The sequence below is a fragment of the Capsicum annuum genome, chromosome 8 (assembly GCF_002878395.1).
Source record: "Capsicum annuum cultivar UCD-10X-F1 chromosome 8, UCD10Xv1.1, whole genome shotgun sequence".
Taxonomy (NCBI): Eukaryota; Viridiplantae; Streptophyta; class Magnoliopsida; order Solanales; family Solanaceae; genus Capsicum; species Capsicum annuum.
The window spans coordinates 111037943-111110031 of NC_061118.1; positions in this window are offsets into that span (position 1 = coordinate 111037943).

Consider the following 72089-nt stretch of genomic DNA (forward strand, 5'->3'; position numbering starts at 1 on the left):
CCAAAAATATCAACATAACACAATCAATGATCAATGGCGCCAACTAGTACTCGGATTTTCACCAAAAAAGGTACATAAGTATAGTATGAGTACAAAAACAACAGGTACTCAGTATGCATCATTGCGGACTGAGCTAAATCATGATATAAGTATGATAAGATGCAAGATAGCACAGCTAAGTTAAGGTACAAAAATGAACCTGAATTATCTGTAATACTACTGTACATAATTTGTAATTAATTTGAAATGACAAGATAACTTAAGGGATCAACACATACCAATATCTTCGTGCATAATAAGTAAACAATGTGGAATAACTCATCCCAAAGCATCAACACGAATAGACATAAGTACAAAATTTGCTCCTATATAGCTATTGGTGTAGAAAGTAAATAACTCATCACAAACTCCCATATGCCTAGAGATCATACTCAAAGATAGAATAAATCAATCATTCATCTATTATAAATGACCAAGTTGTTAAATAACCATCATTCCATAACTTTGTAACATTCGATAATGTCACCATCATTCAACAATGTACCTTTATTTTATAATAGTACCATTGTTTAACAACCACATCACCATTAATCACTAGTTACCACTTAATAGCTAGCCATCTCTCATTAACTAATCTATTTAATAACTACTCATCATATAACCTCTTGCCATCATTTAATAACTATTCACAATATATTGGCTAATCACTGTTTATTAGATAATCATAATTTATCAACTAACATCATCTACTAACTACTTATACTATACCAACTAATCCTTAATTTTCAACTAGTCATGATTAGTCACTTAAACAATATCCACCGCTAATCCACATTTAGCACAAACCATCAACGATACCTCCCTATAAATATTTATTATTTTCGGGCTATAATCGGTATCTCTAATATCAATATCATACCCAACTATATATAAGTACATATATAATAACCACACGTAGGGCATAGCCGGACTCAGATCGATAGATGTACATTTAGGCACATCAATATAATCATCCTCCAACCTTCATGGGTATTAATATATCATCATAATTATCCTTCGGCATTGATAAGTATCAATATATCATCATAACAATCCTCCGTCCTTGTCAGGTATCAATATATCATCATAATTATCCTCCAACCTTTTCGGTATCAATATATAATCATAATCATCCTTTATCCTTGTCGGGTGTTAATACCTAATCATAATCACCCTCCAACCTTGTTGGGTATTAATATATCATTATAATATCCCCTAGCCTTGTCGGATATCAATATATCATCATAATCATTCTTCGTCCTTTTTAAGTATTAATATATCATCATAATATTTGGACTCGTACCGATAACCACATCATCATAGTCGGTGGAAAAATTAATAGCATAAGTGATCATATAATGAAGCATCACAATTTCAAGCGTAATTAATAGCATAGCTTCCCATATAATTAATAAGTGTAACTTCTAACATAATTCATGGCACAATTTCTAAAATCATCAATAGGGAATTTTTTAGCATGATTACTAGCATAATTTCTTGGCATGATCATAATCATAAGCAGTATCATGAGCAGTGACTTATCAACATTATACTCAGTGGCTTATCATTAGCATAAAGGATATCTTATCAATAGCTTGAGCAATAGATAATTCATGGCACTGTCAATATAATAATTTATGGCTTAGAAAATATCATAGTAAAGGGCTCATTCAATGGTATATTCGGTAGTCCAATCAATAGCCAAAATAATAGCATAATCAATGTCTAGTCATAAGCTTAAACAATAAATCACACATATGGCATAATCGGTTAGGCATTACTCCCATTGTCATTCATCATAATCAACAAGTACCAAGGTTCCTCAATATTGCCTCAAAAAGGCATTCTCTAGGTATTCAACAAATGTGTAAGGGTTTCAAGAGAAATAATCGTAAATCTTAACTTACGGTGGGTCAAAGAGCCCACTTATAAATCCCCAAAACACATTCAAAATCAAATACTATCCCAAACTAGGATAAGGTATCTAAATCCTCTCTTAGATATATAGCAAGCCACAATTAGCTCTGAGGTAGAAGTTCTTCTCAAACACGATAACTAAGCCCAATAGCTACTGAGGCAACTTTCATTGGTGAAGGAACTAAGACCAACATTACCCTAAGCATAGATGTCTAAAGAATTTTACTTAATATTGAGCAATCTAAGGCATTCTCATGCTAAACATGAGTAATAAAGTCCAATTCTCCTAAGGGATATGGAAACAAGCTAAGTGTCCAATTCTCCTAAGGGATAAGGAAACAAGCTAAGTGTTCCAACTCTATGGTTTTAAAATAGCCAACTAACCCAAGTCTTGAATTTCATCAATCCAACACATAAAATCCATCACAAATTTAACACAATATCATAGGATTACTATGACATAGCTTAATCTAAAAAGGGATGAAGCTATGAACCATTAGCCATCATTTGTACCTTTCGAAAAGAATCGTAAAGATTCCAAGCTATCAAAAATACATTCTACTCATCAATACAAGTATAATGATACCTATATTGCACCATTATGCTTTGGGTCCAAAAATACACAAAACCACATGTGGGTCCTACTCACGAAAATCATATTTCTAAAACTAACCCAACATAATATAAAGATAGAGGAATCGTTACACTAAAAAATGGGTGAAAACAAGCTAAATTTTGGGTAAAATCAATCCCTAAAGATTTTGGGGTTTTGAGCATGAAATCATGAAATTTCAGCAAGAAAATGGTTAATTCTTACCTCAAAATGAAAGATAATCGTAAAAATAAATGTAATTCAAGCTCCAAGTCACCCAAAAGTCTTAATTTTTAGATATCTCAGTTTTAAGTCTTTTTGCTACAAGTAATTGATTAAAATGGTTGAATTTATGACTTTGGGCTCTATTTATACCCCAGCTCCTCGAGTCATGCTATTGCGGCCCGAACTTGTGATTGTAACTTATTACATTAGAAAAAGATGTTGTGATTGCAATACTCCTTTCCCACAATTGCAAAATTTTCTATGCCAAGGTTACCATAATCGTGGTGTTTGGCTTGCGGTTACAAATACACCAGATGATTGCAGAAACTTGGAATTCTTATAAGTTTCTGTCAAGCCCTTAGGATTCATCCAAAATCTCATATATTCAAACGAACTATGTAACTATACAAAATTCAGTATTCCATATGTGATAGCACACTCGAATTTTCCATTCGAGGTTGTTTTGACCAAATGTGGGTCCAATAACCATATTTCTAATTTCTCAACTTTTCGACCAATAGGACAAAATGAGCTCGGGTGTCTCAGGACCCAAACCAAAAGTCCATCTAGCCTAAAATCAATATTTCAAACCTCTATCATAGTTAAAATTTTCATACGAGATCGTTTAACTAAATTATTCACCCAATGGACATTTGAAAGCAACGAAGACTTCTAAATAAAGATATTCTTTAAAAACCAAATGAATTAGCCGATGACTGAATTACCTGTCTAAATAATTCATAAATGACTTGGGAAAGCTATAGAAAAGCTCTAATGGTGAAAATAAGTGGGAATATGAAAAATGACCTGAAGGGTCATTACAACCCTCTATAGTGGGATTGGGCTACTCTAACGAGATAAACATTGGTTGATGTGGAAAAAACCCCAAAATAGTTTATTATTTCAAAACATGTTTTGGGGAATGTTTAGGAAATTTGGGGTAATTTTTACTAAAAATCCATCAAATTTGTTCGGAAATGTAATTTAATTCATTTTGTTAGCTCGTAGTTCGATTATTAACTACTATAAATCACTAGTTCTTGGGTTTTGGAGAAGGATTTGACTTAACCTAGCTAATTTTATAGTGCAACTAGGTGAATTGGGTGGAAAACCATAGCATTTTTGTTAAAGGTTGCTAATTTATTCTTACATGATATTAATTCACTATTGTAACCATGAAATTAATAGTTTTAAGGTGGAATTAAGGTAGAAAAACCCTTAATAAGAGCTATTATCTTGAATATGACTTTGGTGTTATGGGAGTAAGTTTTAATCCTTGGAATATTTAGAAATTGAGTTAATTTTTTATTGTATTGATATTTTTAGAAACAATGAAGCCAGAGTTGATAGGAAAGGCAAGGCTTAAGTTTGTTTAAGCATTTGAGCCTAGATTGTGTTGGTGATGTTTTCAATTCAATGAAATCCAACTAAAGTTATAAGTGATTGATTGCTATCTCTTTTTATTACTTAATGTCATGCATGTTGTACAAGTGCAATTTTGAATACCCATTATTATTGTGATTATGATAATATCTGTGATTATTTATGGATGCATAGATATTTGTATATTTTCATAGGCTTATACATTTATATTATGAGATGTACTAATATTTAGATATCTTTGTGGGATTGGGTATATTAAGTTTGATAGACACTAAATGCCTAGGGTTTGGTACAAGGACAAAAGATCGTCCCCTACTTGTCCTTACTACTGGGCGACCATAAGACCCTTAATATGTATGTACAAGTATTGGTTAGTCTTAATGTAACACCCCAACTTTTGGGACTCTGTAAATTCATTAAATAGTTGATCACTGCTCAGGTAATGACTCAGGTGACAAGTAGTACCTACTCATAATGAGTCGTAGGGTTCCTTTCTTTGTCTGATTAGTGAGGTTTCCTTATGATTCTATCTTTATCACGACTTGGCCCTCATGATTCATAAGGTCTGGTCACAAGTCATAGGGTATAACTCGAGACCAATTTAGTGAAGTAGCCTTTATTTTTTACCGAAGCTACAAGTTTTGGTGATGACTTGTGACCAGTGACTAAGAGTGATTACTTGACCCATAGTAATTCATGACAGTTTTCTGCACGTTTTAAGTGGGGTTATTTTTATCTTTTACTTTCATCCCATTATTTCCCATGACTTAAAACACCCTAAAGGACCCCATAATTATTCATTAATCAATCATAAAATCATTCTCTTTTCTCAAACTTCTAAAGTATAGGAAAGGCTAGGGTTTCTAAGGATTAAGCACCTAGGGTTCAATTAGTGGGTTTCTCTCCAAATTTCTTAGTATCCAAGCATGTATATCTTTCCTAATATAATTTTCATACAAGCATGTGTTTAAGTATTCTCCATATTGATTTAATTATGGGTTATAAATGTGGGTTGAGGGATTTGGAATAGTAACAATGCAAATTAGTTTTTCACAGTTTTAAATTGGTCATGCATGATTATTCTCATGGTTTTGAACGTAATATATGGATGGGTGTGGGAATTGGTATAGGGAATATGGGTTCCCTAAATTTTATGGTTTAATGGTTTGGAATTGGTCTTATCCTCAACCCAACTTGTGAAATTGGTTTTGAATATGGAAATACAAATAGTTTAATTGACTTTTGGAACCTTGCATTGCATAAAAGGTTAATGACACTTAAAAGTGATTTTTGGAAGGGCTTGGTTTCCATGATTGGTTTTCAATTGGAAACTTTAAAGTTAAATTTGGATATTTGATTTTGGAATAGCATAATGGAACTGACTTTTAAGCTTAACTTTATTTGGTATGCTAATACCAACGGTAAATGCATAATTAAAAGACTCCTTAGTTAATGGATAAAAATATGTGAATGGTTTTAATTTGTGATTAAAGGGGATTATATATCTCACCATAGAAGGTGAAGGTCCCAGGGGGACCGATATTGGAAACCACGTTTGCCGACGTGGGGGTCTTGGTGACCATGTGCATACTTCACACTATATATTTATTTTGGAATTGCTGTGGTCGTGGATTCCCTGACCCTCTCTCAAATTTTCCATGTTCATACGGTTTGATGAGTGGTGATTTTACCACTCTTTTGAACTCAACATTCGTGCACAATACCATATTTTGAATGAATAAATGAGACATAATTATGATTGAATGTACTAGTATTCATATTTTAAATGCACATAGTTGATGAGATAGAGAGATATCGATTGGAGCTAAAAATGATCAAAATAAAGCAAGAAAGTATAGTTGAAGACCTACAACAGACATGGCCTCACTTATCGCTGTCGATGTATGAAGATTACGATCCTGATCAGTCATAAGGTCAACCTATCGAGGTGGAATGAGCTAATTCTGGTCGTGGTAGTTGTGTTCGCAATGAAACCTATATGATCCCAGCCTAGCAGAAAATTGCATCCCAAGAGCACCAATATAAATGCAAATGGCTGATCCCAAATTTGACAAAAAGAAGACTCAAAACCTATTATTGGATACATTCTATCTTTCCTAATTTTGAGACATTATTCTAGGGTTATAGCCTCCATTTTTAGAGAAGATAATACTGTATAAATTTTGGGTGAAGAATACTTTGGAGTCACTTCCAATTGAAGAATTAGTGAACTCCCATTAAAAATTTGTTGGATCTCATAGATTGAAGTAACATTCGCTTAAGATTTTATCAAATCAAATCAATGGAGATTTTAGGTAAAATCGTTACTTATTTACCTTATGAGTAGCTAGTTTTCCTCTTGGGATTATGATAGAATAGGGTGCAATTGCAAGTGGGTTGTGATTTATTTGTACATATATTAATGTGTTGATTGATAGGTTCTATTGTTTCTTGATTAAATTTATGGGTATTTTTTGGTGAAAATCCCAAATACTCAAATGGGTTGTGAGTGAAAATCCCAAGCTCTTGAAAGCTCAATCTATCTTCCAAAGAAGGGTTAGGGTGAATATTAGGAACCAACATCATCCTTGAAAGAGGGATGCAGGAACCAAAGCAATAGTTGTAATTGTTGGCATAGTTTCCTAAATATTTATTATCTTAGAAATAAGATTGATTGTAAAGTTGTCTATTCCTTAGGTATCATGCTGGAAATAGGGATGCCTGATTGAGTTATTGGGTGGCTTTATTTGACACACTCATTAGGTACTCGAAAGATTTAATGAGTGAAATCTTTGAGGCTATGTCTACAAACTAGCCCCAAGTACTTACAACCTAGCCTACCACATCATCATCAATTAGAACATGCACTGAATTATCATGTCTCCATGCATATCTTGCCCCTATGAAATCATAATCCCTAGATCCATGCCTAATTGTTTAGTCTCTAAGTATTCGTATCCTTGAGTTTGTACTCAAAAAACCCAAAAAGAAATATTTAGTGTGATACCTTTCAAATCTCGCATTTTTATATTTTTGTACTATTGGTTTGAATTTCGATAATATATATCGTTTCAAACTAATTTAGTCACCACTCATATTGTTCCTCGTGGATTTGACCCCGACTTAAAAGTTATATAAATATATTAACGATGATCGGCTTGAACTTAATTGACATGTAAGTTAATGTTATAAAACTAACAACATCGTCGGGGAATAATTTGACGTATTGAGTTAGTTTGGAATTCTAGCTTACTTGCTTGAATTCAAACTTGTAAATATTTATTTGTCATTTTGTTTTGTTTCTTGTGTTAAGTAGATTTTTGTTTTTGGTTTACTTTTCTCTATGGCACCTTCTGACAAATATGATTTTGGTAGTTGGAAGTCCTATCTTAATGGTCTATGTCCATATTGTCACATATTTGTGTGCACGGATGATGGCTTGCATCTTATCTGACATTGATTTGAATATGGGTGAGATTATGCTTTCAGAGTGGAGGCAATTCAAGAGACAAAGGGGTATATCTTTTTTCTTCCCTTCTCTTATTACTAAGTTAAGTAGGGGGGAATAAGTGGAGGAATATGCTGCAGATACTTGGGTACATGCAAGTCCTCGCATCTTTCCACTAAAGATCCAGGGTGAGGGTGCTCCAAGATAGTGTAAAAAGAGAAAAGGCTACTTAGGAAAGTCCATAGCTGAAGAGTTATAGTCATGCAGACCAACCACTATAAAGCCCTTAAAGGACATTGGTGTGGACATCAGGGCCATCCAAGAGCTTGTTTCAAGTTTGCCTCAGGGACTGGAAGAGCCATCCACTAGGCATCACTCGTATATGTCACTCACAGATTATGAGAAGTACAAGAAGGAGCAGAATACATAGGGATCCACTATGGTAAGTCTCGAGAGATTATACTCATCATTGGTAGAGTCTCATAAGGATCTTAAAGAGTTGCATGACAAGATAAAGAAGAGAAAGAAGAAAAGGGACAAGTTCTTCAGCAAAATGTGAAAGAGAGTTAAGAGTTTTTGGAAGGTCATGAAACCCCATGATAGATTTCCTTCTCCAAGGGTTGAGACATATGAAGAGACCCCTGTTGATTGGTCAGTTGTTGAGGATGGTGGAGATGATGTGTAGTCTATCAGAGAGAGCACTTCCTGAGGCTGATTTAGGGAGAACCCTTTTTTTTGCCTTATTATCTATATAGTGGGGACACTGCTTTCCTTTCAGTTGGGGTTGCCTCTATATTGTTCTAATATATTTCTTGTTATGTTTGGTATTATTTGATAACATTTTGTATAATGTTTTGTTTCTTTTAGGATGCTATATTTGGGCACTTTAATGGTGCTTACATTTTTCATGGATTATCATGTAGTTTTATTTTTAGTTTTCCTTTTTACTTTAGTTTTATTTTTTTTATAATGATGCATGACGAGCCTCGCCCTATGATATATTGAGTGACAACTTTCTTAAGGGTAAATCTTCATGTTTGGGTTTTGACCTATAGATACAGCGGAATTTTTAGTACCCATGGAAACTATGTCATTATTTCAAAGAAAGTCTAAGTACCTGTGTCCTTTTAAATTTGGGATCCCATTGTGCACCATTAGCAAAGTCTGAGTATCCATATGGTTAGTTTACCTATAATAAGCCTAAATATGAGGCTAAACCTTTGGTTGTAGCCGTAAGTTAGCAAATTGAGCGTAATACAAATTCCAAACAAACAACCCCCTCAGTCCAAAATTTGATTTTCAAAAATCAAGGGCATCGACATGAGCAACCTTGTAACAAATCTCTTTCTCTTTTTGTTTCTCCATAAATGTTTGACTTGTTAATAATGATAGATACTCCAATTTTATCTTTAACAGGAGGGGCAATTGAGCCTCCTTGGTGAATTTTGCATGCCATGTGTGGTGAGCTATTTTCATTTATCTATTGTATACTTGTGTAATCTAGAACTTTCCCTATTATTCTCTCAAGACTAATTTTGATTGTATTTGGTTGGACAAATGATCTTAGGCCATCTTTGTAACTTTGAATCCCACTCTAACCTAAAAATTCTACCTGTGCATAAACATATACCCTAGTTACCCACTTTGAGCCCTTGGACCTTTTTCTGGCAAACATATTACAAGCTGTGAACCATTCTTTTTATCTCTCTATTGAACCATACCCTCTTTGAGCTTAAAATTATAACTTGAGGTTAAAATCCTAGGTTAGGGGTGGTAATGATTGATGGAAGTAAGTTTGGGGCTACGAAGTTGGTAGTGAAATGGTTAAGTGCGTAAGTATTGTAAACAAATGAATAGAAAAAGAGAGGATCCAAAAAGGAAATATTTACATAAAAGTTGCAAGAAAAAAGAAATGAAAGAAAGTGGGTGAACAAAGGATGCAAACAGTAGGCATATGAAAAGAGAGAAAACAAATTGAAGTGGCTCAGAGTCAAAAGTGTATTAATAGTGAGATGTAGATGTTGAAGAAAGGGTTTAACCATGGCGTTTCTAAATTAATATCCTACCATAATCCGAACATACATTACAAGATCAAAAAACCCTTTGAGATCTCCAACCGTTTACTTTTTGTGTAGTGGCGATTGAAAATTGGGGCAATCCTATGGTATGACACCTATTAAGATAGAGAGTTTATTTATGAGGGAGATAGTTTTTTCACTTAAATTTCATTTTGCACGTTTAGTAGCTTGGTGTGTGAAATTTTATTTCTTAAAAGGAGACATGTGAATGAGTTTAGGTGGGTGATTTTGTCATCTTTTGAAGAATAACAAAAATGGAGTATAGCTTAGTTTTTGTCAAACCTGAGCCACTTCTATAGTATTGGTTGTTGTTGCTTGGTTTCTCTTTGAAGTCTTTTGTATCCTTAGATATTGCATTCTACGATGAGGGGTTTAGAGATAATAACTAAGCCCATATGCACTAAGCTACTTGTGGTAGTGAATAAGTCTGAAGTCGTCGTTATCTTTCAGGCATAAAAATTAGGCATAAAAGTGTAATGACTCCTGATGAGGGGTAGTCTTGGTTGAGGAAAATTAAAGCTTTAAGTTGGGGGTGTTTATGAGTGGTGATTTACCACTCATTTGCACTCAACCTTCGTACATATTACCATGTTAGAATGAATAAATGAGACATAATTGATATTGAATGCACTAATATCCATATTTTGCTGGCACATAATTGATGAGATAGAAAGATGTGGATTGGAGCTAAAATGATAAAAAAGAAGTAAAAAAGTGCACCTGAAGACCTAGAACAAACATGGCTCCAGTTACTGCAATCACGGTCTAAAGATCGCGATCACGATCGCGGTTAGTCAATAAGGTCAACCTACCACGGTCGCAACAAAACCTATGCAATTGTGGCCTAGCAGAAAAATACAACCCAAGGGAAGAAATATAAATGCATGTGGCTGATCCCAAATTTGACAAAAAGAAGACTTAAACCCTATAATTAGATATATTCCTCTTCCCCAATTTTGAGACATTGTTCTAGGGTTATAGCCTTGATTTTTAGAGAAGATAATATTGTACAAATTTGGGTGAAGAATACTTTGCAGTCATTTTCAAGTGAAGAATTAGTGAACTCCCATTGAAGATTTGTTGGATCTCATAGTTTGAAGTAACATTCAGTTAAGATTTTATCTAAACAAATCAATGGAGAATTTGGGAAAATTCTTTACTTATTTATCTTATGAATAGCTAGTTTTTCCTCTGGGGATTATGCTAGAAGAGGGTACAATTGCTAGTGGGTTGTGATTTATTTGTGCATATATTAATGTGTTGATTGATGGGTTCTATTATTGATTGGTTAAATTGGTTGGAATTTATTAGTGAAAACCCCAAATATTCAAATGGGTTTGTGGGTAAAAATCCCAGAATCTTGAAAGCTCAATCCATCTTTGAAAGAAGGGTTTGGGTGAATATTAGTAATCAACATCATCCTTTCAAGAGGGATGTGGGAACTAAAGCAATAGTAGATAATTGTTGGCATAGTTTGCTAAATATTTACTATGTTAGACGTAAGAGTGATTGTGACGTTATCTATTCCTTGAATATCATTCTAGAAATAGGGATGCCTAATTGAGGTATTGAGTGGATTTATTTGACACACTCGTTAGGTACTCGAAAGAGTCAATAAGTGAAAGATTTTAGGACATGTTTACAAACTAGCCCCAAGGACTTACAACCTAGCCGACCACATCATCATTAACTAGAACATACACAAAATTATTATGTCTCTATGCATATCTTGCCCCTAGGAAAGTATAATCCCAAGATTTATGCCTAATTATTTATATCCCTGAGTTTGTTCTTAAGAAACAAAAAAAAGAAATACTAAGTGTGATACTTTTCAAACCCACCATTTTTATATTTTTGTTCTATTGGTTTGATTTTTTCTAGTATCTATTATTTCAAATGAATTTAGTCGCCATTCATATTATTCCTCGTAGATTCGGCCCCAACTCCAAAGTTAGGTAAATGTATTGACAAAAACTACCTTGCACTTAAATTTATGTGTAAGTTGAGCATTATCATGGTTAACTCATGCTAGGACCCTTTTAGCAAGGGTACCAGAACCCATATAGCCTGTGGGTACTCTTAAGACGGTTAGAGCTACACAGTCTAGGATCATGGTTTTAAATGTCATGCTTACGCCTTGTTTTCTATCCCAACATATTATATATATGTATTTGCAATATGTATATTTAATTTTACTTTGGCTATGGACATGGCATTATTTTATCCCTCTACTAACTTACATGTTAGTTCTCATTCCACTAACCATCCCCGATCTCTGCATTGTTTTATGATATAGAGTCGTACAAGGTCTTTGGCAACTTTGTGTAGAGTTAGGTTATTTTTGTTCTTCTGTTGGTCCGCTTAAATTGGTGAACCTCCTACTTTTGGAAGTCATGTTACTTATTGATTTTATTATGTTTCCTTAGATTATCACTTTTGGAGTCCTTTTGGCTATAGTGGGGGTCTTGTACTAGCCTAGGTTGATGTTCAGTTTTGTTAGAGGCTTTTGTGGACAATGTGTGGGTGGTTACTATTTATTGTTGCTTAGTTCTTATAGACTTATCTATCTATATTTCACATTATATTTGGGTTTCTTTCACTTTTATATTTATATTGCTTTGGTGACTAGGTAAAGAAGGTGGTCTCTGGATCTCGGTAGACTTGAGATATCCATCATTACTAGGCCTAGGGTTGGGTCATGAAATGCTTCGTATTAGAGCATAGTTCAGTGTCGTTTGGTGTCTACAAAGCTATGTTGAGTAGAGTCTGTTTTATGGGTATGTATGACTCCATACTTATTAGGGGAAAGCTATAAGACATTTAGGAATATTTCTTTTTCTTGCGTTCTATTTCATGCTATAGAGTCTGGTGTCTTGAAATTCCTCTAACTCTTGCTTACTCGGATTTTAGATCATGAGTCCTTGAAGATCTGATGCCCGTAGATACTTCTTTGGAACATTTGTCCTGCCTAAGGACGATGTGAAAGGAACTCACTTTGTCTATGGACTATAGACCCTATTTAGGGTTCCTACTCCTAATTGTACTGCCCAACGTTGAGTTCCCCTGGTTCCTACTAGTCCTCTTAAGGGTTTGTTAATGAAAGAGAGAGGATACTTAGGGTGATATATGCTACTTATTCTGAGGGTGTAGAGTTTTTGCATACCAATTGAAGGATGTAGCTCATCAATTGTATAAGGAGTGGGAGAAGTTAAGAGGTGATGATGTAGAGCCATCTTTATAGGCTGAGTTTTTGGGTACCTTTCTTGATCATTTCTTTCCTAAGGAGTTAAAGAAAGCTAAGGCTGAGGAGTTTGTGATTCTGATGCAAGGAAATATGAGTGTGAAGGAGTAAGTTTTGAAATTTCAGTAGTTATCTCATTATGATCCAGAGTTAGAGTCTTCTATGAGGGTGAAGATGAGAAAATTTTCATTTGGATAGTCCTGTGACTTAATATTAGAGTGTAAGGCTACTTTGTTAAACAATGACATAGATATCTCTAGGCTTGTGGTTTATACGCATTAGGTAGAGAATAAAAAAAAGAGATATGCAGAGATGGGGGAAAGGCATAATAAAAAGTTTAGGTATTCAGAGCAGTGTGCGAATTAGCAGAATAGTGAGAGAGATAGCATACAATAGACCAGGAAGACGACTTAGGGAAACTATGGTTTATATTCTTCACCTAGGGCTTCCTATCATAAGATGTCTGGTGATCACCATTTTTAGACTAGTAGTGATCCTAAGGTGGAAGGAGCCCAGTCTCAGGCTAGTGAAGCTCAGTCAACCACACCATATCCTCCTTATAGATTTTGTGGACAACTTCATCATGGTTATTATGATGAGGAAAGGAACTTGTTCTTCAATTGTAGTTAACTTAGACATATACAAAGGAACTATCTCGCAACTAAGGTAGCTACTACGACTAATAAGGTTCCGATTACCACATCTTTATATCTAGTGTCAAAGACTGCTACTTCTGGTATCAATACTAGCCAGAATCATCCCTATACTCTTGCTACCCATCAAGATTCTAAGGCAGCTCCTGATGTTATTATCGGTAAGCTATAGCTTTTCTCTCGAGATGTGTATTATTTGGTTGATTTGTAGTTTACTTTTTCTTATATGACCCCTTATATGGCTATATATTTTAGTTTTTGTCTCAAAAATATTTTTGCCCCCTTTTTTGTTTCTATTTTGATGGGTGATTTTATAGTTTTTTAAAGGATTTATACGGGTTGTAAAGCGTCTATCTTTCATAGGGAGACATTAGCATTTGGTAGAGCTTGATATGGTAGATTTTTATGTATTCTAGGGGATGGATTAGCTTTATTCATGCTATTCTTCTTTGTATTGTAGGACCGAAAAGGTCAGTTTTAAATTTCCTAATTAACCAAAAATTGAATAGGATGGAAGTTCCTTAATGCCTAAAATAAGGTGTATCTCTTATTATAGAGCCAAAGGTGATCCCTAAGGGCTTTCTATATCACCTGGTTTTGGTTAAGGATTCTAGTTTTGATATCCCCTTTTGTACAATCTATCCTTATTTTAAATAAGTTCCCTAAAGTGTTTCCCGAGGATCTTCCTAGCATTTTTCCCGATAGGGAAATAGACTTTGGGATTGATCATTTGTTGAATACCCATCCTATATTTATTCCTCCTTATAGAATGGTTTTGACTGAATTAAAAAAGCCAAAGAAGCAGTTAAAGGATCTCCTTGATAAGGGCTTCATTCGTCCTAGTGTTTCTTCGTTTGGTGCTCCCGTACTTTTCGTGTATAAGAGAGATGGGTCTCTTAAGATAATTATAAATTAACGATAGTTAAATATGGTTATAGTTAAGAAGAAGTACCCTCTTACTAGGATTATTGATCTTTTTGAATAGCTTCAGGGTGCTAGATACTTTTCTAAGATTGACCTTCGTTCGGGTTATCATCAATTAAGGATTAGAGAAATTGATATTCGCAAAACTAGTTTTTGAACCCAATATGGTCATTATGAATTCCTAGTTATGTCATTTTTGTTGACTAATGCTGCAACTGCTTTTATGGATTTTATGAACCGGGTGCTTAGATATTAATTGGATCTATTTGTGATAGTGTTTATTGATAATATCTTGGTGTATTCTAAAAGTAAGGAGGATCATGTAAATCACCTCCAAATAGTGTTGCAGACTCTTAAGGATCAGGAGTTACACACAAAATTTTCTAAGTGTGAGTTTTGGTTGAATACAAAAATTTCTTATGCCTACAAAAATATGATATATGGATATGTGTTTTCTTGGGCATATTATTTCTTGTGAGGGGATCATGATGGATCCACAGAAGACTGAGGTAGTAATCTTGGGCGTATTTATATGTCCAAACACCGTTATTTACCCATATTTGGACTTGTTTTAAGAATAAAAATTGTGCTAATTATATCAAATTATGAGTTAAATTGTATTTCGTAGCTAACCGATGTGATTGGGGATACAGGAAAAATTTTCCATGGATTCGAAAGAAAATTGGATACACATCATGAAGATGTGAAACACCATGTGGATCAAATTGAAAGACATATGGAGATGCATGAGGGTAAGGAGAAAAGAAAAAAACTGAAGTTTGATAGAAAGAAAGAAAAGAACTGGAGGAAAATTCCAGTGACGTGATGATATCTCATTGTGTAGCGTCGACTGGCAATATCTGGGCCTTCACCAAAATTTGAAGAATAATTTCCAATGCATCGACCGATGTCAACGCATAGCGTTGATGTACAAGTTCTGTCCTTAGAAAATTCTTCTTCTACAACTTCCATGCATCGATGCGATGTCAATGCATCACGTCGATGCTTAAAGTTTTGACACATATAAATTTTGAGGAGCAAATTCCAGTTACACGATGAGATGTCAATGCGTTGCGTCGTGTGTTGAAGAACTTGACTTGGTATGATTTTTAAAGGTAAATTTCAGTGTATCAACGCGATGTTGATGCGATACGTTGGCTTTATTGACTCGATTATCGACGCATTGCGTCAAGGTTTCACATCTGGTAACATTTTCCTAAGTATAAAAGGAACATGTGAGCATAATTCCAAGTACTTTTTGGAAAGCATAACAACGGCAAAAAAACATAGAATTCTTCTTTTAGGGTTCTTAGTGTTTCTTTTTAACTTCTTCACTTCAAGACTAATTTTGGGTATGATTAATTACTTATTTTTTATGTGTAAGTATGATTAATTACTTTTTTCTAATGTGTAATTCAAACATGAGTGGCTAAATACCCTTGTTCTGGGGTTGAGGTCTAGAACATGATTACTCTTTGATATTCTTTATAGAAGTTTCTTTTTGGATTATCACCTGGGTTGTTCTTAATTTCTTGAGCTTACTATTTTAATGCTTGGCCTCCATTAGAATAAATTTATATTTTATATGAATTCAGGAGGAGAATCATAGATTAGAACGAGGAAATTAAGGATCATGGTTCTTATCCTTTTATAATATAAAGGGTTTGAATTGTCATCTGAATAGGGATATACCTAGAAGCCTTGCTTGGTTTGATTGCAAGAAGATTACTTGAGGAATCTAGAAGAATTATTGTATCTCTGTGGGAGTTATAGCTGCAATATTCAATAGATAAAATATTTTAGGTCGGGAGATCAAGATCGTTGCCTAAACCTTACAAACCAACAACTTGATAACCAATTAGGCTACTATAAGAATAGAGATTTGTATGATTGTTCAAGAAGCCTCAACCCTGGAATTCTTATCATAACTGTTTACAACCGTTTCTTGCTTTGCTCTAGTCATAAAATTTTATTTCTTATTTATTAATTTATATTTTTATTCTTAATTTCAAAATCGTCTTGATACTATACAACACCTAATACTCATTGTCTGAAACTAAAAGTTGGTTAAATTTCTAGTTGTTTAGTCCTCCTGGGAACAATATCTAATTTTCTAAATCACTATATTACTTGAATGATCACGTGCACTTAAATATGATAACATGTACCTCAAATAAGGCAAATAAACTCTTATGCCTACAGAAACATGATTTATGGATACATCGTGTTTTCTTGGGCATATTATTTTTAGTGAGGGGATCATGATGGATCCACAGAAAATTGAGGCAGTTAAGAGGTGGCCTCTACCTACGACTCCAACCGACATTAGAAGCTTCTTGGGCTTGGCTGGGTATTATAAGAAGTTTATGGAATCAACTAAGTTGACCTACAAAATGGTAAAGTTTTTATGCTTCGATGCTTATGAGGGTAGTTTGGAGAAGTTGAAGGATAAGTTCACTTCTATGCCAGTTTTGACTTTACCTAAAGGTAGAAATAGTTTTGTTGTTTATTTTGATGTTTCTTGTGTAGGACTGGGTTGTAGGGTTCTAGCCTATGCTTCTAGGAATCTTAAGGTTCTTGAAAGGAATTATCTGACTCATGACTTAGAGTTAGTGATAGTGGTTTTTACTTTTATGATCTGGCATCATTATCTGCATGGGGTGTACATAGACGTCTATTTAGACCATAAAAGTTTGCAGTACGTGTTTACTAAAAAAGAGTTGAATCTCAAGTAGAGATGGTGGTTTTAGTTGCTTAAAGATTATAACATAAGTCTTTACTACCATACAGGTAAATATAATATTATTGATGATTCTCTTAGAAGGTTGTCCATGGGAAGATTATCTCATGTTGATGAGGAGAAGTGAGGATTGGTGAAGGATATTCACTAGTTGGATAACTTGGGAGTTCATATTTTGGACTCTGAGGAGGGAGGAGTAATTTTTCAAGATCTAGTTAAGTCATCTCTTGGTGCTAAAGTAAAGGAGAACCAGGCTTTGGATTCCATTCTTATACTGATTGAGGATGTGTGGGTCAGTATAAGGTTATAACATCAAAAACTGGCGGAAATAGTATCATTAGGAATTAAGGTAGGTTGTGTGTTTTTGATGTTGATGGGCTGCAAAAGAGGATCTTGAATAAGGCTCATATGTTTAGGTATATAGTTAATATGGGTTCGACAAAGATGTACCATGACTTGAAGGAAATATATTGGTGGAGCAATATAAAGAAAGATGTAGAAAATTTTATGGCCAAGTGTTTGGTCTCTCAGCAGGTAAAGGTTTAACACTTGACGCCTCGTAGGATCTCTCAATAGATAGAGTTGCTGATGAGTGGTGAATTTACCACTCATTTGCACTCAACATTCATGCACATTACCATGACTTGAATGTATAAATGAGACCAAATTGTGATTAAAGGAACTAATTCCAATATTTTGCAGGCATACAGGTCACGAGACGAAAAGATGTTGATTTGAGATAAAAGGAATCAAAAGATGAAAAAAACTGTAACTAGAAGACCTAGATTAGAAACAAGCCTCAGTTACTGTGATCACGGTCTGCAGGCCGCAATTACAACCAGTTAAGATAGATCAATATACGGCGATCGTAAGTGCTTACCACAGTCGCGATAGCTGCGATCGCGGACAATTGTTAGTGATTGTGTCAAAGAGGGTTTAATGATCAAGGGCAATTTAGTCAAAAGATGTAGTTGATTCCAATTCTCATACAAGGCACAATTATTTTTCCCTTAGGACATTACGTAAGAGAGGAGGATTGAAAAAGTAGAAAATTGGTGAATCCTAGAATTTGGGAAACATTTGTGAAGTTAAAATTCAAGTTGAAATTGGTGAAATTGAAGTGTAATGTTAAGATTTTACTTATCCTTCATTGTTATGGATTCCATGAATGAATTTTTTGGTACATTTCTTCTCTTTCATTTCAAGAGTAGGTAAATTCTCTATTCTTGGGATTATGTTGAACTAAGGTGCAATTTTGTTTGGGTGATGATGTGTTTGTGTAATTCTTAGTTGTTGATTATGTATTACATTATTGCTTGATTTAAATTGGTTGGGATTTTTGGGTGAAAACCCCCAATACCCAAAAAGGGTTTGTCGGGTGAAAACCTCAAACTCTTGAAATCTCTCATCATCCTTGAAAGAGGGATGTGGATAAACTTTTGGGAACCCATAGCTTCCTTGAACGAGGGATATAGGGGGTAAAAGCAATAGTAGACAATCATAAATATAGCTTACTTTCTTTTGCCATCTTCGAATAAGGGTAGATAGAGAGTAAGTTGTGTCATGGGAATCTTCCTATAAATAGGGATTCCCAATTAAGGTTTTTGGTGGCCTTTATTGATACACTAGTTAGGTACTCGAAAGAGTTCAGGAGTGACATCTTTAAGGCCTTGTTGAAAAGGTAGCCTCAAGGACTCTTAACCTAGCTTACCATGCTATTAACAATTAGAATTTATACTGTGATCCCATGCACAACTTGCCCTTAGGTAGACATAATCCTAAGATCCCTCTGAAAATTGAATTCTAAACTAAAATTATAATTGCGGTGGTGTTGCATGACTTGATAATGATAACATCCTATTCAAAACCACCCCCACTCTACATTATGTGTTTTATGTTGGGTACACTTCGGGTATCATCTTAGTAATCTTTACACCCTTAGAACTTGAATTCTAAATCTCGCTCCTTGTGGATTCGACCTCAATGAAAGTTAAGCTATTGGCAATGACCGTCCTCTGCCGATTTAGATGGTGTAGGTGAGCGTTATCAAAATGGTTCCGCTGCCGTGCATGGAAATATAGATTTGATTTATGCGGTATGATTTTTACTTGGGTATACCTGTGGTGATTTTGATTTACTTTCCTTGTTGTTTTTTATTTTCAATTAGGTAATCACTATCCCTTCAGAATAATCCTGAGTTAGGATATCTTGGATTATCTTTGCACCAAAGAGCATGAGAATGATATCCGCATTCCCCCATTGAGGGAAATGGAGTATTTTATGTCACAAGCTTAACTTTAATGGAATTTTTGGGGGTCAAGCACATGAAGACCCGAATTTGCACTTGAAGAACTTTGTAGAATTTTGTTGCCCCTTTAATATTGCACAAATATTCCAAGAGTCCATCCGATTGCGCCTTTTCCCCTTTCTCTAATTGGAAAGGGGATGGTATGGGTAAGATCTTTGCTCACTAGTTCCATCACCTCCTTGATAAGTCTTACAAAGGCTTTCTTAATTCAATACTTCCCACCTTCAAAGACGCTACAATTGCAGGATGAAATCATTAATTTCCGCCAATTACATAAAGAACCGTGGTATGAAGCTTAGGGAAGATTCAAGGAAAATCTCTTAAAATGTCCTAACCATAAGATGTCAGAGAAGACTCTTATCCAAATATTCAATAAGGCATTGGACTAACTCAACAAAGATATAGTGGAAAATGTATTCAGTGGATTGGTCATTAAATCGCCATATAGGGTTGCACCAAAGGTGCTGGATTAAGTAGCAAGTTTGTTTAGGGGTTGAGATATGAAGGATGCCGAGGTGGCCGTGGGGGATCCTTCCTCATCATTTTTGTACAAAAATGGAAAAGGTCAAGAGGATGAGAAAGATTCAAACATGATCAAAGTTATGTCATAACTTGATCTCCTTATGAATCATATGTTGGGATCCCCAACTAGAAGAGTAAATATGATAAATGCAATAGAATCTAGTCCATGTAAAGGTGATAAGGAAGAGATAACTGATGAAAAATTAAGTGTTATTCCAAAGTATACGGACGGTTTCCACTTTTCCTCTCAAGGAAAAGGCAAAAATCAAGGTTGGAACCATAAAAGTCAAAGCATGACATAGTGGAAAAAGGAAAGGTGCGTCAATGAGGAAATTTTGGCTTGAATCTTGATTTGTGTTGAGGGGACCAAAAAAATAGTGCAATAAATGCGAAGTGATTTCTTCGAGCTACACCAAATAGTTGAGTCTCATTTAACAGCCATCCAACAACTTAAGGAAAGGTTGAATTAAATATCGATGTATCTCATGGAAAGGCAAAATAAAAAAGTGCTAAGTAGGAACGTAAGAAATGCTATGGGCATTCAAGATGAAAAAGGTTTCAAAAATAGTATAGAGCTTGAGAACTCTGATGGGGAAGAATAAGATGATAAAACAAAGGCAAAGCTAAAGAGGTCAAATAATGATGAGCCAAAACCAAGTAGGATTATGTTTGAAAAGTCAAAGGTAAATAAGTGCCAAATTGTGTCCATGCCATTAAGAAATATTCCTCCCCCATCGCTAAAGGGTTCGCACCGATAGGAGAAAATCCAAAGTTCAATGAGCTCTTATATAAATTTATTACCCTATCCATAAATATTCCTCTAGTTAAGGCTTAGTAAGATATGCTTGGGTATGCTAAATTTGTGAAGGATTTGATATATAAGGAGTAGACTATGGATGATGAAACAATATAAATAACACATCATTGTAGTGTTATTATGTCAAGAAGATTGGAAAAAAAAGAAGAACGACCCCGGTGATTTTACAATTCCATGCACCATTGAGTTTTTCAAGTATGTGAAAGCATTGTGTGACATTGGAGAAAGTGTAAATCTAAAGCCATATGTCATATTCTATAGGATCGGATTAGTGAAGCCACAACCTACAACAATGAAATTTCTCATGGACAACCGTTCCATTAAGAAGCCGATCCGAGCTCTTTATGATTTCTAGTAAAAGTTGACTGGTTCATCTTCCCAATCGATTTTTTGATATTGGATTGTGCAATGGATAATGAAGTTCCTATAATTCTTAGGATGCCATTCTTAGGCATTGGGAAGGCCTTGGTGGATGTAGAATCCATTGAGATAAAGTTTCAATTGAATAATGAGGAGGTTTCTTTCAACATATATAAATCAATGAAGCAACTGGTGAACGTACAAGTCATCTTCATAATGGATATCATCGATGGAGAGGTGATAAATCATGTTGATGTGAGATTGATGGATGATCCTTCGATAGGAGTGTTATGGAATTGCGAAAGGGAAGAAGCGGAAAAATTTAATAAGGTGGTTGCATCTTTAATGGGACTTGGATTCTATACCAAGAGCCCGATAAAGTTGGACCTTGATCTTAAAAACTGTGAGAGCCCACCCACAAAATCATCCACTCTGTAGCAACTACATATTGAACTAAAGACATTGTTACCTATCTTAAATATGTGTTCTTAAGGAACAGAGACATGTTATCCATCATCATTATAAGTGTCTTTGAGCCATATTAAGTGGAATCTTTGAAGTTAGTGGTGAAAAAGTTCATCCGAGCCATTGGATGAACAATTACAAATATGATAGGGATAGCCCCTGCCATTTGTTCCCACGAAATCAAGCTAAAGAAAGATCATGTACCAAGTGTGGAACATCAAAAGAGTCTAAATCAACCCATGCAAGAGGTGGTAAATAAAGAGATCATAAAATATCTTGACACGGGAATAATACATCCTATATTAAATAAAACTTTGGTGAGTCCAATTAAATATATCCCAAAGAAAGGTGTCATTATAGTGGTTGAGAATTAAAAGAATAATCTTATCCCTATCTAACCGGTCACTGGGTGGCGGGTATGCATGGATTACAGGAAGGTTAACTCGTGGACCAAAAATGACCATTTTTTGATGCCTTTTATGGACCAAATATTAGATAGGTTGGCTGGGCAAGTATGGTATTGCTTCTTATATGGTTATTCAGGGTACAATCAAATTTGAATCGCCCCGGAAGACCAAGTGAAGATGACTTTCACTTGCCCATATGGGACATTCACATTTAAGCAAGTGCTCTTTGGGTTATGCAATGCGCCATCAACCTTTCAATATTGTATGTTGTCAATCTTTGTGGATATGGTCAAAGACTCAATGGAGGTCTTTATTGATATTTCTTGATTGTGGGGAACTCTTTTGACTCATGTCTTGATTATCTAAGTAAGGTGCTTGAGAGATGCGTGAAAACCAACCTTGTCCTAAATTGGGGAAAATGCCATTTCTTAGTCAAGGAGGGTACTTTCGATCGGTGAAAGTACAAAATATTAGGGAAAGGCATACAAGTCAATCAAGCAAAGTTAAAGGTAATTTCCAAGTTACCACCTCATCTTTTTTGTGACGGGTGTTTGGAGTTTTCTTGGAAATGCTAGTTTTATCATTGTTTTATTGAGGATTTCTCCAAAATATGTCATCCAATATGAAAACTCCTTGAAAAGGAGACAAAATTCAACTTTGATAAGGCAAGCTTAAAATTCTTTGAGCATCTTAAGTCATTGCTTATTTTGGCCCCTATCATTATAGCCCCAAATTGGTTATCCCCTTTTGAAGTAAAGTGTGATTCAAGTAGGATTGCATTGGGTGAGGTGTTAGGTCAACGAAAGGAAAAATTCTTTCATCATATCTATTATTCAAGCAAGACCTTGAATGATGCTCAACGCAACTACATCGTTATTAAACAAGAGTTATTGGCGGTTATGTATGCTTTTGAAAAATTTTGTGCCTACTTCTTAGTCAAAAAAATAGTGGTGCACATGAATCAGGCTGCCCTTAAGTACCTCATTGAAAAGGAAGAAAAGTCGTGCCTAATTATATAGATTTTGCTCTTGCAAGAATTCAACTTTGAGGTAAAGGATTGAAAGGGGTTTGAAAACATAGTGTCCAACCATTTCTCTCATCTGGAAGCTAACTATGAAAGGCATGGGGACATTGAAATTGATGGTGATTTTCCTAATGTATTAGTCATGTCTATTGTGGGAAAAAGTTCACCTTGGTATGTTGACTATACTAACTATATAGCATATGGTGTACTTCCCGAGAGGATTAGCTACCATTAAAAGAAGCGGTTCTTGTTTGATGCAAAGTGATATTTTTGGGATGAACCATTCATATTTTGGGGGTGCACAGATGGTGTGATTTTTTTTAGTTAAATTTTTTATTTTATTAATAAATTACCTCAATCCACCAAGAATGGCCCAACCCATTCAAATAAATAAATATATCAGATGAACCAGCCCAAACAACTTGACCCAGTCCATGAAAGAAATAATAAAAGGGGATGTACGGTTTCTAATTTGAGCTAAGAAGAGCTCCATTATTAGCAAGTTTTCACTAACTCCATCATGTTCACTTTTGGTAATCTTTACCTCGAGATGTTTCTCCTATAGGTGATAAACACTATTCCATGGTTGGATAAGCTCAGATTCGTGTGCATCTTACAAGAGTAAGTGCAGTCCTACCTCCGTTGCTTGCATTTAAACTTTTGATTTATAAAATCTCACTCTTTTTCTTGCATTTGAGCTTTTGTGTTCCATTTCAGCTGAGTTCCTCGGAGTAAGGGAGTACACAATGAATTTTCATGGTAAACATATGGGTCTCGTCCACTGAGAATTGATTTTCCATCTAGTTACCTTACTTCTTCCCCTATATTCCACTTTTTGACCCGACTATACCCCTAACTGTGTTCTCATGTAGTTGTAGATATGGAAAGGATGAAGATTATGAGATGCTCGAACCCACGAATAATTGGGTGTAACCATTTTCTTTAGCTGCAAGCATTCAAGATCTGACCAAGTGACCTCAACTCTACTAAGAAAGCTTTTTTGTTAGCTGGTGTAGATAGGCTAAATATCTACTTCTTCTTTTTGTGTAAGTGTTCTACTTGTAAAATTTTATTATGTACACTCCTTTCCATTAGCCTTACCAGTCTATTTATCCACTAATATCCTTATATAAGGACACTTCTATTTATCACAGTTTAGAATCCTCCTACCTGTAGATGGTAGTTGATTGAAACTAGATTATGCAAAGTGCTGCTCCAGTGCTCAATTAGCTTGGAAATCTACTAATTGGTTGCCCTCTCTATAAATATGTTATATCTGCACTTGTTTTGTTACTAGAAGAAGCCATATGTGATTGATCTTATCTACTATTTTCCATAGAATTTCCTATTCCTTTATTGGTAGATTTTGCACGAGCAATGAATCTGTTGGAATGATTACCCTTTTCTGCTGTGTTATTGCAATGTATTGCTTCTTGTAGAATAACCATTGCCTTTACCTCCATAGAATTAGTGTCTTCTATAGCTGCCCCTGCTGCATGTAATAGATCTCCATTTCTATCCCTTAAACATAATGCCCATGAACTTCTTCCTGGGTTCCTTTTAGACACCCCATCAGTATTTTACTCGACCCAATCCTGTGACGGTGCCTCTTATAAAATAGGTATTGATATATTTTAGGCTTCAATTGACTGAATTGCTTTAAAAAGTTTGGTCATTCATATAGAAACTCCAAAGCTGGCTTTCTAACTTTAAACAACATTCTAAGATGCCTAGTAGCATAAAATATCAACCTTTGCAGTGCTATTCCTTTACCATCATGTTTCCTAGAATTTCTTGTCCTCCATAGCTCTCACATAATTAGTCCTGGCATTGTTCTATAGTACACTTTCTCCCTTGCTTTGACTGGTGCTTCCCACCAAGCACAAATGGTATTCCTTAGGCTCATTCCTTGAATATTTATACCTACAAAAGAAGAAAAGTATGACCAAGTCCTGTTGGCTATATGAGACTTCAACAGTACATGAGACATAGTCTCTTATGATGGGATTTGGCAACACCAATATATGGAAGGTCCCTCCACTCCCCATCTTCTGATAGTTGCATCTACTCTAATTTGACCTCTCAACATTCTCTATATGAAAAAACATATTTTGAATGGCAACCCTTTTATCCACAGCTGCTTATAGAATTAATTATTGTTTTCTCTGTGCCTCACAAACTGCCAAGTTGATTTCACACTAAATTCTCATTTGGTATCTATGCTCCATTATTATTTGTCACCTTTACTTGATTGATAAGGTTGTTTAACCTTCTGTATATGCTGCACAATATACTCAGTAAATAATTCTACTAGTACAACCTCATTCGATTGTCTATTCATCACTAAATCTTTGACTTGCTTATAGCTGTCATCCCATTCTCTTTTGTCTTGCATTACTTAGTATAAATCTACAATTCCACTCCAGTATCATACCTTATGTGAACCTTCTTTGAGTCTCCAAAAAATGAGATGATCTGTGAGGTCCCTTACTTGTAACATTTTCATCCAAACTTGGGAACCCTTTTTTTTCATTTTTTCATGGATGGTATGATTAGGTGGCGCGTTATGGAGGTTTAGATGAATGATATCCTTCAAGTTTTCCACTCCCCATCTTTCAGTGGTCACTATAGTGGAATATGAACTACCACCAAAATCCTTTATTATAGGTATTATTCACCCTCTATGCATCAGGATGCCATTGAGTAGGTAAGATCATATCGCCAATGTCAAATGCAAGATGGTAATTCAAGACGACATGAAATGACTCTCAAATAAAACCTCGAAGTTGAACTCTTTTATGTGGGGATTGATTATGTTTTTAAATAGGTGGAAGCCGTGGCACTTTCAAATAATGAGAGATAAACCATTACTTTTTTTTGAAGAAATGCATCTTTCCAAGGTTCAAAATGCCACGTTCAATCGTTAGTTATGGAGGCTTACATTTCTTATAATCGGGAATTCAGGGACCTTCTTGAAAAGTATGAGGTTAAACACAAAGTGGCTACCCAATATCACCCCGAAATGAGTGGCCAAGATAAAGTTTGAAATTGCAAAATCAAAGAAATACTTGAGAAGACGGTGAATATAGGCTGAACCAATTAGGCAAGGCAGCTCGATGAGGCAATTTAGGCTTATAGAACATCCTACAAGACCCCAATTAGCATGTCCCCCTACCAATTGGTGTTTTCAAAGGCATGCCATTTGACCATTTAGATTGAGCGTAAAGACTTGTGGGCTTTAAAGAGGTTGAACATGAATTGGGGAGAAGCCTCTAAGGTGAGGGTCACAAAACTCCACGATTTGGAACATTTCTAACTCAAGTCTAATTAGAGTTCCACATTGTATAAGGATAAAATAAAGAAATTGCATGATACTCGAATATCAAGATGGGAATTCTATGTCGGTGATAATGTATTCCTTTACAATTCTCGTTTGAAACTCTTTGCGGGAAAAATTTGTTCTAAATAGTTGGGGCCATTTGTGATTTCTAACGGTTACCCTAGTGGTGCCATTACATTAGAATATCATGAAAGAAAGAAGTTTGTAGTAAATAGCCAAAGAGTGAAGCACTATAATGTGAAAGGAGGTAGAGTTGGTTCGCTTCAAAGAAGCTACGTGGTGAAGAAGAAGAGTCGTGTTGCGACTTTAAATTAGGTGCTTAATGGGAGGCAACCCATCCTTGACTCATTTATTTTTTGTTTCGACGTTTGGTAGGTATTTTAACTCAAGTTTAATGTCCAAAAAGATAGGGGAAAAAGAGCTAGAAAATAGCAGTGATGCAAAAAATCAAAACAGAGTAAAAATAGGGGATTTCAGTCATAGTTACTGTGATCGCAGAGCTCTCTATTGCGATCGCGACATTTGAGAGGCATTCTACTTTATGCTTAAGGGAGTCCCTTATAACCTTGTACTTCTTAATTATGCTTTAGTGAGGGCAATTCAGATCCCTTAGTTGCGGTGTGTGAGACTACCTTTGCTTTCTTTGTGCGTAACTTTGGATGAACTTTTCCCTATAGTGGAATGAGTGAATACATTCTTAAGGGAAAAATACCATGATTGGGTTTTGAGCGATAAATGTAGGGAATTTCCGAGTAATCGTAGTATCGAGGTCACAAATACAAGGAAAATATAAGTACCTATGGCATTTCAAATTTGGGATACCTACAGCAAAGTCTGAGTAGCCATATGTTTTTCCCATATAAGATGAAGGATAGGGTTGATTCTATATTTAGTAAATTATGCATGGTGCAAATACAAAGCAAATACCCTCTTACATCCAATTTTTTCCTTTTCAAAAAATAAGGGCATGGCCATGAGTGACCTTGTAATAATTCATTTTCTCTTTTTGTGACTCCAAAATTTTAGCTTGGAAAAATTGGTAGATATTCCATCTATTATCTCTAGAGGAAGGGTAAATTGAGCCTCTTGGGTGAATTTACATGCCATGTGTGGTGAACTTATTGGTCCAAATATCATGTGTACTTGTACCCTCTAGAACTTGTACCATTAGACTCTCAAGGCTAATCTTGATTGTACTTGGTTGGGAGATGATCTTAAGCCATCTTTGTGACATTGAAAGTCCACTTTAGCTTAAAAAGCCTATCCTTGCATAGTTGCTATCCCTAGTCACCCACTTTGATCCTTTGGACTTTTCTTTGGCAAACACATTGCAAGTCGTGAGCCTTTTAATTTTTATCCCTCTTTTGAACCCTACCCTCCTTGAACTTAAAATTGCAACATGAGGCTAAAAGCCTAAGTTGGGTGTGGTGAAGATTAGAAGCGGTAACCTTGGGCCACAAAGTTGTAAGTGAGTATCTATAGGCTTAAGCATTGAGAACAAATAAATAAGAAAAAGAAAGGATACAACAAAAGAAAGAGTATCACAAAGGGTGCAAAGAAATAAAAATAGAAATGAAAAGAAAATGAGTGAACCAAGGAAATAAATGTAGGCACATGTGTAAAAAGTGAAAACAAAAAAAGTAACCATGATCAAAATTTGGATGGAATAGTCTGATGTACATGTTCAACGAGGGCATAGCCTTGTTGTTCCTAAATGATATATTACACAACCCCAAACCTACGTTAAAATCTAAAAAAGACCTTTGAGATTTCTAACCAAGTATTTTCATTATAGTGGTGATTGAAAATAGGGGCAAGCCTATGGTATGGTACTCGATAGCATCGAGAGTTCTTGAGAGAGAGAGTATTTCACACTTAAATTCCTTGTTGTATATTTGATAACTTGGTGTGTAGAATTTTCCTTTTGTGCAGAGGCATGTGATCAATTTGAGGTAGGTGACCTTTTCATCTCCCTAAAAATGAGGCAAAAAGATTATATTATAGTTCAGGTCAAAAGGTGAGTCACTTCTACAATATTAGTGATTGATGAATGGTTGCCCTATCAAGTTTTTTGCATCATTGAAAATTTCATTTTATGTTGAGGGGTGTCGTAAAAGTAGTTTTTCCCATGTTTGAAGAGCTATTTGTGGTATTACTCAAGTTGAAGTCATTGTGATTATTGGGTCATCTAGTTTGGGCATAAATGTGCATTGTATCATGGTAAGAGGTAGCGTTGCTTGAGGACAAGCAAGGCTTTAAGTTGGGGGTGTTGATTAGTAGTGAATTTACCACTCATTTGCACTCAACATTTGTGGAAATTACCATGACTTGAATATATAAAATAGACAAAATTGTGAATAAAGGCACAAATTTAAACATATTGCAGGCATACAGATCATGAGATAGTAAGATGTGGATATGAGCTAAAAAGAATCAAAAGGATGCAAGAAATGTACCTGAAAAACCTGGAGTAGAAACAAGCCTTAGTTTTTGTGGCCAGTCAAGATATCACAATCACGAGTGCTGATAGCGATCGAGGTGGCTGCGTGGATAAGTGTTAGTGATTAGATTTTACTTCAAAACAAGGCCCTACATTATGATTTAGGAAACTTCAAGGCTCATATATACAAGCATGATAGATTCTATACATTTTGCAAGGGAATACACATATCAAATTCTTTAAACAATAAATAGATCAATAAGTAACCATTTTGAGTCGAGAAAGTTATCTCTTTTGTGAAGGACTAGAAGTGAATAATGAAGAAGTCAACCAAAACAAAAGTTGGATCTTATTTTTTTCATGTTGGGACAAGTTGGTATCTCAAATAAGTGTCGATTTAGTATTTACTTAAGTGTGGGGTCAGTTTGTGTTTTAAGAGGGAACTTTGAATTTAAAGAGAAAAGTAGAGTTTTGACAATTGGAATAAGTAAGAATGAGGTTAATGTTGTTTAAATATAGGTGGGGGCTATTTTAGGTCATATATATGTGTTGGTGTTCCCAAAATTTTAATTAAAAAATATGCCCACATTTTGACCCAGTTGCGGCTTCAACCCACGACTGCCAACTGCGGCCAGGCATGGGGCGCAGGTACCACCTGCAGCCAGCAGGTACATGGCACAAGCACCAGGCCAAAATTTTGGCTCGCTTTCTTGTAATCCAGACTTGGAGTTTTGATATCTTTTGAGTGAATTATGTTCCCGCAACCTAAGTTTGACGTTCCAAAATTAAAATTAGATGCCTAAGCCTGTAACTTTCCAGTTTTCATCCTCAAAATTTCAAATTTTCAACTTATTACTCCACTTACTGTGTGGGACTTGTGACCATGATGGATTGATCACACAGTCCCCTTACTTGGAAATTGATGAATGTAGGAATATTTACCATATTTCAGGTAACTCCAAGAGCTAAAAACATACAAAAAGGAAAAATAACAAAAACATAAACACTAAAAATAGTGGGTTGTCTCCCACTCAATGCTTGATTTAACATCGCGGCATAACGCAACTCTGTTGGATACTTAGACTTCACCAACAAGACCATGGGTTGCCTCCCATGTAGTGCTTGATTTAATGTTATAGCACAATACAGGTATCTTGACTACTCAAAATTCATCAAAATACCCATAGGAGTATCCTACAGGGTCATCAATACAATTAATCACTGACATTACCCTTATGTTGGTTGGCTACTTCATTGACTTTTAGATATTGAATAGCTCTTCTCCATTTACTCTGAATTTCATCCCACCTTTCTCCATTTACCCTTATGTCAGTTGGGATGGAACATTGTGCTAAAGTTACTTTTGGTTCCCAACTCTTCATGCAAATTGTCCCAAAACTTAGAAGTACATATATTGCATACCTATTTCCAAAATGGTGAAAACTGGCCAACAATGCATCCTCACTACCTTTTTGATATAAATTTTAAATAACTACTTAGAGTTGTAATCCACTGTAATTATGGTGAAATAAGATGACTTGTCTAGTGTGTCCACTATTACCAAAAATAAGTCATACTTCCCCATAGTCATAAAAAGACCTACCACAAAGTCCATCGCTATTCTCTCCCACTTTTACTCGGGAATGAGCAACTTTTGAAGAAACCCCACTGGCCTTTGGTGTTCATACTTTACCTTCTGAAAGTTGTAGCATTTAGAAATATACTCCACTATATCTTGCTTTATTCTAGGCCACCAATAAAATCATCTCAAGTCATGGTACATCTTTATGACACTTGGATGAATTATCGATTACCATAAGCTTTAGCAAGGTACAGAGCCCAAGCACACACGCAAGTGTATATGGTCTACCAAGTAATATAGTGGCCTTCAAGAAAACCAAATATTGATCCTACAGGGACGTGTCAACAACTATCCAATTCTAGTTTAACAATTGAGATCAAGTAACCAAAAAGAGTGTTGAATAGTTGTCAACTAGAAATAAAATAAACAATGTGTAAAAATAAAAGTCTTGGGACAATTAATGGAGTAAAACACAGTTTTAAAGAGATTCGAACAATCAGTCTATGTTAATTTCATTCGTTAAATTGCTTATCTTGGTTGTTGATTTGTCGGGTTAATAGCATGATAATGGTCTCCCGACCTCTAAACATTTACCTAATTTGGACATTACAACTACATCTTTGAGTGGGGATGTCATAATCCAATTAAGTTATTAAATCTATCATCCTACTTTTGAATCAAGTAAGGTATCTAAGTACATCCCTATCCTAGACGTTAAGTTCAATTCTTTATTTTATAAAAGAATAAAAACTCAAAATTTGTTTATTCCCATGTTTTATCTCCCAATTCCCTCTCCCGAGATCAAAAGGTCAAAAATATATGTATTTTACGGGTGATCAATCATAAAATAATTAAAACAACAATAAACAAATAACCCATAATGATAAGCAAATTAAACTAATTTAATCCAAAACAATAGTACTAATGTTCTTATCTTTAACCCCGGAAAGAGGGTTTTTAGCCAATAATATTCATAATCACGATCCTAAAAATTGAATAAATGATATGATAATTAAAAGATAAATAAAATAATAATGGAATCGAAAGAAGAAGTAGCAGCCGCCTAAAAATTAATTCCAATTCATGTCCAATCGTGTCTAGGGGTCCTCTAACATGTCCACCTTATTGTGTATATATAATATGCAATTCCTAATCCATGTGGGATTGTACCACACTTTCCAATATTCCCAAAAGATTCCCTCCTCCTCAAAGTGAGTGCATCAATTTGAATTAAAATAGGACAAAGTCCAACTGTTTTTGCAAATTTTAAATTAGCTATGCATGAAATCAGTGAAGCGCTACGTCAAGGATCGAGTTGACATAAACGATATGATGGGTCAATTATTGCGTCATTAGAAGTGTCATATTTGATACAACGCATCAATATTGCATTGGTTCACTAAAATTTGCATCCAAATTTTATTCCAAGTGTTGAACGTCCTATTCTTTGCCCATGCCTTTTGTAGTTTATTTCCAATGAATTTCCAGCCTTTAAATCATCAATATATCACCATGTTCAGATCACAAATCCTCCTACAATATCACAAACCACATATTAGAGATCAAAACAACATAATATCCCCAATTATAAATCAAAACACAAGCTAAAATAAGGTTAATTGGCATGATCTTCAACTTTATGTTTCGTCTTTTGACTTAGTCAAATTGAACTTTTTCCATTACAAATAATTTATTCCACTCATAATCACACATTTAAAACATTTGGAACAAATTAATCACATTAGAATTCAATGAAACCAACTAGACACACACCTAGCTCTAGCTAGTAAAACGGGTTTTCTGGGTTGAACTCTAAATGACTCAATTAAGTACAAACTTGTTTGAAAAACACTTTGGACCATTGTATTCATGTACTTTGACACTTACATTCTTATTTATATCATATTAACACAGAAAGCACACGAATTATTCTCAAAACAAGGCTAAATAAGCAAGAATATTAACACCAAAATCCATAAATACACCCAACATCACCACCCCACACTTAAAGCCTTGTTCATTCTCAAACAACTCTTAACTCTTAGCATCATAAGTTGCAGAGACTCTACACTTATACAACATTCAAAACACTCAAGCTAGCACTACAATGACTACACGGAATGCAAGTTGCTACACAAAGCACAATATTTACACAATTGATAGATCATGAACACTACTCCAAAACATTCTAGCCTCAAGAATTGACTCACCTAAGTGGAAAATTCATGCTCATCATTCAATCAAGGATGTCATACAAATCATCGACATTTATCAATCATGTGCCCCCAAGAGAGTTACCTATAATCACTCATGTAAAAGAATTTTATAACATAATATATGTAAGAATCAAATTACGCTGACTCTCACAAAAAATTCACAAGATACAAAATCAAATTACACTGAATCTCACAAAAAATTCACAAGATACACGTAATGAGACATAAGGTTTCCCTTATTGTAGTGCTCCACTAATATCGGAATGAAGAACTTAGGATCAATTAGGTCTTTTCCAGGTTGTAATGTAGGCTAAGGGATGGGTAGGAACTATTTGGGAATAGTGACTAACCTCTCTAAGCATTTTAATACACACCATTATATATTTAGAACCAATCTTCAACAACCAATTTACACTATTTTTATCTACCCCATTCTTTTAGTTTGACCCATTTCTTTTAAGCATTTACACAAATACATGGTGGCTGTATTATTTATTCCTTTAAGATTCATTTTTCTCATTTTATACAATCATGGGAATATTTATAACACCATTTATATCACTCTTAACCACCAGACATCAAATATAAATACCAATAACTCTTACCTTGGGGAATCAATTACACCTTTTTCTTCTTCAATTTCAAAAGCTCCTTACTAAATTAATTTTTCATTAAAAAACCTACGAGAATTTTGGATTAAGTTAAGGTCCATAAAAAAAGGATTAGGCTACTTATGTTTCTACCAAAGAAAAGACTAAAGGCTCAATGGGGTTAACTAGGATAATGCACAAAGGGTAGGAAGGTATAAAACAAGGCTATCAAAGAAATGCCTATATCATCTCCTAAGCTCACACTCTTTATTTTGATTTGCACATACCGGGTAAGTTATATACATCATATACAATAAAGAATATACAAAAATCTCACACGCACTTGGCACATGCTCAACTCAATTAGATCATCATAGACTCCCAACCAAACAATAACATGAATTCAAATTTAATCCAAAAAGTACAAGAGTCAAAAACTTGAGCCTAGGAGTCTTAAAAATAGCAATTCACTGATTTAACATGGTTTTATCAAACAAAACACTTGCACCATGGAATCTAAAATAGAACCAACAAGAATATTTACTTATTCCTAACCTAAAATTTTTTAAATTGAGCCCAAAATTGGGAATTTCCCCACCCCACAGTTAAAATCTACTTTGTCCCCAAAGTGAACTTAAAAGTAAGAGATAGAAATTACTATAGTTACGGATGACATTTGAGATATATCTACTAGAGTGGATGACTATGCCACTTGGTTCTTATATCCTGTCTATGGTACGAGAAGTTTATGCATCATACCTAGTTACCGTATTCTTTCTTATGCTTAGACATCCAAGCTTGGAGAGATTTACAAGGCAGCCATAACTTTAGAATATACTTGATAGAGACGTCAGAGTTGATATTTCTATAGAGAATATCTGCAGAGTTATCTTCGACCCAAATTACATTACTCTTATATCTACATATGAGTATGTCCACAGATTAAAAGTCGCATATGATCAACATATCATACAGGAGGTTGAGCACCAACGAGAGAGGGTTGAGATGGCTAAGTGGATAACCATTATTTTTCATGTTTGGGTGATAGAACCCTATGGATTAAGGGTCATGGTGTAATCAATAAGGTCATATTATAGTTGAGCCCAAGTTTTGGTCATTGCTAATTATATATCTACTAATACCCAATGCTTCGAATAATACATTAACGTAAAAGGAGGCATCACTAGTTTCTTGTATGGTGGTTGGATATGCTATTGATTTTGTGGTTATTATTTGACATGAGTTACATGATACAGCATTTGGGGAGTTGACTAATCTTCTATGACCTTGCATGATTTAGAGGTTGTATGATGAGGTCAGTGTGCCTGAGATACAAGAGTAGATGAGAGGGTATACTCAATGGAGACTGTACAGATAAAGACTATGAAGGATCTAGCATGTCTAGGCCCTTCTATGAGATTTAGAGAGTAGAAGAAGTACCACGGTCCCAAATTGAGGTCCCAACAACTTCCATAGAGCCTAATGAGGCACATTAAGGTAATGTAGGTATTAGTATTTATATGGATATATGGTAGATGAGAGAGGCTCTATAATCTAGCATACAGGGTAAGGGGACACCAGCTACTTCTTCTTTAGCATCGACTTTGACCTTAGAGCTAGTGGGTATACCTTAAAAGCCTACTTTCCCATCCACTTCAGATTCTACTTTAGGTATGATTAGTATATAAAGTGAGTTTTTGTAGATCTTAGTGGAAAACTATAGTACCAACAATGATAGGGTGAGGATTGAAAACAAAAGTGTCATCTCTTGATCATTTGGTAAAGATTGTACAAGAAGTTTCCAAAAAAATCCCCCTAATTTTATTTTATATGTCGTTTTTGTTAGCATTTTGGGTAACCTCATAGTCATTTAAACAACCATATGGTTTGATGTCAATAATTCACTCCTTGAGATTCTATCCCAATTTAAATTAGGTTACTTGACAACGACCACCTCACCCCTCAATTATAGGAGTAAGTTAAGTATTATAATGGGTGCCTTGGGTAGGAAGGCATTTAGTATGGGTATCTTATCTTGAATTCCAATTTCTTCAAGGTTATTGGCACGTGACTTTCAGTCCTTAGCCAACTTGATGGTTTGATATTTTTGACCTCAGTAGGATTCTAGCTAGTTTTAAGGTGAGGTCTTTATTATTTGAGCAGATTTAGGTTAGTCAGTTTGAGGATAATAAGCTTAGCTATCTCTGTGATCACTTATTGAGTGGTGAGTTTAAGATGAACACCATAGATTCTGAGTATGTTTTGAGGTTTGATGGTTGCTATTGTGTTCCACAAATTGATGATTTGATTTAGTTGATTTGTCATAAGGCTCACAGTTTTAGATATGCCATTAATCCTCGTACAACCAAGATGTATTAAGATTTGAGATAAAATTATTGATGAAGTGGTATGATGAGGGATATAGAAGACTTTATAATTTATTACCTATGTTATTAGTAGGTAAAGGCCGATCATTAGTGACTTGGTAGATTAACTTAGAGATTGCCCATTCTCAAGAGGAAGTGGGAGAAGATTACCAAGGATTTAGTTAGTGGTTTGCCTCATACTTCTCGTGGTTCCGATGGTATTTTGGTCATTATAAACTGTTTGACCAAGTTAGCACATTTTATTCCTATTTAAATATCCTTCAGTTCTGAGAGATTGGCCCATATCTATGTTTGAGAGATAGTCCATTTTCATGATATGCCGATTTATATTATTTTATACCAATGTTCTGTGTTCACTTCAAGGTTTTGGAAAGCTTTTAGGATGAGTTGGGAACTCAAGTGGATCTTAGTACTAGTTTTCATACGCATATAGATGGTCCGTCGGAGTGGACTATTAATGTCCGTGAGAATATACTCCAAGCCTATGTTATATATATTGTGGGCCAGTAAGAGACGCTCTTAGGATTGGTAGAGTTTACATATAATAACAACTATCATTTGAGTATTGAGATCAAACCTTTTGAGGATTTGTATGGTAGGAGATTTCATTCTCCGATCAAATGGTTTGAGACTTTCAAGGTTAGGCCCGTGGTACTGACTTTATTCTAGAATCACTATATAGAGTTAGGGTGATTTAGTACAGGTTAAGAGTGTCTTAGAGTAGGAAGAAGGCCAATGTAGACTGTAGACTTTGTACCTTTGAGTTAGAGTTGTTGATTATGTATTCCTCTATATATTGCCCATGAAGTGTGTGATGAGGTTTGGGAGGAGGGCGAGCTTAGTTTTATATATATATGACTATTTGATATTCTTTGCAATGTTTGTGAGATGACTTATGAGTTATATTTACCTCCATATTTTTTTACTACTTATCATGTATTCAATGTCTCTATATCGCGATGATAGCTTCCTGATCTGTCACATATCCTTAGATGGGACTCAGCCCAGTTAGATAAGCATTTGACCATTATAGAGAAGCTGGTGCTCATTTTGGCAAGTTATGTCAGGTGGTTTCACACTAGGGAGATTCCTCTAGTTAGGGTCAATAGAGGCACTACTCAGTGGAGGAGTCCACTTTGGAGATCGAGAGCAAGATGCTGACCTAGTATTTTTATGATACACACTAGGTTCTTGGCCCTTAAATTTCCTAGCTTTTTTGTCTCTTAATAGGATACGACTATGAGAAATTACTCGTACACTGGGATACGAGTTATATAGGTTAGTCATATGTTGACTAGTATTAGTTGGTGGATTGGATTTATTTTATGGAATGGATAAGACTTTGGTGGTACAAGTCATATCGATAAATATGGATTGTTTATTTACTTGACTTAGTTTTAGAATTGGTAACTTATATTGGATCTAAGTATGAGTAGCTCATCAGGATTCATAAGACATGGTATGAGTTGTACCATGGACTCGTATGTTGGTCAGTGTTTAATCCTCTTGGAATTCTATTCTTCTAAGGGTGCAAATCATAAGAACTAGTGGTATGCTTGGATAAGACATGGTTTGGGATAAATTGTACCTTTGACAATATTAGGTCCAAGGGAGATAGCATTGGGTACGAATGGTTTGTACCACCCATATTAGAGGGTACGACTGGTATGGATAGTCGTACCCATTGATGGGATTTCTGGGAGTTAAAGTGAGGTCAATTTGGACATTTCCCCCTCTCAACCTTTTATGGCGCCACGACTTCTATTCCTATAGAGAGGTTATTCGCCCAATTATTCTACTCATTAACACTTAGAAACTTCTCTTAAACACTTTATAATTCTCTTTAAATCATTTGGGTAAAGGAAGGCTAGGGTTTCATCTTAAGGATTAATTTAGGGCTTTTATTGATAATTTTCCTCCATTATCTTCTTGGTTTAACGTATGTTCTCTTCCTTTATTTTTAGTCCAACTAAAGGCATAGTTTTATATAATGTTTTTGTAGTTTGATTATTGTAAGGTTTTTGATTTCAAAATATAATTTAGGGGTTTAGGTTATATTTTCCCATATTTTAATTATGCTTTAATGGTGGTTTTGGATAATTGGTTGCATGGGAATCATTATTTGGTAATTGGCTTTTGTTTTGGAAATACTGTGCCCCCAATATGTTTGGTAAAATTCCTTAGGAATGTTTTCACTACATTGTAGGTTTTTAATAGAACTAGTGCACCATTTAAACTTGGTACTTGAACCCTAAATGGTTTAAATAGAATGGTTTAGTGGTCATGGTCAATTGGACTCCTTGTGGGGTACAATGGAATCCCCCAAGTAAATATGTTAGTGAACACTTTTGGGGTAAATAGGACTCCCCAAAAGAAAAATTCTTAACGGAACTCTTGTAGGGTACATGGGACTCCCCCAAGTTAACTTGGTAAATGGGTACATGGGAATCCCTTTACCTTAAAAGGTTTGGCGAAGGACAATTCTTGTAAGTTTTAGTTGGTATAACGATACTACTATTAATAGCCCTAGTAAATGATAAATGGAATAATGTATTTCTTGGTTGGATATGGTTTTAATTGGGCAGTATTGGTGGGGTGTGATAGCTAACTGTGAAAGTGGGAGTTCAATAAACGAACACTGGAAACTCACATTTGTCGAAATGAGGGGTAGGCCATGAAGACCCTTTTATGATACTCTAAGGTACGTAGGAATCCTCTAAGTACATTGTACATATGTATGAGTGAGGGTCAGGGTACCTGGGAATCCCTTACTCTTATTGTATCTGCGGTTCGTGCAACTACACGTATCGAGGCTCGTTTAGGGGGTTACACTAGACCAATATAGACCGTGGGTGGTTAAGGACAGTTAAGCTTCATATACCCAAGTTAAAGGCTTTAAATGCATGCTAAACCCGGTTCTATTTCCCGGCATGGTTATATATATATATATTTATGTATTTCTTATATGTATATGTTTGGCATACTTGGCTTTACCAATTGGCATTATTTTATTCATATACTTAGATCATGCTAGTTTTCACCCATGCAATGTAGGAACTGACCATTTTTTCTCTTACTTAGCTATCAGACATTCGGTATTAGCTACCACATTGAAGAGGTAAGCTTCCATATTTTCGAGAGGGTCTATTTTATGGATGCTATTTTATACTTTGGTTACTTATGGATATTGATTTTGTCTATGGTTAAGGGTATTTCCCAATTGTATTTTTGTATTTTTTTGGTTAGAGGCTTTTGTGGAACTACTATAGGTTGGAATAGGCGGAATCGGTAGGGGTGTCAGCCTTAATATTGCCATTGGTATTGGGGTTGATACCGATTGAATGTATTTTTGGTTTTTCCACCCTCTTTCATTTTGTAATTATATATAATTTTTATGGAACTCATATGGTCATAGTTTGGTTAGTTTGGCTATTGGTTAGGTTCAGATGGTTGGATTCGGTTGGGTCGGTCTAGGTAATAAACCTATCCCATAGTTTATAAATTTATTTATTATGCTATCTTATTTTATGCACAAAATTCAGCAAACTCAAGGTAGGCAACTGGAGGTTGGGTTGGGTAATGAAAGAGGTCTCTGGTCCCGGGTGGACATGAGATGCCCATTATGACAATGCCCCAGTTCAGGTCGTGTCAAGTTGCTATGAAAGCATTAGGTTCATGGTGAATTGGGAGTCCATAAAGCCGTGTCTATTAGAGTCTCTTTTAGGGGTGTGTAGCGTGCCACACTCATAAGAGAAAGGCTACAGGACATTTAGGAATGTTTCACTTTCTTGGTATTCTATTTTCAAGCTTGGAATATAAGCCCTAGAATTTGCTCTAATCCTTGTTTGTTTTCTTTTTAGATCATGCCTTGTTTATCTGAAATGCAAGGAAATCTTTTTATCCCATTTGAGGATGATATTGATGAAGTATGCCCTACACCTGGAGTTCGCACTCAAACACAGGGTCCTATCTGTTATTGTTCTAGAGTTTTTCTGGTTACTACTAGTCTTTCTCAAGGTGAGGTGACTAATGTTGAATTTAATTAGTCGATTCATACTATTGCTCAGTTAGTTGTTTCTTAAGCAAAGTGGGATGTATATGGTGTTCTATCTATTGAGGCTACATGGGTTTGCTAGTTCATGAAAATAAATCCTTCTACTTTTACTAGTTTGAAGGTAGAGGAGGATCCTCAGGGTTTTTTGGATAAATAGATAAGATATTTAGAGTGATGCAGGCCACTATATGGAACGGGTAAATTTTATAGCTTATCAGCTCAAAGATGTTTCGTGCTAATAGTACGAGGAAAGAGACAGGAATAGAGGTGATCTAGAGGAGCTGCCTTTATGGGAGGTATTTTCTAATGCCTTCTTGGATTTCTTCTTTCCTCAAGAGCTGAGGGAAGCAAAGATGGAGGAGTTTATAAATATTAAGAAGGGAAAAATGTTTGTCAATGAATACATCTTGAAATTTCATCAGCTGTCAAGGTATGCTCTGGATTTGGTGGCTGATATGAAGGTGAGGATAAGAAAGTTCACTTTCAAGCTATCTCCAAATTTGATCCTTAAAAGCAAGACTACTTAGCTAATTAAGTATATGGATATTTTAAGGTTGGTTGTCGAGGATAAAAAAAGTAAACATGTAGAGTTTGGGGAAAGGCATGGTAAGAAGAGTAGATTCATTAAGCAGGGTGGTGCTCCATATCAGGGGTGATAGGATGGCAACAAATGGTCAAAGAAGATTTCGGGAGCGGGTTCTGGTATTTCTCTACTTCTAGTGCTCCTTACCTGAATTAGTCAAGCGATAGGCATCAGTAATGTGGTGATAATTTTTAGGCACAACATGCCTAATATCAGGAGAGTGAGGCACAGTTGGCTTCTTCATGTCCTTCTTGTTGGTTCTATGGTCGTCTTTATTGGGGGTTTTGTGATGAAGGGAAGGGCATTTTATTTACATATGTCCAGCCATGCTATATGTTCAAAACCAATTTGTAAGGGTGCTTTGGGAGTGGTCAAATCTTTGATTGCTTTATTTTTAGATTCTGTACCTAGTGGTGCTGCTTCTGCGTCTTCTTCTATTTTCGGTACGGGCACTAGCTGAAATAGATTGTATTCTCTTATATCTTGGTAGGAATTTGAGGCATCACCTGATGTTAGGACTGGTATGTTATAACTCTTTTCTTGTGATATGTCTTGTCTTCTTAATTCGGGCTCCACTCTTTCCTATGTGACCCCTTATGTGGTTGTGTGTTTTGATTTTGATCCTGAGGTTATTTCAGATTCTTTTGTAATTTCCACCTTTATAGGTGACTTGGTTATTGCTAAACGATTTTATATGGGGTGTGTGGTATCTATTGGTAGCAAGCAGACCTTGGTAGATTTGTTTGTGCTGGATATGGTGGATTTTGATGTTATTTGAGTGATGGATTGGTCACACTCTTGTTACACATCCTTACATTATCGAACCCGTAAGGTTATCTTTAGGTTCCCTGGAGAACCAACTATAGACTGGAAGGGTGGTTCCCTATCTCCTAGGTGGAGTTTTATTTCTTATCTTAGGGCTTAGAGATTAATCTCTAAAAGGTGTCTTTATCACTTCGTTCGGGTTAAAGATTCTAACTTAGAGGGTCCTTTTTTCACTCAATTTCGATAGTAAATGAGTTTCCTTAGGTTTTTTTGGATGATCATCCGGGTGTTCCTATGGATAAGGAAATCAAATTTGGAATTGATTTGGATCCAAACACTCGTCTAATATCTATTCCTCCTTATAGAATAGCTTTGGCTAAGTTGGGGGAACTCAAGAAGACACTTAAAGATCTTCTGGACAAGGGGTTTATTCATCCTAGTGTATCCCCATGGGGTGCACTAGTGTTGTTTGTACTAAAGAAGGATGGCTCCGTTCAGATGTGCATCGACTATCGGTAGTTGAATAAGGTAACAATCACGAACAAGTATTCTCTTTTAAGGATAGATGACTTATTTGATTAGTTGCAAGGTGCCACATCCTTTTCTAAGATAGAACTTCTGTCTGGTTATCATCAGCTCAAGATTAGGGAGAAGGATATCCCTAGAAAGGCTTTTCGTACCCGGTATAGGCACTTTAAATTTTTGGTTATGTCATTTAGATTAACTAATGCCTTAGTGACATTTTTGGATTTGATGAATAGAGTTTCCAGGAAGTTTTTAGATCTTTTTGTCATTGTTTTTATTGATGACATCTTGGCATATTCTAAAACTGAGGTGGATCATGCTAATCACCTATGTATGGTGTTGGATACTTTGAAGTAATAGCAATAGTATACCAAGTTCTCCGAGTATGAAATTTGAATGAACGTCGTAACTTTCTTGGGTCATATTATTTCTAGAGAGGGGATCATAGTGGATCCTCAAAAGGTTGTGGGGGTGAAAAATGGCCTAAACCTACGACTCCAATCAACATTCAGAGCTATTTATATTTTGCTGGGTATTATAGGCCATTTGTGGAAAGCTTTTCTTCGATAGCTACTACTTTACTAAGTTAACTTAGAAGAAGGTAACATTTTCTTGGTCAAAAGTGTGTGAAGGGAGTTTTGAGAATGTTAAGGAGAAGCTAACTTTATCTCCAATTTTGACATTGCCTGAAGGTAATGAGGGTTTTGTGGTTTATTGTAATGAAAACCGAGTGGGACTTTGGTGTGTTTTGATACAGCATGGGAAGGTGATTTCCTATATTTCCAGGAAATTAAAGGTGCATAGAGGAATTATCCTACATATGATTTAAAGCTGTTGGGGGTGGTCTTTACTTTGAAATTATGGCCGCATTATTTGTATGGAGTGCATGTAGAAATATTTTCTAATCATGAGAGTCTATAGTATATGTTCACTCGTAAGGAGCTAAATCTCAAGTAGAGAAGAAGGTTGGAGCTTCTCAAGGACTATGATAAGAGTCTTCACTATCATTCAGGTACGACTAATGTTTTTGTTGATGCTCTTAGTGGGCTATCCATGGGGATTTTATCTCATGTAGATAAAAAGAAGCAGGAATTACTAAAGAATATTAGCTATTTAGCTAATATTGGGTTTGTCTCTTGCACTCTAACAATGGTGGTGTGCTGGTACTGGAAGTGGTTACATCGTCTCTCGGTGCAGATAATAAGGAGAAACAAGTGCTAGAGATCCTATCTTGATGAACATCAGGAGTGATGTATGTGGTCAAAAGGTAATGGTATTCAAAATTAGTGGTGACAGTACTTTATAGTACCAAGGGAGGTTGTGTGTTCCTAATGCCAATGGGTTGTGATAAAGGATCTTGGCTAAGGTGCAAAAATCACGCTATGTTGTTCATCCCAATTCCGTGAAGATGTATCATGTTCTCAAAGAGATATATTCGTAAAATGATACCAAAAAGGACATAGCTGATTATTTAGCCAAGTGCATATTATGTCAACAAGTTAATGATGAGAACATAAGATCTGGAGGGTTGTATCAAGAAATTGATTTGCTCAAGTAGAAATCGGAGGTGGTCAATATGGATATTGTTACTGGTCCTCTTCGATCGTGAAACCAATTCGATTAGTTTTGGGTCATTATGGATAGGATAACAAAGTCTGCTCACTTCTTGCTATTGAGGACTACTTTTTCGATGAAAGATTATGTAAAGTGGTATCTTCAGAAGGTTGTAAAGATGTATGGGTTATCTTTATTAATTATCTCTAAATGTGGTACACAGTTTTTATCTAATTTCTTATGGTCTTTTCAGAAGGGATCGACTATTAAGGTTAGTTTGAGTACTACTTTTCATCCACTGATAAATAGGTAAGTGAAGAGGACTATTTAGACATTGAAGGATATGCTTTGGGCATGTATGCTTGATCATGGTTGCAATTGTATTGAGAATCTACCTTTGGTAGAGTTTTCTTACAATAATAGCTATCATTCTAGCATTGGTATGGCCTCTTTTGACGCATTGTATGGTAAGAGGTGTAGAACTACTATTGGATGGTTTGAGCTTAGTGAGGTAAACTTTGGTCCAAATTTGGTTTTTCAGGCTATGAAAAAGGTGAAGGTGATTCAGGATAGGCTCCAGGTTACCCAAAGTCATCAAAAGTCCAATGCAGATGTAAGGTGTAGAGATTTGGAGTTTGAGAATGGGGATAAGGAGGTTTTCCTAATGGTATCTCCCATAAAGGAAGTCGTGCAGTTTGGTGAAAAGGGGGAAGCTCAGTCCCCAATTTATTTGTCCTTATGTGATTTTATGGAGGGTCAGTAGTGTTGCTTATGAATTGGAGTTTCTTTCTAGCTTAAGCTCCATTCACTCGGTATTTCATATCTCTATGTTGAGGAAGTGTCTCGATGATCCTTCTTCAGTGGTTCCCTTGGAGGGCTTGGGTATATCATATTCTCTTTCTTATGAAGAGGTCCTGGTTAAGGTACTGGATTGGAAGGTCCATCGATTGTGTACCGAGGATGTGGCATCGGTTAAGGTTTTATGGTGGAACAACAAGGTGGAAGAGGCTACATGGTAAGCGGGGAAGGACATAAAGACAAAGTATCAACATTTTTTTTTTTCTCTAGGGATTCATGTAGAAGGTATGTGTTCTTGAACATATCTTTAATTTCTGAGTTTATTAAAGAAAAGATTAATATCTTTGCATCTACGGTTCCTAACCTAGTTAAAGGTTGGATTGATATTTGATAATGCAAATGAATCATTCTAGTGGTTATCCTACCTTGTCCGTCATTCATGGAAGAATGATCCTAGTAGGGGAGATTGAAATACCCTGGGTTCCTGGCCCTTAGAAATTTTCCTGGATTAAAGGATATGACTAGGGGAAATGACTCGTACACTGGGATACAAGTTATATGGTTTAGTCGTATACTAATCGGTGTTGGTTGGTAGATTAGATTTGGTTTCTGGAATGTATCTGACTTGGGTGGTATGAGTTGTATCGGTGGATACGGGTTGTTTGGTTACTTCACCTAGTCTTAGACTTGGCAACATAAGTTGGATCTGAGTATGATAGGTTCACCATAAGCCGTAAGCCAAGGTATGAGTCGTACCATGGAGTCATATGGTTGTCCGACTTAAATTTTCTTGGGATTCTATTTTTCCAAGGGTATATAGATCATAGGTACTAGTCGTATACATGGATACGACATAGTTTATGTGAGTCATACCTTTGATAGTGTTGGGTCTAAAGGATATGGCCTTGGGTAATAGTGTTGCATACCACTAGTATTGGAGGGTACCACTAGTATGGATATCATACCCACCTGACGGGATTTCTAGGAATTTAAGGGAAGGCAATCTGGACATTTCCCCACTTAACCTAATAAGACCCCACGACTTATATTCCTATTGGGTAGTTATTTGCCCTATTATTGTATTCACTAACACTTAGAAACTCCTCTTAAACACTCTACAATTCTCTCTAAAGATTTTGGGTAAAAGAAGGGTAGGGCTTCATCTTAAGGAAAACTTTGCAGTGGTGATTTCTCTCCATCATCTTCTTGGTTTAAGGCATGTTCTCTTCCCTCATTTTCAGTTCCAGCTAAAGGCACGGTTTTATGCAATATTTTCATGGTTTGATTATTGTATGGTTTTGGTTTTCAAATATAATTTGGAGGTTTTGGTTATAAATGCGTGGTTATCATTTTCCCATGTTTTAATTATGATTTTACATTCTTTAATGGTGGTTTTGAGTAATTGGTTTCATGGGAATGGTTATTTGGTATTTTGCTTTGGTTTTTGAAATACTATGCCCCTAATATGTTTGATAAAATGCCTATGGGAATGTTTCCACTACATTGTTGGGTTTTAATGGAACTATTGCATAATTTAAACTTTGTAATGGAACCTTAAATGGTTAAATGATTTGGAGTGGTTTAAATGAAATATTTTGGTGGTCAATTTTATGATTAATTGGACTTCTTAAGGGGTACAATGGAATCCCCGAAGCAAATATTTTAATGAACACTTGTGGGGTACATGGGACTCCCCCAAGTAAACTTAATAATGAAACACTTGTGGCGTACATAGGACTCCCCCAGTTAACTTTTGGTAAATGGGTATACGGGAATCCCTTTACCATAAAAGGTTTGGCTAAGGACCATATTGGCAAGTTATTGTCGGTATGACGACACCACTATTAATAGCCTTGGTAAATTATAAATGGAATAATGGATTAGTTGATTGGAAATGCTTTTATTTTTCCAATAATGGTAGGGTGTGATAGATTATCGTAAAGGTGAGATTTCAATGAATGAACACTGGAAACTCATCTTTCCCGATATAAAGAGTAGGGCATGGCGACCCTTTTATGAAACTATGAGGTATGTGGGAATCATCTAAGTACATTGTACTTATGTATCATGCAGGGTGAGGGTACTTGGGAATCACTTACTCTTAGGGTATCACCTAGTCGTACGGCTACACGCATCGGGGTCCATTAAGGGGGTTTAACTGGACCCATATAGCCTGTGGATGGTTAAGGATGTTTAAGCTTTACATATCCAGGTTAATGGTTTTAAATGCATGCTAAACTGGGTTCCCTTTACCGACATAGTTATATATATATATATTTATGTATGTATGTATATATATATATGTGTGTGTATGTATTGCTTGTAAGCATATGGTTGGTTTACTTGGTTTTACTGGTTGGCGTTATTTTAGCCTTATCCATAGTTCATTCTAGCATTTAACCACTAACCAATCTTCGAGCGACTTTATCTCCACGCAATGCAAGAACTGACCATTCTACTCCTCTTGCTTGGCTTCCGAACATTCAAGATCAGCTACTAGATTGAAGTGGTGAGCTTTCATCTTTTCGGAAGGCTCCATTTTATGGATGTTATTTTATAATTCAGTTTATTTATGGATATTGGTTTTCACTATGGTTGGAGGAATGTCCAATTAGACTTTTGTATTCTTTTGGCTTGAGGTCTCTGTGGAACTATTATGGGTTGGAATGGGCAAGATTGGTAGGGGTGTCAGCCTTAGTGTTATCATTGGTATTGGGGATAATACTGATTGACTGTATTGTTAGTTGTTCCATCCTCTTTCATTTTGGGATTATATATAATTCTTATGGAACTCATATGTTTATGGTTTGGTTGGTTTGACTATTGGTTGGGTCCGGGCGGTTTGACTCGATTGGGTCGGTCTGGGACCTATCTCATAGTTTGTAAATTGAATATTTACTTTATCTTGTTATATGCTAGAAATTCAGCCAACTCAGGGAAGGCAACTGGAGGTTGGGTTGGGTAATGAGGGTGGTCTTAGGTCCCGATCCGACTTGGGAAGCCCATTACAACAACGCCATGGGTCGGGTTGTGTCACTTGACCTGTTCGAGACTTCAGGTATATCATAATTCTTAACTTTTGGGGACAAAGGCTCCTTTAGCAGTTGCTACTGTAATGTCCCTTTAGGCCATTTTCCGTATTTCCACTTATTTTATCCATTAGAGCTTCTCTACAGCTGCCCCAAGTAATTTATGACTTACTGGGATTGACAAATTGGTTACTGGGGAGTTCGTTTGGTTTTTAGAGACAATTCCCTATTTAGAAGAGTTTGTTGGTTCCAAATGCCACCGGGACAAAACTTTGGTAACACTATCTATTTTGCAAATTTTGACTACCCCAGCATCTTAAGAATGTCGATTTATCTCTAGGTAGACCTTTGATTTCGATCCAAATGCACCCGGGCTAATTTTGGCCTATTGGTCGGAAACTTAAGATAAGGAAAATGGGTGTGGGACAAAAATTAGGTTGAAACCAATCACGACTTGTTATGTAGAGGAGACGCCGCGATCGCATAGGGTGTGTCACAATCACGACTAGTTTGACAGATGAAAGGTACCGCAATCTCAAGCCTCATGGTTCCAATAGCGACTCCTAAATACCTAGACTGGGTAAAAAAGGGCCCTTTAGTCCACGATTTTAGCCATTTATCGCCCCTCTCTTGAGAACATAAACCCTAAATAGAGATACTAGGTGTACTTGAAGCTTGTGGGAGATTAGAAAGCTAGATTAACATTTTTTGCGATTATTTTCCAATTTAAGGTTTGAATTCACCCATTTCTCGGTGAAATTTCTTAATTATTTTCTCAAAACACTACAATCTTTAGGGCTTGATTTTAGCCCCATTTTATCTTTGTTTTCACCAATTTTTACGGGTAATGATTCCTTGAGCTTTTAAGAATGTTGGGTTGGTTTCTAAAGCATGGTTTTCGTAATTGGGACCCATTTGAGGTTCTTGAGGTGATTTTTGGACACAAAGTACCACATTTAAATATGGGTATTGTCATGACCCAAACTAGGGCCTGGCCTGATGCGTATCTCAAGTCCAGCACAGACCGGAGACCACCCCGTGCACCTAGCCACAGATGAATTCCAAACATATCAAAAGATAAGTTTAATGAATAAAGGATATGCTTATAACTTATAACCAGCGACTGGCCAAAACAATCGACCAACATCACCCAAGTCCACAATAATCCAACAAAGCTTGTATGCAAAGGACAACAAAAACTAGTCTTGGTCAAGACATGTCCCTGACTCTGAAAGATGAAAATAATAATGAAAATTTTAATGATAATGTAAACTTTCAATTCTAATCGGTGAAAGGAACTAATGAAGTTTCTAAGTCATTCGGAGAATCAAAGCTCACCAATTCACCACAACGAAATGATGAGCCAAGCTGATCCACTTAACTTTGTGCAAGAATAGTAGAGTTATTTATGGTACCTGCATCGCATAAGGATACATAGTCCGGAGATGTTTAGCGGTTGGAGTGCTAGTATGTAACTTAAGGATAGGGGAAAATTTAATATCATAAATAACAATTCAAAACCAATCAAAATTCAATACTCATAATTATATTCAGTTACATATATATAAATATACGTATATATATATATCACGTGTCAGGGAAGATAACAAGGCTTATCATGAATCTTTAAAACATTATCCTGGATTGTGTAGCTCAACCATAATAACATAAGAAGAAAGCCATGAGGTATATGGGCCCAACTCTCCCCAGGCTGGTAGGGCTCCAATGTGTGTGGCCGCACGAACAAGAAGGTATATATATGCACTATGGTGGACTAAAACCTCCCAGCATATAAAGGTGACTTAAAAACCAAATCATGTAATATTTTAGGGGGACTCAAACCACATGGTCATATAGACCCCCGCATTGGAAACCGTGGTTTCCAGTGTTGGTCCCTCGGGGCCTCCACTTTCAAGACTTAGAAACTCAACCCTCATTAAGGCCTAATTAACACAATTAGCATACATTTACATTGATTGAAACACGATACACTTTAAGGCATAAATTAGTGGTATCGTCATATCAACTACACTTTTAAGGTAATATCAACATGCCAAACCATTTACCATCACTTGGGGTAATTCACAATCCCCTTGGTTAAATTTAAAATCATTATGCTTCATTAGTTTTTCACATTTATCAATAGTTCAAGAGTAGTTCAGTACGCATACATTTCATTTTCAAAAACCAATTTCAAAAATATAAGGCTGAGTTTATAACCACTTCAAATGTCACAAGTTTAGGGAAATCACAGTCCCTTAATTTATTCACCAAGACCATGCATCAAATTTATTTTTTAACCATCGGTCAAACATAGCCGATGCAGGGTCTAACATGAAACACCACATAAACAAGGGCTATTTAAAACCCTTAAATCATCTTTCAAAAACAATATCAATACCATACGAACAATACTTACAAAACATATGTTTTTCACTAATTAGCAATTAGGGAATTGTAACATGTATGAAACATCCAAGTTTATGGAGAGAATTCCTCCCTTAAGACCTTAGCTGGTCTACCACTTGGAAACCTTAAGTATGGCTGCTTGAGAGACGTGAGAGAGTTTTGGAAGTGTTTGATTACGTTATGAATGAAAAATACTCCCTCTTAAGTTCTTTATGAATGTATGGTTTTAATCGTGTAAGAAGGGAATTCTCCAAAGTTCCCTCAAATTAAAACCTGAAATTTAGTCGTCAGTGAAAATGGGTCACTATATGACATGTCTCACATTCTATTGAACCTACAATTCAACTAATACAACTCATAACAGGACCCTACGACTCATAGGGTCCAGTCACAGTCAACTCAAAACCAATTTGGAGTAAATACTGGACATCCTACACGATTTGTACCAAATTACTCGTAATAAGTCCTTACAACTCTCCATGTACCACTCTTACTCGGAGATGAACTTAGCCACACTCACAATAATTAGGAAATATTTGAGTCTGATGACCCATCAAGACTCCCTATTTATCATAGGGTAACTTGTAGTCAAGAATGTAAGGATAAAATTTTAGAGATTTTCAAGTACCAAAATCCTGGGGTGTTACAAACTCCCCCCATTAGGATCATTCCTCATAGAATGATAGGACAAGGCATTTATTAGAACGTTTGACTCCAAACACAACCACACTTACCTTTAACAAAGATAGAAAACAAAGATGCCAAGGCAATTACAAATTCCTTTATCAAAGTCAGAAAAAAATATTAAGGAATACAATACATCAAACACGATTATCCGAAATGTGGAATAAGAATGGATTCTTAGACTCATATCCTCCTCGTCTTCCCGTGTATCTTCTTCAAACTTTTGGTTCCTCCAAAGAACCTTTATCAATGCCACATCCTTAGATTGTAACCGATGGGCTTGCTGATCCAATATCTCAATCGAGACTTCCTCATATGAGAAAGAATAAAAAAATACTCACATTTTCAGAGGGAAAACCCTTCAAAGGATCACCCACGTACTTTATCAACATCGAAACATGAAACACTGAATAAATAGAGATAAAACTAGAAGGCAACTCCAATTCATATACAACATTACCAACCCTCTTTATAACCAATTACAGACAAACATAACAGGGACTAAGTTTTTCTTTCTTATAAAACCTCATCACTCCATTTATGGGAGACACTTTTATGAATACCCAATCACCTACATCAAACGTAAACTCTCCTTGGTACATATCCGCATAGGACTTTGGCGAATTTGGGAAGTCCTAAGCCTATGCTAAATCACCTTCACCTTTTCCATGGCTTGGTGAACAAAATCATGGCTGAATAACCAATTTTCACCAACCTCAATCCCCCCAAAAAGAGAACTACACCTCTTACAATACAAGGCCTAAAATAGAGCCATATCGATACTAGAGTGATAAATATTGTTGTAGGAAAATTCTATGAGAGACAAGTGGTCAACCAAACTACTACCGAAATCAATTTAATAAGCTCGCAGCATATCTTTCAATGACTAAATTAGCCTTTTGGCTTACCCATCCATCTGCGGGTGTAAAGACATATTAAGGGTTACATTATTCCCCAAACCTCCCTAGAACGACCTTTATAAGTGAGATGAGAACTGGGTACCTCGATCAGATATAATGGAAACTGGAGCACCATGCAACTGCACAATCTACTCAATGAATAACTTGGCATAATTCTCAGAAGAAAAATTAGTCCTTAGTGGTAAAAAGTGACCAGACTTAGTCATCCTATCCACGATGACCCATATCAAAACTGGCGAGATTATGGAAGATCGATAATGAAATCCATGTTAATTATTTCCTATTTCCGCACCAACAGCTCAATCTCTTGAGTCAACCCATTAGTCCTCAAGTGCTCCATCTTCACTTACTGACACACGATGCACTTAGCCAAAAAATTGGTCACATCCCGCTTTATATTATTCCACCAATAAATTTTCTTAAGATCATGATACATTTTTGTTGATCCAGAAAGAATAGTATAATGTGACTCATGAGCTTCGGTCAAAATTCTTCCTCACAATACATTGATATCAGTAACGCGCACCATCTCTTGTTTCCTAAAGATACCATCACCGCCAATCTCGAGAACCATCACCTTTTGCCTACCCATAACATTCTTAATTTGAATTAAGACAGGATCTAATATTTGCTTCTCCTTCACGTCAGCACCAAGAGATGAATTTGCAAACTCTTGAACAATCACACCACCATTTTTGGACTCCAAAAAAAGAACAACAAGATTATCCACATAATGAATATCCTTCACCAAATCTCGCTTCTCCTCTTCTACATAAGACAAGCTCCCAATAGATAACCTGCTAGGAGCATCAACAACCACATTAACTTTACCTGGGTGTTAGCGAAGACTTATGTTATTGTCCTTGAGCAACTGAAACCACCACCTTTGCCTAAGATTTAGCTCCTACTGAGTAAACACGTATTGTAGGATCTTATGATCAAAAAATATCAACATAGACCCCATATAAATAATATGGCCAGATCATCAATCCAAATACCATGACTAACAATTCCAAATCATAAGTCGGGTAGTTCTTCTCATGAACTTTCAATTTGCTAAAGGCATAGTCTACAAGTCTACTATGCTGCATCAATACACAACCCAGTCCCACCAGAGGTGCAACAAAATAGACCATAAAATCATCAGTACCCTTTGGTGGAGTCAATATCATTGCCGATATCAAGTTATCCTTTATTTTTGCAAAACTACCCACACAAGAATTAGTCCTCAATAATTGTACCTTTTTCTGAGTCAACTTAGTTAATGAAGTGGCAGTAGAAGAGAAACTCTCTAGAAACCTTCTATAATAACCAGCTAAACCCAAAAAGCTTTGAATGTTAGTTGGATTCGTGGGTTTAGGCTACTTCTTAAACAACATAACCTACTGTGGATCTACCATGATCCTTTCACTAGAAACAACATATTCCAGATAAACCACATCATTCAACTAGAACTCACACTTAGAGAATTTAGCATACAACTACCACTTCTTAAGGGTCTGTAACACCAATTTAAGGAGATCAACATGATCTGTCCCACTCTTTAAATACACAAAAATATTACCAATAAAGACAATGGAAAAAAGTCCAAAAAATAATTAAAAAATTAATTCATAAGATCCATAAATGTTGTCGAGGCATTGCTCAAACCAAAGGACATCACCAAACACTCAAAATGAGCATAACGGGTTCTAAAAGAAGTCTTAGGGACTTCTACCTCCCTAATCTTTAGTTGATAATAACCCGACTGAAGGTCAATATTAGAAAAGAACTTAGAACACTGAACTTATCGAGCAGATATTCAATTCTCATATGGGGGTACTTATTTTTTGCAGTCACCTTGTTAATTTGGTGGTAATCAATGCATATCCAATGGGATCCATCCTTTTTACTCACAAAAAGAATAGCAGCTCCCACGGAGATACACTAGGGTGGATAAAACCCATGTTAAGAAGATCTTTTAACTACTCCTTGACTTCCTTCAACTCAGTCGGAGACATTCAGTAAGGAGAGATAGAAATAGGATGAGCATCCAGAAGAAGATCAATTAAAAAATGTATTTCTATGTATTTCCCTATCGAGAGCAACACCAAAAAGATCATAAGAGAACACCTTGGGAAATTCCACAGACCACAGGGACTTTATGCAATGAAGGACTTTCAGATCTAGAATCCTTAACATGCATGAAGTGGTAAAGGCAACCTTTAGAAACCAATTTTTAGGTAATAAGATATGAAATATACCTTTGCTTAAGTACAAGGGAACTACCTTCCTACTCAATCATTATCTCATCTTGGAAATGGAAATTGACCCTTCGGGTCTGATAATCAAGAGACACATAGCATGAATCCAACTAATCCATCACCAAAATCATATCAAAGTCTAACATGTCTAACTCTATCAGATCCACCAAGGTCTCCCTACCATAGGTCGAACACAGAACCCTATAGACCTTTCTAGCCATAATGGAGTCACCTACTGAGGTTGACATAGAGAAATAATCTGAAATACACTCAAGGTCAAAAATTAAATGGATAGCCACATAAAGGGTAACATAAAAGAGGGTAGTCCTAGGATCAAGAAAATAATAAACATCATAAGATAAAAGTTTAAGTATACCAGTAACAACATTAGGGGACACCTTAGAATCATGGTAAGTTGCAAGAATGTATAGACGGTTACCAGTGCAGAGCTTGAAGCAGAAGCAACACCTTTTAGTGTAGAAGCTGATAAAGTAGCAATAGAAATCTTATTTTCCCCAAAACCAACCTTAGAATGACAATCCCTTTACATATGACCAATTTAACAACATTTAAAAAACTTTTTCCTCCACTCTACATAAACACCACAGTGCCAAGGAGGATATTTTGGAGATGATTGAGCCCCAATAGCCTAAGGTTTGGGCACCCTATTCCCTGGGATTCACACTATTTTAAAAATAATGATCACCCCACAACTTAGGGGATGGAACACTAGCCATAGAGTAAGAACCACAATTATCTCATTTCTTCTTAGATGACTTTCCACTATCTCTACATATCTATTCCTGACCTCCACCCTGATCCGAATGCTGAAATTTCTTATTTTACCTTTTCCTCATCACAACCTGCTTCTTCTCCTTCTTAACCTATTTCATATACACCACCAACATACAGATATCCATGTCCCTGTTCAACTGAGCAGCTCTGAATTCTAACACCAAATCATGGTGCAATCCCAAAGCAACTTTCCAAATTCAAGATCTCATAGAGGATACCAATTTTGGTGCACTACAAACTTATAAAGAAGACTCTAGTTTCTATGACTTTACGGACATCTAATGACACCAAACATAGACTCTGATACCATATTTGTCACAAAATGAACAAGGGCTGAGCTATGACGAGTATCTCAAGTCCACCGTGGACTGGAGACCACCCCTTGCACCTAGCTAAATAACATAATATCCCCAATATTGGATGAATTATGAACATATAGAAAGTAAAGTTTACAGAATAAAGGATTTTTTTGTAACCAATAACCAACGAGCAACCAAAAAAACTGAACAACATCACCCAAGTCAAGAGTAATCTAATAAATCCTCTATGATATGGGAAACTAAAACCAGTCGGGACATGTACCTAATACTAATAGATAACAATGTCAATGGCAATGTTAATTATAATGTTAATTATAATGTAAACTATCAATTCTAATATATGAAATAACCTAATAAAATGTCTAAGCCTTTCAAAGAATGGAGCTCACCACTTCATAACAACAAACTAACAAGCTGAGCCAATCTACCTAACTCTGCGTAGGAAAAGTAAAAGTATCTCTAATACCTGCATTGCTTGGGGATATAGCATTTAGAGATTGTTAGTAATTGGAGTGCTAGAATGTAACTTAGGGATATAGGATAAAAAAATGTCATGAATAACAATTTAAAACTAGCCAAAAATTCAATACACATAATTATATGTAGTTACATATATATATATGTATATATATATATTATGTGTTATGGTAGGGAATAAGGCTTACAATGAATCTTTTAAGTTTTATCCTGGATTGTGTAACTCAAATTTTATAACATAAAAAAGCACCTATGGGCTATATTAGCCTAACTCTCCACCAGCTGGTAGAGTTGCAGTGCATATGACGATACAAAATAGAGGGTATAGATATGCAAAATAGGGGATTTGAACCACGTAACATATCTAGGTGACATAAGCACCAAATAATGTAATATGATATGGGGTACTCGAACCACCCAGTCATATAGACCCCTGTGTCAGAAACTGCAGCTTCCAATGTTGGTCCCTAGGGACCTTCACTTTCACGAGTCACCTACACAACCCATATTAAATCCAAAATAAAATAATTATCACATATTCCCATTAATTGAACCACAATACACATTAAGGCATACATTATTGTAATCATCATACCAACTATACTTGAAAGGTAGCATCGACATGCCAAACTAATTATCATTTTTTAGGTGAATTCTCAATCCCCCCCCCCCATTCAATTTAAAAACATTATCCCCAAGTCTGGTACCCCAGATGTTACACAATGCTCTTAATTTTGAAGGGCCACAAGCTAACCCATGACTGGTACCTGCTACAATACTGAATAATAATAATGAATAATGAAGAATAATATGATGAAATTCCATAAGGTTCAAGACTAAAATAAAATAGAAATAGGTATCTCAATATAAAAACTGAACATCAATGCTGAAAAACTGATAACCTATCTGATCATCTAGTCTGAAAGCCTCTAAATTGAACTGTCTGAATAAGGAGTTAATAGGACAATCCCATAACTAACTCCATCTACTAAACTACTGAATCTAATGAGATAATGAATGAAAGAATATCCTTCAATGATGAGGACTCACTACTAGTCTACTATTGCTGGTTGAAAGTCTGATCTGCTGAGGGTGCTCTAGAGCTCGTACATCTGAACCTACGGTATAAAATATGATAGCTCAAAAAGAAAAGTACGTTCAGTACGTGTGAATATACTAGTACGTAAAGTGAGGTATGGCTGAATGCAAGGGTTTATATGTATGAACTATAACTGACTGAATAGTATAAACATGACTGCGTGAGAATACAAGCACAAATACATAACTGTAACTGAATTCATAAGGATTTTGAATACTGAGTTTTCTAATAATATAGATTACTGTTAACTGATATAACTGATAATTGAGTGATTGTGTCTGACGGTCCGGATTTTGATGGAACTAGCTGAGTTTCGTACTGAGCTAAGTGACTATTTTTAATAGTCCTTAAATTGGTAGAACTATCTGAGTTCTTTACTAAAGACTAAGACTGAGACTATGGGAGGTAATCATCTAACCAACATGCCCCTTTTTTGAATAGATTTATGGTCAAACTTGTAACCCTAGTTGTAATGGTATCAGTATCGTATCATGGATAAAGACGTTGAAGAGATACCCTTATCTGGCAGGTTATCAAATAAGAATGGTGGGACCCTTAACTATCAAGTTAAGCCACCTCATTAACCCTCAACTAGTAGGTTTTGATGTCTCAACCTACGCTGGCTACATAGATCTGGAATACAAGGATTGCTTCTAAGGTTCACACCCTTTACTGGCAGGTGAGACCTCATCCTTGGGATCACTCGATGATGAATCCTACTCCCAACTAAATAGATATTGAACTGGACTGAGATCACTGAGTTCCATTAACTAACGAAAAAATATTGAATCCTATTAACTGACTGAGTTTATAGAGGATTGAGCTGAATATTCAATGGAACTTGATTGCTACTGAGTTTACTGGGTTTTCCTGAGTTCTGTAAAAGAACTAAAGTAATACTTACCATGACAGGATTGAGACTATTTTGTAACTGACACTAGCTCTAGGGACACAGTTAAATTTTTGGGTTTTAAATACCTCCGGGACTCAATAGCATGAATAATAATAAGGCATGACAATTCTTGAATATAGAACAATAGTCAACAATTCACAATGCAATCATTGAGGCATTTCATCAAGTACTTGGAAGTCATGAACTGCTACATGGATAGGAATGCATGCTAAAGTATTAAAATACACAATTTAATTCACATAGGCATTCTAACAAACATTTGCAAATTATAACCTTAACATGATAGAAGTTCAAACACCTTGTAATTACAAGAAATTAACATTTGGGTTACCAAGGGATCACAAATGTTCCATTATTCCAATTAAGAATTTTATCAAACACCTAGATGTACTTGAGCATGAACACCACATTGATGCATTATGACTACAACCATTAATCAACAACTTGAATATTTTCAACTTGGGGAAAACATAATTCAACACACATGTTAACATACTTTCATGAAATTCAATAAAGAACCCAACTTGGAAACCACACCATAGCATCATCATGCACATAATCTAATTCACAACATGGAAATCATAATTTCAAGTTTGAAAAAGGGTTCTTGAACTCCAAGAGTGGAAGGGACCCTTGGATGAACACTTTACATACCTTATTGCTTGAATTTGGAAAGATTGATGGTGAAATCTCTTGAATTTGATTCTTGGATTGATATCCCTAGGATTTTTTCTTGAGGATTTTGTGAATAATGATTGTTTTATGCTTCTAAAGGGGATAAATTTTGTGTTATAGGGGCTGAAGGTTAAGGGAAAAGGACCGAAATACCCCCAAGAATGTGGTGTTTTAATAAGTAAAACTGGGCTACCGACGTGATATCCAATGCGGAACATCGATGGCATCAAAGAGATATCCAACGCGTCATGCCAAGATCGCGCTGGGTCATTGAAATGGCATATGGGTAGTTGGGGAAATATTTACCAACACGATAGGCGATGCGGCGCGCCACGATCGCGTTGTTCCACTAGTTTAGGATTCCAAATATTGTCTAAACAAGGTCTGAAAAATTCAAAAGCTGTCCGAGAACACCTATTGACCTTCCTGATCATGAATTAACTAAGATGTAGACATTTAAAGGACTTTAAGGTCGTGAAATGAGATTGCCAACTTTTGAAGGATAAAAATAAACTAATTCTGGAAACTTAGCTAGAATTTTCTAAGTCTAGGACCACTTAACAAGCTTAAAGGACTAAATTAAGCTAGAAATTTTGTGGTGTCATACAATATCTCCCCCTTGAGAACATTCATCATCGAATGAGACTGACTGAACTGGGAGTACTAGTAGGCTGAATCTACTTACTGAACATGAATATTTGGGACATGAATATAGGACTAATATTACTGACATGCTGAATTTCATATTGAACATGCATATCTGATGCATGAATACATGACTGAGCTGATTCATCAATGCATGAATGGGAGTACTGATAAGCTAAATTTCTTATACTGATAAAACATATCTGATGCATGAATACATGACTGAACAGACTCATGAACATATGACTGAACATGCAATGTTAAATGATACAAAGTTTAAAATAGGAATCTGAGCATGACACTGAATAAGCTTAAGGAAAGCCATTACCTTGGACTGAGCCTGGATTAGTGAAGAAAAAGTGAGGATACTTGGCCCGCATATCTTCTTCTGCTTCCCAAGTAGCTCCCTCAATTGACTGATTCTACCAAAGAACTTTGACTAGAGGGACTTCTTTGTTCCTCAGTCTGCGAGTCTGGTAGTCAAGATTTCAACTGGAATCTCTTTGAAAGAGAGGTTGTTCTTAACATCTAGGCCCTCTATAGCGACTATGACTGTTGGGTCACCTATGTACTTCTTAAGAAAGGAGACATAGAATACTGGATGAACTAAAGATAGATCTAAATACAATTCAAGTTCATAAGCTACTTTGCCGAAGCAGCTGAGAATTTTGAAGGGATCAACATATCGGGGACTGAGCTTTTCTTCTTGTGGAACCTTCTCACTCCCTTTATGGGAGAGATTTTCAAAGACATAAAATGGATAATGTCAAACTCAAGATCCTTTCTGCATATGTCAGCATACGATTTATGCTGGCTTTGAGCTGTCTTGAGCCTTTCTCTGATCAACTGAACTCTCTCTAAGGTATCGAATACCAAGTCAGGATCTACCACTATGGGCTCACCTACTTCAAATCAACCAATGGGAGATCTACACCTTCTCCCATAAAGCACCTTAAATAAAGCCAATTTAATACTGGAATGATAGCTATTATTGTATGCAAACTCAATAAAATCTAACACACACGCTCGCAGTATATCTTCATAAAGTTTGAATGGTCTTTTCTTCCTGGCTATCTTTTTAAGGGTGAAAAGCTGTACTGGGTGAACTCGGGTGCCAAGACCCTTTTGGAATACTTTTTATAAATAAGAGGTGAACTGGGAACCTCTATATGAGATAATGGATAATGGAACACCATGCAATCTGACAAACTCTTTGACATAGAGTTTGGTATAATCCTCAACTGAATAAGAGGTATGGACTGGAAGGAAATGAGCTTATTTTGTCATCTTGTCTACAATGACCCAAACTGAATCATACTGACGACGAGTATGAGGCAAACCTATCACAAAGTATGTTTCACTTTTTCCCACTTCCAAGTAGGAATATTGAACTCCTGCATAAACCCACTCAACTTCTGGAACTTAATCTTAACCTGCTGATATGTTGAGCACTTAGCCATAAATTCTCCAATATCTCTCTTTATCCCACTTCACCAATAGATCTCCCGCAAATCACAGTACATCTTAGTGGCCCTTGGATGAATAGAGTATTGCGCACCACACACTTCTGCAAAAATTTGTTGTCTTAAGTCATCAATACATGGCACACACAGATGGCCATAACAATGAAGAACACCATCTCTCCCTTAGGATAAAACCTCAACCTTATGAACCTTGATTTATTCTTTTAACTTGACTAAACTGGGATCTTTATCTTGTTTCTCCTTCACTCCAGCAACTTGGGATGATTCTGAGCTACTCCACACCCATATACTACCTTTTTCTAAGTCGACTAAGTGGACACCGAGTTGGGCTAACTGATGTACTTCCTGGGATAACTTCTTACTATCCTAACTATGAGCAACACTACCCATAGACAGTCTACTAAGATCATCATCCATTATATTGGCCTTGCTCGAATGATAAAGGACACTCATATGGTAGTCCTTCAATAACTTTAACTCCCTTCTCTGATGGAGGTTTAGATCTTTCTGAGAGAACACCTACTGGAGGATCTTATGGTTAGTGAACATATCAACGTACACCCTATACAAATAGTGCCTTCAAATCTTTAAGGCAAAGACTACTACTGCTAACTTAAGATCATGAGTAAGATAATTCTTCTTATAGGGCTTAAGTTGTCTGGAGGAATAGGCTATGACCTTACCATGCTGCATAAGGACACAACCCAAACATACCCTGGATGCATCACAGTACATCACAAAGCCATCTAAACCATTTGGTAAATCCAAGACTAGGACTGAGGTAAGTCGAGTCTTCAACTCCTGAAAACTCTTCTCACAAGAATATGACCACTGGAACTTTACTTTATTTTGAGTCAATTTGGACATAGGGGATTCAATAGATGAAAATCCATCAATAAAATTATGGTAATAGCCATCCAAACCTAAGAAACTCCTGATATCTGACGGAGAGATAGGTTTGGGCCAGTTTCTCACAGTCTTGGTCTTTTGGTGATCAACTCTAATGCCATCACTGGAAATAATATGGCCAAAGAATGCTACTGATCTTAGGCAAAATTCACACTTACTGAATTTGATGAATAAATGATGGTTTCTTAAAGTCTGCAACACTATTCTGAGATGGTCTGCATGATCATGTTCACTGCGGAAGTAAACCAGGATGTCATCTATGATAATTATGACGCACATGTCCAAGTACTACTTGAACACATGGTTCATCAATTCTATAAAGGTTGTTGGGGTATTGGTAAGACCAAAGTTCTCTGACTCTTAGCTAATGATAGACTGATCTGAGGTCTATCTTTGAAAAGTATCTAGCATTCTAAAGTTGGTCAAACAGGTCATCAGTTTTGGAAAGGGGATACTTTTTCTTGCATATTGTGAGAGTACCATCTTTCTTACACATAAATAAAACTAGTACGCCCTATGGAGATACACTGGGCCTGATGAATCCCTTATCTAGGAGATTATTCAATAGTTTTTTTAATTATCTGAGTTCTGCAGGTGCCATTCTGTATGGTGAAATCGATATGGGCTGAGTATTTGGAAGAAGATCAATGCCAAAATTAATTTCCCTTTTGGGAGGAATTCTGGGAAGATCTTAGGGAAATACATCTGGGAATTCACATGCTACTAAAACTGATTCAAGAGTAGGGGTTTCTAAACTAGAGTCCTTGACTCGCATAAGGTGATAGACACACCCCTTCGATATCATTTTTCTCACTCAAAGGTAAGAAACAAGCTGACCTCTAAATGTTGAAGTACTACCCCTCCACTCTAGGATGAGTTCATTCAGAAACTAAAACTGGACAATTCTATTTTTGTAGTCGACTAAGGCATAGCAGGAATGAAGTCAATCCATGCCAAGATTGACATTGAAATTAGTCATCTCTAATTCAACTAAGTCTGCTGAAGTTATTTTTTGAGATATCATAACCGAACAGTTCCTATATACCCATCGGGGTATGATAGATTTATCCACTAAGGTAGAAACTGAGAAGGGCTTTTCTAGAATTTTAGGACTGACTCCGAAATCAAATACTAAATAAGGAGTAACAAAAGAAAAGGAAGCTCCTTGATCTAGAAAAGAATAAATATGTATATGAAAGATTTATAACGTACTGGTGACCACATCAAGAGAACTTTCCTAATCCTATCGAGACTGAAGAGTGTAGAGTTTATTTAGACGTTACCCACTGGTGGCACTGGATAAGGCACCCTACTAATTTGGGAGATCGAACTGAGCTGGAGGATGGTTTTACTGACCTTGAGAACTTGACTGGGGACAATCTCTGACTCTGTGACCTGGCTTGCCATATACGAAACAAACATCACTGCTAGCTCTGCAAATACCCTGATGGTTCTTGCCACAAGTTTGATAAAGAGGATTGGTTCGGGCACTGCTGACACTACCTTGAGACTTAAAGCCTAGCGCCCTATCACTATTGTCGTCTCTAAATTTTGGAACTTGAGCACTAGTTGAGGACGGAGCTAGAACTGAAGATTTTGGGCGGAATTGAGAATGATTCCTACCATCTGACTTAGGCTGAGTAAAGTTGAAACAATCTATTCTAGCTCTCTTATTTTGTTTCTCTCTCTCCTTATTCTTCTGCTCTTTTAATAGCTGAGTGTGGATCGTTAGCCTTGCCAAGTCCATCCCTCTAATCAACATCGTGGTCCTACACTCTTTCACCACACTATTATTTACCCCAGACACAAACTTACTTATTTGGGATCTACTATCTGCCACCACATGAGGAGCTTATCTAGCTAATTGAGTAAACTTGAGAGAATACTCTTTCACTGTTATATTTCCCTGCTTTAAATTAATAAACTCTAACACCTTAACTTCTCTCAGCTCTAGGGGAAAGAATCTATCTAGAAAAGCAGTGGCAAACTCCTTCCACTCAATAAGCCCTGCATCTACAACGCTCTCTGCTTTCCACTGTTTACACCAAGTGTGAGCCACATCCTACAACTGGTATACAGCAAGCTCCGCACTCTTAATAGCAATCATGTCCATAATATCAGTTATCTTCTCCACCTGATCAAGATTCTCCTGAGGGTCCTCAACTAACTTAGACCCAAAAAAAGATGAAGGGGTTATTCGGGTGAAGTGTAAAATCTAGGCTGCAGTAGAATTGGCCACTGGGTTAGCCAGAACGACAGTTGGATGTTCATTCAGAGCAATAACTGAATAATCTAGGGTGGTGAATATTTCTCTAAACTCCACGTGAGAGACATGCTCAGATAGAGAATTAGGTTAGTCGGGCTGAGGGGCTAGCTGATATCCCGTTTCTCTTCCCTGAGTCCTCTTTGGAGGTACTTTCTATAAATGGAAGAGAAATTAGGATTAGAAAGAGAGTTTAACTGGAGTGCATGCTTGCTCGTATGACATAAATACTGAAAGAAGTGAAACTATTCCTAAAACATCTCATAGCCTCCTATACATAAATGTGGAATGCTACACACCCATAAATAAGACTCTACTTGATGTGGCTTTCAGACGTTCTAAGACTCTAATGAACCTTAGGCTCTGATACTAAGTTTGTAATGCCCCAAAATCTAGTACCCCATACGCTACACAATGCTCATAATCCTGAACGACCATAAGCTAACCCATGATAGTACCTTCTGTAATAATGAATAATAATACTGAATAATGTGGAATAATGGACTGAAATTCCATAAGGTTCAAAACTGAAATAACACTGAAATAGGTATCTTAATACAAAAACTAAACATCAATGCTAAAAAACTGATCAACTGTATGAACATCTAGTCTGAAAGCCTCTAAACTGAACTGTCTATATAAGGATTTGATGGGATAGTCCCCCAACTAACTCTATTTACTGAATTGCTTAATTCAATGAGATAGTAAAATAAAATAATATCCTTGAATGATGAGGACTCACTACAAGTATACTGCTTCTAGCTAAAAGTCTGATCTGCTAAGGGTGCTCTGGATCCCGTACGTATGAACCTATGGTATAAAACACCACAGCACAAAAGAAAAGTCAGCATCAGTACATATGAATGTACTGATACACAAAGTGAAGTATGGATGAATGCAAGGGTCTATATGCATGAACTATAACTGACGGAATAACATAAGCATGACTACTTGAGAATACATGCATGAATACATAACTGTAACTGAAGTCATAATGATTTTGAATACTGAGTTTTGTTATAACATCGATTATCGATAACTGATATAACTGATAAATGAGTTACTGTGTCTGACAGTCTTGATTTTGATGAAACTAGCTGAGTTTAGTACTGAGCTGAGTGACTATATCTAACAGTGCTAAAATCTGTAAAACTATTTGAGTTCTTTACTGAAGACTAAGACTGATACTATTGGAGGTAATTATCTAACCGACATGCCCCTTTTCTGAATAGATTTGGGGTTGAACCTGTAATCCCAGTTAGAAGGGTGTCAGTACCATGCCATTGGTAAAGACACTGAAGAGATACCCTCATCTAGAAGGTTCTCAAATCATAACGGTGAGACCATCAATTGTCTGGTTAAGGCACCTTATCTACCTTTAATTAGCAGGTTTTGACATCTCAACCTACACTGGCTACGTAGTTCTAGAATACAAGGATTGGTTCTAAGAGTCGCACCCTCTACTGGTAAGTGAGCCCTCATCCTTGGGTTCACTTGGTGCTGAATCCTACTCACAACTGAATAGACACTAAAATGAGTATACTGGACTAAACTGGACTGAGTTCACTGAGTTTGATTCACTAAAGAAATACTACTAAGTTGCTACTAAGTTTACTGGGTATTCCTGAGTTCTGTAAAAGAACTAGAGTACTATTGATCATGACATAACTAAGATATTTTGTAATTAACACTGGCTCTAGGCATATAGATAAATTGTCAGGTATTAAATACCTCCAGGACTCGATATCCTGAATAATAATAAGGCATGACAATTATTTAATATAGGACAATAGTCAACCATTCACAATACAATCAATGAGGTATTTCATCAAGTAATTGGAAGTCATGAACTTGTACATAGATAGGAATATATGCTAAAGTATTAAAATACACTATTTAATTCACATAGACATTCCAACAAACATTTGCAAGGAATATCCTTAACATGATAGAACTTCAAACACCTTATAATGACATGAAATTAATATTTAGCTTACCAAGGGATCACAAATGCACCATTAATCCAATGAAGCATTTTATCAAACACCTAGAAGACATAATATTGTACTTGAGCATGAATACCATAATATTATGATATAATCATTAATCTACAATTTCAGTATTTTCAACTTGGGGAAAACATAATTTAACACATATGGTAACATACTTTCATTAAATTCAATAAAGAAGCCAACTTGGAAACCATACCATAGCATCATCATGAATATAATCTAATCCACAACTTAAAAATCATAATTTCAAGTTTGAAAAAGGTTTCTTGAACTCCAAGGGTGGAAGGGACCCTTGGGATAACCTTTACTACATTATTGCTTAAATTTGGAAAGATTTATGGTGAAATCTCTTGAATTTGATTCTTGGATTGATAGCCCTAGGGTTTTGTTCTTGAGGATTTTATGAATAATAATTGTATTATACCTCTAAAGTGGCTAAATTTTGTGTTATGGGGCCTGAAGATTGAGGATAAAAAGACCCAAATACCCCCAAGAACACGGTGTTTTAATGAGCAAAACTGGGTTACTGATACGATATCGATAGCATCGAAGAAATATCCAACACATCACACCAAGATAGCACCGGGTCACTAGAATGGCATGCTGGTAGCTGGAGACAATATTAACCAACGTGATAGGCGACGCGCCACGATCGGATTGGTCCACTAGTTTAGGATTCCAAACATGGTCTAAACCATATCCGAAAAATCTGAAACTTGTACGGGAACACCTATTGACCATCCTGATCATGAATTAACTAAGATATAGACATTTAAAGGACTTTAAGGTCATGAAATGAGATTTCCAACTTTTGAAGTCTAAAAATAAACTAAGTCTGGAAACTTAGCTAGAATTTTTTATGCTTGGGACCCCTTAAAAAATTTAAAGGACTGAATTAAGCTAGAAATTTTGTGGGGTCTTACAATAAGTTTTGCACATTTTGCAATGGTTTAAGAATATTTCAATATGAATACTTTTCTTATTCAAAAACCAATTTCACAATATGAGGCTGAGGTCATAACACTTCAAAAGTCAAAAGTTTAGGAAAACCATAATAACATAATTTATTCCCAATGAACATACATCAAATTAATTTTTAAACCACCATTTTAATGTAACCATGCAGGGAAAAACATAAAACATCATATAAACAATAGTTATTAGAAACCCTCAACCCATGTTTCAAAACCAACATCAATACCAAATGAAAATACTTAAATAAAACATATGCTTTTCACAAATTAATAATTAGGAAATAGCAACATGCCTGAAATATCCAAGTTATGGAGAGAATTCCACCCTTGAGTCATTAGGTAAAATACCTCTTGGAAACCCTAAATGTGGTTGCCTAAGAGACTTGAGAGACTTTTGAAAGTTTTAGATTTTTTTATGCATGAGAAAAAAACCCTCTTAAGTTCTTTATGAACATGTGGTTTTAATTGGGTAAGGAGGAAATTGTCCAAAGTTCCCTCAAATTAAAAGCATAAATTTAGTTGTTAGTAACTATGGATCTCTATACAACTTATAAGGTTTCATTATGACTCATCGCCACAAGTCGTATCCAAGAAGATCTCTAGGGAATTCATATTTTTTTGAACTTATAACTCAACTAAATGAGAATCTACGACTTATAGGGTCTAATAGTAATCAACTCAGAACCTATTTGGGGAAACACTAAACATCCTACAATTTGACCCCAGTGACTCGCAATAAGTCCATGTGGCTCTTAGTGATCCACTCTTACTCAAGGAAAAACTTAGACATGCAAATACCTTACAATTTGATTCCAATGACCTATCAAGACTCCCTATGACTCTTAGGGTAAGTCGTAGTTTAGGAAGTGATGATAAAATTTCAAAAATTGTGAAGTACCAAAAACCTAGGGTGTTACAGGTATCTATATTGTCATATTGAGGAGCAGAATATTTTTTTGATAGCTTGGCATCTTTACGCAGCTTCTCAAAAGGAAAAAATGGTGGTTTAGCAGTTTACTAAGAATTTTTGGCATCAAGGAAGGCTAGGTTTATCCCTTGTTATATTGAGATATTTTATAGTTTGTTTATGTTATGTTCTTAGATTTGGGATGGGTTTAAGTTTTCTATTTATTAAGTACAAGACTTGAGTTAGTTGAATTACTTAGGACAAATTGAAATCGTAGAGATGAATTACTTAGCTTTGTTTCTTTTGCCTTAGGAGAATAGTAATTCATTACTCATGTTTAGCATGAGAATGAATTATTTTACTCAAAATTAAATAAAATTCTCTAGTTGATCCTGCTTTGGGTAAGTTTGTCTTTAGTTGTTTACACTAATGATGGTTGCCTTAAATTCCATTTGACTTAGTTAAAATGCTTGGATATAATCTCTACCTTAGGGAAAATTATGGCTTGCTATACATCTAAGAGTGGATATAGATCCCTTATCCTAGTCTGTGATAGAATTTAACTTAAAATGTATTTAACGATTTAGAAGTGGGCCTTTGGCCCACCATAAGTAAGGATTCCTAATTAATTCTCTTGATATCCTTATAAGCTTGTTGAATACCTAGAGTGTGCCCTTTGAATTAATATCGAGGAACCTTAGCCAGTGATGGTTACGGTGATGAAGATATTGAAGCACGCTCATGGACTAGTTGATTAAATTGTCAATTGTGTTATGGTGAGACATTGATTATTCTATAACAAGTGGTTGGTTATGCTACGAATAACCTTTGGGTAAGCCCATGAAGAACTATTGTACATGCTTTTGAATAGGCATTAATTATAATGAATGGTCAGCCATTACCTATGTTATTGATGAGTCATTACCTTTGATATTACTTATGATTATACTCATGCTAAGAAATTATGTTAGTAACCTTCCTATTAATGACATTAGTAATTGTGCCATTAATTATGTTATAAGTCATGCTTATTGATTATGTGGGAATTTATGCTATTAATTATGCTTGAAATTAATAGCATACGACTCGTAGCCACCGAAGTCGTACCCATTCCAGATACACAACTACCCAGCACCACCAACATTGGACAATATACTATTGGGTAACCTAACCCATACCCTCACAATACGACTAGCATGGTGAGTCTTATGATGTCCACAAAGTCCAAAACCAAGAAAATTTCTATGGACCAAAACCCAGGGTGTTTTAGTTTCCCCTATTAGGATCATTTATCCTCGAATAACAGACATGGTAGTATAAGAATGACTTACACCCAAATATAACCATTCCAACCTTTAACTTAGTTAGAAAACAAAGATGCAAGGAAATCAACCTTCCTTCAACCTAGTTATAAAAGAAATAAATACCTAACGCAGAAATATCTAAAGCAGAAAACAAATACAGATCCACAATCTTAATCGAAATCTCTTCATAACACAGAGAATCTGAGATACCCAATCTTTCAAAAGAAACAATCGATGAAAGATCACCTATAGACATTCTCAACATAGAGATATTGAACATCAGATTTATAGCGCTCAATATAAGAAAAACTCCCATTCATACACAACATTACCAATCCTCCTCAAAACCACATAAGGATCAACATACCGAGGACTAAATTTTCCTCTTTTCCTAAAATTTATTACTCTCTTAATGGGAGACACCTTTAGGAACACCCTATCCCCAACTTTAAACTCTAAGTCCTTATGCCCTACATCCGCATAGGACTTTTGGCGACTTTAGGAAGCCTTAATCCTATCCTAAATCACTTGCACAATCTCCGTAGCATTATAAACCAAATCTGGGCCAAACATATCTGCCTCACTAAGCTCAAGCCAACCAATAGGAGATCTACACCTTCTACTATACAATGCCTCAAAAAGGGCCATCCCAATGCTAAAATGATAGCTATTATTGTAAGAAAACTCTACAAGAGGTAGATGCTCAACCTAACTACCACCATAATTAATTAGACATACATGAAGCATATCTTCCAATGAATAGTCCTTTCTGCTTGCCCATCTATCTGTGGGCGAAAAGCAGTACTTAGATTAAACTTAGTCCTCAACCCCTTCTGAAACAACCAAAAAATATGAGATGAAAACTGCGTACCACAATAAGATATAATTGAAACATGTACCCTATGACGCTTCATAATATCATAAAGAAGAAACCTCGCATAATCCTCAGCCAAAAGTTAGTCATCACTGGCAAAAAGTAAGCTGACTTTGTCATACTACCCATAATGACCTAAATAAAATCAAATTAGTTCCAAGACCGAGGAAGACCAGTGACAAAATCCATATTTATCACCACTTATTTCCATTCTGGTAATTCAATATCCTGATACAAACCTCAAGGCCTCATGTGCTACAATTTCACTTGTTGACACACCAAATATTTGGCCACAAAATTAGCCATATCCTTCTTATAATTCCACCACGACATCTCCTTGAGATCCTGATACATTTTCATCAAACCTAGATGTACAACATAGCATGATTTATGTGACACAACCAATACCCTTTTTTGTACCCTATGAACATCTGGAACAATAACCTCGCTTGGTACTACAAGGTACCATAACTACTCATCTCAAATACTATTACCTTTTGCCCATCTAACTCACCCTTGATTTTTATCAAGACAGGATCTAGCATTTGTTTCTCCTTGATCTCTCTACCAAGAGATGGTTGAACCACTTCCTATACTAACACACCACCTTTCTTATAGTCTAAATGTGAAGTCCAAGATAAGCTAAGCGGTGAATATCCTTTACTAATTCTGACATATCCTTTTTCCACATAAGCTAAATTCCTGATGGAAAACCTACTAAAAGCATCAACAACATCATTTACCTTACTTGGTGGTAGTAAAGACTTATGTCATAATCTTTGAGAAGCTTAAGCCATCTTCTCTGCCTGAGATTAAGATCATTCTAAGAGAACACATACTGTAGAATCCTATAATCCAAAGAGATATCCACGTGCACTCCATAGAAATAGTGCTGCCAGATTTTCAACGCAAACACCACGGCTAATAGCTCAAAATCCTGAGTAGGATAGTTTCTCTCATGCACCTTTAACTACCTAAAAGCATTGGAAATCACCATACCATGCTATATTAAAGCACAGCAAAATCCTACTCGGGATGCATCACAATAAACCACAAACCCCTTATTGCCTTTAGGTAAATTTAAAATCGGAGTCAAAGTTAGCTTATCCTTTTACTTCTAGAAATTACCCTCAAAAGCATCCGACCAAAAGAACTGTACCTTCTTCTAAGTCAGCTTAGTCAATGGGGAAGCTATCGTTCAAAAATTTTCCATAAATCTCTTATAATACCCAGCCAAACAAAAGAAGCTCTGAATGCCGGTTGGATTCATGGGTGTAGGCCACTTCTTAACCACCGCCACTATTTTTGGATCCACCATGATCCCCTCACTAGAAATAATATGACCTAAAAGAGTTATAATGTTCAATAAAAAATCACATTTAGAGAATTTGGCATACAACTATCGCTCTTTCAAGGTTTGCAACACTACATAGAGGTGATTGACGTAATCCACCTCACTCATAGAGTACACCAAAATGTCATCAATGAACACAGTGACTAAAAGATCTAAAAACTGATAGAATATCCTATTCATCAAATCCATAAATACTATCGAGCCATTGGTCAAACCAAATCACATAACCAATCACTCAAAGTGCCCATACCGAGTAAGTAAGGTTGTCTTAGGTATATCCACCTCTGTAATCTTAAGCTGATGATACCCAGATTGAAGATATATCTTTAAAAAGAATTTGGCACCTTAAAATTTATCAAACAAGTCATTTCTCCTTGGAAGAGAATACTTGTTCTTAAATGTTACCTTATTAAACTGTTTATAGTCACTACACATCAGAAGGGACCCATACTTCTTACGCATGAATAATACTGGTGCGCTCTACGCAGACACACTAGAATGGATGAAACCATTATCCAAAAGATTCTTAAGTTGCTCCTTGAGTTCCCTTCTTAAGTGTATAAAACCAAATCAATCCAAAATTCAATCTTCTTATCCGAAGGAACACCAGGAAGATAATCCAAAAGGCCTTAGGAAACTCATTTACCACCAAAATCAAATTCAAAGAAGGAACTTTCGAGTTAGAGTCTTCAACACAGAACCAATGATAGATACACCCTTTAGAGATTAACCTCCAATCTTTGACATATGATATAAACCTCCCCTTAGAAGCTAGAGGACCACCCTCTCATTTAATAATTGGCTTACTAGGGAACCTAAGACTACCTTATGGGTCCAATAATCTAAGGATATGTAGCATGAGTTCAGTCAATGCATCCCCAAAATAAAATCAAAATCAACCATATCTAATTCACATAAATCCACCAAAGTCTTCCTAATACCAATAGATACCGCACACACCCTATAGACATTTTTACAAACCACAGAGTCACCTATCAGAACAGAAATAAAAAAGAGTCCAAAATAACCTCAGGATTAAAACCAAAATACACTGCCATAAATGAGGTCACAAAAAAAGAGTGGACCCCAAATCAACTAAACGATATAGGTTATGAGAAAAGAGTTTAACATATAACTCATGACATTAGTTAATATCTTAGACTCTGCTTGATTAATAAGTGCATATAACCTATTCTTGCTTATATCGGTATAAAAAGCTAAAACAAACACAGAAGTAACACCCTTTGGTGTAAGACCAGATAAAGAGGTGATCCAGACTCTATTCACTCTAAAAGAAACCTTACCAACCAAAGGGTATCCCCTTTGGGTTCACCAATTTTATTCGTGCACAATAAGGATGGTTTCCTTTAGATGTGCATTGATTATCAATAATTAAATAAGGTAACGGTCATGAACAAGTATCCTCTTCCAAGGATAGATGACTTTTTTTATTAGTTGTAAGGAGTCAAATTTTTTTCTAATATAGATTTCAGTCTGGTTATCATCAGCTTAAGATTAGGGAGGAGGATATCTGTAAGACAACTTTCTAAACTCGGTATGGGAACTTTGAGTTCCTGGTTATGTCATTCTATTTGACAAATACCTCTACAGTATTTATAGTTTAAGAATAGGGTTTTCAAGAAGTTTCTGGATCTTTTCATCAATGTTTTCATTAATGACATCTTGGTGTATTCTACGAGTGAGGTAGATCATTATAATCACCTTTTTATGGTGTTGCAGACCTTGAAGGAGCAGCAATTGTATGTCAAGTTCCCCAAGCGTCAGTTTTGGTTTAATGCTATAACTTTTCATGGTCATATTA